We start from the raw sequence: 72089 nt of genomic DNA, 5'->3' as shown, positions 1-72089 counted from the left end.
AGATGTAAAAAACTGTATAAATCTCAAAATAACATTAGCTAAAAAAAGGTTACAAAAGTACATGCATTGTGATGCCACTTTTGTACTTTAAAATACAGAACAGCATATATTATAAATGTGTATTATATAAATTTGTATACATAATAGAGTAGTTACCTCCAGAGAGTGAAAAAGTAAAAAATACAGAATGGAGTTTTAAAAGTATCTGTAATTTTTTTAAAAAGAACCAATTAGCAGAAATTTCAACAAATTTTATTTTTCTTGATAAATATATGGGTGTCTCTTTCTGTATCTCTGTATCTCTTTCCCTGCCAACTTTGAAACCATCTTAAACTTACAGAAAAATACAGTTTAAATAACCTTTTTTCCCTAAAATATTTGAAAATAATGTTGTGTGAACCATAGATATTTTCGTATTTCTTCCAAACACATTCTTCAATATAACCATCAAAATAGAAAATTAACAGCAATTCATTACTACTATCTAATATTTAGGCTTTATTAAACTTTTAACAATTCCCAGCAGTTTTTTTCATTCAGGTTTTAGTCGGAAATCTCACATTGCATTTAGTTCTTACTGTTTTCATTTTCTTAAATCTAGATCACTTTTTCAGCCTTGCCACTATTTCATGATCTTAACAGTTTCAATGATTACATGTCAGCTTTTTGCACAATGTTTTGGGGATTGTTTTCAATAAAACTCAAAACAAAATCTCTTCTCACCTCAGAAAACTTCTCCACAAAACTAGGAGAGAGAGACAATAGTTTTAATTTTATTATTGAATAAGCATTAAACCAGAATATAATTTGCATCACAGGCAATCTGCTAAGAGATTGTTAAGAGAGAAAGAAATCTCACCCTATTCTCTAGCAAGCATACACAACTCGTTACATACATGTTCTACTATAAACAATAACTAGTAGTCATGTAAAAGGACTTGACAGCACTATTTGTCACACATTGCACATCCCAAATTCACTTGGTAGTTGGAGTAACCATCTATGTTTGGTGATTGCCTTTATTCAAAGGAAAAATGAACTTCATATTATATCTTGACGACAGGAGGTGATTTTCTAACCTGAAGAGAGGCACCTACCCACCCAAATTAGGCTGCTACCCTCCCACAGAAACTGAGAGATAGATGCTGTCTTCATTAATGATTACATTTCAAAGAGATGGCTGAGGTCCTTAAGAAAGACATTCTTGGGTCTGCAAACTGGCAAGAGGATTATTTAGCTTAGTATTCTCTTAGATAAATACACTACAATTTATGTATAAATCCTACTGCAGATAGTCATTTGAGTGGTTAAAAAGGAAAGCTTTGAAGCTTTTAAGAAGAAAGTTCATAAACATTTTTGTACAAGTCTTTGGACTGAAGAGCCTGCTGTTTGTGTTGTTATATCTGCAGAAGTGAAATGATAGGGTCATAAATTACATCTAAACATCATAGACTTTTTTTAAAAACAACTTGAAAAGATTTGTCTTTTAATCAAACAATTTAATTGATTTACATTTAATGTAATTACAGAAAGAACTGAGCTGCCATCTTGCTGTATGTTTTCTATTTATTCCTTCTGCTTCCTGTTTCTTCATGCTTCCTTTCTTCCATTCTTTTGGATTAACCAGTCATTTTTATTATTCTGATTTTTTTTATTCTTCCTGTATTCATTTTTCAGTCATACCTTCTTTTTGTGTTAAGAGTGTTAAGTTTTGCTCTGGTAGGCAGTTAAAGTACTGCATATCACCTTGTTCCTGTCAATGCTTGTTACTAGTCTTTGTTAAGGTTAGTCTATTTCAGTTTTATCCTTATTCTTAGAGTCTGATTTTTACTCCTATAGCATGATTTCTGCCCCTAGCGTTTGGATTTCTGGGATGTCAACTGAACTGTGCTGCCCACTATAGCGTCTTTACTCAGCCTGGGTTTGAGCTTCAACTTCTTTCTGCACTAGATGACCTCTTAAATCTCTGCTCAGGCTTTTGGGTTTCTATATTGTGGCTCCCTCTTTATGTAATCTGCCAACAAATTCCATCTCTTTTGGCAGTTTCTGTTTCTTCAGCCACATAAGATTGATGCTGTCTATTGTTTTTAAAATCTCTGGGAAGCACTTTGAAAAATGCCTCCAAGAATAAATCCTGGGTGATATGAGGCTCACCTCTGGTGTTTTCCTATTCTCAAGGATCACAGTCCTGTGCTGGTTTCTTTCTAGTGCTCCCAACAGTTGTTTCATATAATTTGTGCAGCTTTTAGACTTCTTATTGGTAGGAAAGCAGGTCCTACACTAGCTTTTCTATGAGAGCCAGATTGGGAACAACAAAAATAAACCCTGTTATTTTAATAGACTGTATAGTTTTTTAGTCATATTCAAGAGTTGAATATATGTTAACAGTTTTTCATTTGTCCGTTTTGGAAGGAGAGCATTTTTTGGTTTTGTTTTTGTATTTTCTACCTTTTCACCTTACAGATTTCCTTATTTGTGACACAGGATGAGAAACTAAATGCCAAAGATAGTGTCTAAGAAATAGTAGGACAGAGTAATGTATGTCAATCAGCAGACCAGTGCTCATCAAATATACTGCATTTGGCTATACAAGTGGCAAAGGGACTAAAAATTTTAAATAAAGCTTTTCAGACCTTGCATTTGTAAAAAACACTTTTTAAGTAGAAAGCTTGATGCCCAAAATATTAAATTAAAATTAACATTTCACTTGGAGATTTCCAAACAGCTCCCATAAACCCTAAGTGAATCATTAAATTATTTCTCTGAAAAATATTTACTTGAACTTTGCAAGTATTAACACTGGAGGTATGCTGATAATTAAAAATTTCTATGGGCATTCTCCAATGTTAGTATAATCACAACATGAAAACACTGTTGGAAATGTAAAGAAGACTGAGAAGTCACCTATCGATAACATTCTGTTCAGTAAGCAATCCCCAATATTCACCATTTAGATTTGTACCTTGCAGTTACTTGAGGAACTCTGTTCAATTTTTTAAATGTTTCATGTCTTTCACAATACTGACTTAAATTTGACTTCCCTGTGTGGTGCACCTGATAGTGCTTATTTTAACTTCTGGTGTCATGCAAAGAGAATTTGTCCTTCTTGTATTTAATAGTTGCTAAAAAATTTTAAAAGATACGTATCATTGTCACTAATCATTCTTCCTGCCTGATAAGCAGGCTCGCTTCTTTAAATCAGTCTTTATTTACTGGTTTGATATTTTATTATCTTTCTGACCTGTCTCCCTTGAATGTGCCCTCATTTTTTAGTACGTCTTTTTAATGTTATTCCCAGGTGTGGTCTGGATAACACAGAGAACTGTAGGACATTTGCTTAGCTATTTTTGAAGACTACTTCTACTGATGAAACTAATATATTTTACAATAGTTATGCAACACAATTCACTCATATTGCGCTTATATTTAACTAGACCTTTCAATAATTTTACCTTTATTGCTGCTACATTATGGGTCTCAAGTGCCTTTTACAAATTTCTATATGCTTCATCTAGCTATTTTGGTTCATTATACCAGCTTCTGTTTATATTTTAAATCCTAGTTCTATTATTAACATATTAATCATCCCCTCTTTACTTCTGCCAACTTCCTGTTGATTGCAAGGTTTTGACAGCAACGTTTATCTAAAAAAATCATCAGCAGGCTATTGCATAACATATTTAAAAAAGAACAAATAGCAACCCACCTAGCTTATTGATCGATATTATTAATGTTATTAATTCACATAATAGCATGATGAGAACTACTATTTATTTAGCTCCCATTCTGTCAGGCATTATGTTTTATTTATTTATGTTCAACAAAAATTGTTATTGAATGTCTTCTACATGCACTCCTACAGCAACTCTACAAAACATGCATTGTTGTTGAACTTAATACATGACTTACTTGACAGGTGAATTTTCTCAGCTAATAAGTGTAGGAGCCGGAATGTGAACCCTGTTAGCATTCTCTAAGATTCATGCTTACACCATTATTTTGAACTGCCTCCCACAAATCAGGGACTTTTGATGCTGACTCCTAACACCTCGTCTAATTGGTTTCCAACCCCCAATTGGCAATGAGAGTTCTAAGAAACACAGTTTGAAAGGCACCGATCTGCGTAGCATTCCTCCACAGACTCCTAAATCAATCTTTCTTAATGTGTTTTCCATGGAACACTAGTCTCCAAGATACTTCATTAAAAATGAATTCATGGTTTTTAAAAGAATTCAAATGATAAATGAGTGGGCAGTCAGCAAATCATGTCCCTTTCCCTATGGGTTCTGAAACAATTGAAAAATAGACATACGTGTGAAAATGAGAGGAAATTAGTAAAACTGGATTGAAGAGCACATCTTGGACCCAAAGTCAAAGTTATGCCACTTACCCTTTAATTCTCAGCAACTGTGCAATTGGGGCCTTTTCCCTTTCTAGAACGATACACAGTATAGAAAGTTCACTGGGTTTATGAGACTGGAGTGGACATAAGAATACATTTAGTCCATCCCTTCTGTGAGAAGGAATGCAAATAATGGTTTGTGTTTGCTCAGCACTTTCTCCCAGTATCACCAATTAAATGCATCACTTTTTCAGCAAAGGACAGGAACAAGTAAGAGAGGAGGAGGGGCCTGAAAGTATCACTCCTCTCTTGGAAACTACAATAGAAGTCTTATTCTCTCTAGAGAATGTGGGAAGTGGCATAAATAGCACCTTACCCTCAAAAGTCATCAATGTTTTCTTTTCTGAAAGCATTCAGAAAGGAATTTAGTTTATTTGTCTTTTAACACACACAGTCTAATTTAATAAAAAGGTTCTAATAATATTCAGGTAGACTAATTCTCAAAGCCTTAGATTATTTCATGGAGTCCATCTCTTTAACAGAGATGTATCAGAAGGATAGAAAATGTTCTACTGTGGGTCTCATGTATTCCTGGCACCCACAGCTGTTCCTCTCTGGTCCTCTCACGTTGGCCTTAGGCCCTCCCTTTCCCTCCCAACTAAATGTCCTCCTTTTAATGAAATGTCCAACCAGCAGCTGCTAGTGCTTAAGAATAATTCCTTTATATTCTGAGAACCATTTTGATCAATTATCCCCAAATTTTATCTGAGGCTTCTTGCTAAAGCTCCATAAAGCCCTCGCCCCTTTCTCTCTCTCGTTACAATGCTCCTTTGGTAGCTTTAAATTCATGGTGGTGCCGTGGTTGATTTTTCTTCCACAGATTCTACAAAATCCATTTCACCATCGTCCTCCTACACTGTACGGTGGTTGTCACACACTGTGTGTGTTAATGAAAATTAATATGCACATATCTATGTGTGTCAAGTGTGGCACAAGCTGCTTCTGCAGTGCATTGCTTGGCTAACTCCTTCCTATGCTTCATGTCTCAGTGTAAATATCATTTTTTGCAGAAAAACTTTCCTACCACTGCTTCACAGCTTTTGTAGAGAAATAAGATCTAATTCCGTTAAAATATATACTCTGTTTTCCCTCACATAAATTAACCAACAATCAAAAAGAAACTATGCCTGGCATAGTATTAGGCTTTGGAGGCACAGTGTTAAGACAGGTCCCTGCAAATGTTGAATTTATGGTGTATAACACATTCACCATTTTTGGAGTCTAATATGTTGATTCTTTACTGTATTTGTCTGTTCTGTTGCTTATAAAAGAATACCTGAAACTAGGCAATTTATAAAGAAATAAAATTTATTTCTTACAATTTCAGAGGCTGGGAAGTCCAAAGTCCAGGGAACACATCTGATGAGTGTCTTCTTCTGTGAGGGAACTCCCCACAGCAATGCAGGGTATCACATGGTGAATGGGCCAAGCAAGAGAGAGCCAATCTACTCACTTGCTCTTCTTTTAAAGCCATCAAAACCACTCCCACTATCACCCATTAAAACGTCAATGGATTAATCCATTCAGGAGGGTATAACTCTCACAATCCACTCACCTCTCGAAGGCCCCACCTTTCAATTATTACAGTAGGATTTCCCACCCTCCTAACTATTTCAATGTAGAGTAAGTCTCCAACACATGAACCTTTGGGTGAACATTTAACCTAGAGCAATTACCATATACCAGGTACTATTTTTACTGTTTAAACACATTAACTAATAATAACCCTGTGAGGTAGGTACTATTGCATATACCTATGGGAAGGTGTATTCCCATTTTACAGAGGAAGAATCTGAGATGAGGTACTTAGAGGTCAAATATCTCCTTTCTACCAGTCAGTGGTAGAGCCAAGATCTAAGAACAGGGACTCTGGCTCCAGAGCCTGGATTTTAAACCACCATGCTCTACAGGCCGCTATGTTCTGGAAACAAAAGAGCCTTTATTTTTATGTAAGTGGGATCTAGTGTTGCAAGAAAATTGCAAATAATAGGGCTCCTTCTATAAAAAAAAATTTTAATATATTTGGGATCTTGATTATCAGTAAAGAGAAATAACCTTGAAAATAAAACAAAGCAGTTGTAGTAGATCTTAATCTATCCCTGTTAAAACTATTCCTGTGAAATGTTGCTATCAAAAGTATAAAAAGTTTAGGGCTGGCCCCGTGGCACACTCGGGAGAGTGCAGCGCTTGGGAGCACAGCGGCGCTCCGCCGCGGGTTCGGATCCTATATAGGAATGGCCGGTGCGCTCACTGGCTGAGCACCGTGCGACGACACCAAGCCAAGGGTTGAGATCCCCTTACCGGTCACAAAAAGACAAAAAAACCCCAAAAAAACGTATAAAAAGTTTATATTTAAAACACATAAGTCAAAGGTTGTTCCTGTTTATAATTAGTAGTAAACATTTAAAAATTCAATTTAACCAGGAAATATTTATAGGATAATAAGTTACCTTTAAATTCTAAAGAGAAAAAATATCCAGGGACTTTCCAATGAATAAACCAAATTAAAATAATAAAAGTATATCTGAAGGAATAGTAAAATCCCATCTCTATGAGAAACTGCCCAGATATGCAAATTATGCTGTAAAGTCTGTTCAGTATGCTAACATATCCTTACAAACCAGGATTCCCAAAATGAGTACTAAATAAAACTGTGACTGACATTGAGCATAAGAGTCACAGCATAGACTAATTTTATTCTGTAAGTACAACTCAAATGACATGATGGAGGTAACATCAATGAATTTAAATAACACTACGACGTACAACAGCATGTCCTCTAATGCAGTTTCTGATGAGTGAAATATTTATCACTTAAAGTTGTCAGTTATTACATATTATCAGACCAACTAAGAGTCAGTAGAACATCCTGCATTAATGGAAAAGCTATATTACTGAACTAAAAAGAAAAGAAAACTCATTTTCAGAACAATGCTTATTTCTTCTTGTGTTTTTCTCTCCTTCTTTTGGACGTATCTGTTCGGTCTATGGTTTTGACAGAGAAGTATTATAAATTATTGTGGAGCTGATTCTTTTGGAGCTTCTTAGGTAAAAAAACAGAAACCAAAAACCAAAAGCAAGCAACAACAACAAAAAACCAAATTGGGTAAAGCTTAAAGTCCTTATCATCTCCTTTTTTGTAATTGCTTTCTCAAATAAAACTTTCTTAATCCAGGAGATGATTTAGAAAACTAAGTAAATAAACTGATGCAGCTTTGAGAAGTAATTGTGACCTAATGCCTATTTCTTCCGTAGAGCATTGAAGTTTTTATATGACAATTGAATACTTAAACGCAAAGCAAAAAGTTAGAGTTAATCAAACTTGAATGTGCACAAAAATCATGTGGGAAATGTGTTTAAAATATAGACTCCAGACCACCTTCACTAGATAATTAGACTTGATATTCCACTATGTGGCTTACGGAAATATCCTCCCCCCCCCTTTTTTTTTGGCAGCTGGCCAGTATGGGGATCAGAACCCTTGACCTTGGTGTTACAAAACCGAACTCTAGCCAACTAAGCTAACTGGCCAGCCTAGGAAATACATGTTAACAAGTTTCCCAGTGATCCTATGAAAATGGCCCAACATCTACACTGTGAGATAAAATAAGGTGGATATTTTTGGCACTGTGGGGGGAAGGAAGTTGTAGATATTTTTGGCAGTTTTTTGTCATGCTTCTTCATTATCAAACTGAAAAAATGCATTATCTGTCATTTTGTACTCATGCACTTTAAGTTGCAAAAAAAAAAAAAAAGATTACGTATTTTATCTTCCTCAATCTCAAATTCTTTAAACCATTTATAAAATGGAACTTTTGGAGTTTATTTCCTGTGACAATTTCCCACAACAATTAAGAGTAAAAGGAAAGATTATACAATATGCACATATAGATTTTAAAATATTTAGGAGCAAAAGATTTGCCCATGTTCGTTTTCTCAAATGATAATTTTTCTACACAAGTTAACACGCCCCTTCTCAGGTGTTGCCATGATAGGAGCACTGCCCTTTTCAGTCTCTCAATCTTCTGCTTGTTGTTAAATCACTTGTAACGTAAATTTTATATGTCCCTACTTTGCACATAAATGAAAATGCAAAGTTCAGAGCTCTGCTTGGGGTCAGTTAAAAATACTGGACTTCATCCACTCTACTTTTCACATAGAGCACTGTCTTTGACATTTTGTGAAAACCTTAAAGTTTCATATTTTACTTTAAAAAGTAAACTTTGTCTTTATATTTTTAAAAAACAAACACACCAAATATTTTACATAGGTTTTTATAACACATTACAATTCATATAAAAGTGAATTTTAAAAGTACTTTAAAGGGTATAGTTTTAGCCTAATTTTGTCACCCATCTAGTCCCCATTTAAAGATTTAGTTCTCTTGAAATAAATATCACAAAAGGTAAGCTAAGACTCTGACTAATTGGGTACTTTGTTTACTAAATAATCCCCTTAAGTTTCATTTGTGAGATGGTGCTTTAAGGGTATTCCAAAAGTAATTTTTGTGTACATTAATCTGTCATATAACTGGAACAATTACAGTTTCCCTACATTTGATGTCTTTTGAATGCACTGTCTGAGGGGAAAGACTGCATGTCTCTAAACCCAGCACATATTTTAAGTAAAATAAATGCTTTTTTAAAAAAGTTGAACTGAACATGTGAAATAAGCTTATAAATTTTCTATAAAGTTGAGATCAGATATCTTCTCTGGAGAACTCTGCTAATATGTGTGTTGACAAATTTTGATATAGTGTATCCCTTTATGGAAAAATATTTAATACAAATTAAAGTTTTTATTATTTTAATAATTTTGAACTTAAGCAGGTTAATAGCATAGTGAATTTTGAGAAAGAAGAACTTGAAGCATAATTTTAAACAGCTTATATGAGGTCATATTCCCATCCTATGTTTAAATCTGCTAAGATCTCCAATATTCATGCTTTTAGGACATTTAAAAAAAGTTTAAATGGAATCTGCCAATGTTTTAAGGCTTATAAGTTAGTGTGGACTAAAGAGAATTGTTTTATAATGCTCACTAATTTTAATTTTTTATTAATATTTAGCAAAAAGCATGGAATCTAGTAAAAAAAATCTACACAATTATACAAGTATAAATTAATGTCTCTCAGGTCATTATATAGTATTCACATTTATAATTAAAGTAAAATAATAAATTGTATATGAGTGGAAATTAGTTGCGATACCTGAAACTCAGTTTACCTCCCTATCCGTCATCTACTTCACTATTTCCCATGTTCTTTTCTAAAACCTTGAGTACACAGAGGAGATTTTCTCAGAAAGGGTTAGACAATTTTTGATAATGTGCATATAATTTAAATATCACCATTAAATATGAAAATACTGACTTTAATTACTTCTCAAATTTTGAGCGTAATACCTAACACAAACATTTGAAATGTAATATGGGATTCACCAAAGACAAATGTTTGCATTTGTTGTTTCCTGAGATAAATGTCACACAGATGAAAGATAACAGATGATAAAACTTCAAATGCTATTTACAATATAAGTGACATTAGATAGTAAACCCAGGGACTGAATAAAATAGCCTTTTGGCAGACTGCAACATCTGCTCGGGAGAGAAGGGCTGATAGGACCTGTAGAAACATACACAAGTAAGAAAAGCTAAAAACACACACAAGTGTTTTTATTCATCCTGCCTGGTTGACCTAGAATGTTATGTAAAATTTCTTGTCAAATTATTCATGAAGTATGGATATCTATGCACTTTGGATGGAAATTCAATCTTGGAAGATATTAACAAAATAGCTGATTTTATTAAAGAGACAGAAAGGCTAGGATGTGAAGAAATAAAATGTTAAAACTACAACAACATTTAATATTTCATGATTATGAAACATCTTATCAGAGGACTATGCTATTTTGATAGATTCCTCTTAGCTATCCTAGATTTTAATTTGAGAAGTAATTAAAAAGAAAAATTCATGTAGTCCTCCTGGAACATGCTCCTCATTTAATTACCTGCTGGCCCAAATTCGTATTGAAGTCAAAGAGATGAAAATGAAAAATTTCTTTCCTTGAGGTTAAAGTTTCAACATAAAAGGAAATGCCAAATTAGAAAACATCATATCTAAAAACTAATACTATAACTTTGAATCCATTTCATGAAGTATGTAGAAACTGGACAATATGCTAAGAAACAGATGAAAACAAACAACTCTCAAATGAACGAAATTTTTAAGACATATTAATTATCTTATTAAAAATAAACATTCAAGAAGTTAAAAGCATTGTGATCAAACTTCTTTGTAAGGGATTTATAAATAAATTCTGTGAAACAGGAGAAAAGCAGAGGAAGCCCAGCTGGAGATGAATCATAACTCATGATACTCTGTGCTAGTTACTGTTCCAAGTGTGTTACATTTAAAAGTTCAAACTAAACCGTGAGTAGCCATAATTATTATGAATCCCATTATACAGACGATATAACTTAGGCACAGAGGGGCCAGGTAACTTGCCTTAGATCTCTCAGCTGCTAAGTGCCTGAGTAGTGACATAAACCAAGAAAGTCTGGCTCCTGAGTCTGTGCTCTTAACCTCTATGATATACTGCTGCTAGAGAAACTGGGCAGTGCCATCTGTAGGAGCAACACTTATGATTGCGAATCAGTGGGTAAGTCACCTAAGGTACATCAGCTTAGTTCCATATTGCAAGTGGCTTATAGACTCAGTCTCAAACGGCTGCCCACTGTTTCTTTTGAACTAGGTCAAACGGAAGTTGATTTTCTAGTTTAAGATAAAATTACATCTGTGGGTGTTGCTTCTTTTATTTTTAATTATAGTGTCGATTCAATCTGCTTCAGACACAAGTCAAGCAGAAGCAGAAACTGTAGGAGAAAGAGAAGGAAGAAAAAAATAAATAAATCAATGCTATTCTACATGCCCACTGTGCCAAATTGATTTTTGAAGACACTAACTTTTATCATCTTTGGTATTAAAATTTGACCAGGAATGTGGAGTTTCTGCTAAAAATTAACTAGGGGACCAGTCTTCTTTATTGATGAAGAGCAAAACAAATGGTGACTAGAAATGGAAGGTGGGGGAAGGGCAAGAAAGAATTGGTGGCCACTGTGACAGGAATTCTTTTAGTGAACACTTAGTGAGGTACCTCTACATAGTAGGTACCCAACCTCAGGCCACTTGCAGCATAATGGAGAAGTTATGAATCACAATATGGAAAACTTGAATCACAAAAATCAACTACATTGCATGTTGAAAAATTAAAAAATAAATAAAGAAAACTTGAATTTAAAAATGGAAAAGCCCTATGGATGGCAGATACAGCCGATCATTCTCTTAGAGTATTAATAGGCTGATTAGACCTTGTTAGTGAAACCGGGGAAGATGCTCCTGGCAAAATAACAGTTGCGTCAAAGTAAGTAGGCATTCAGTAGGAGAAGTATGAAGAAAAGGTGTCCACAGAGAAGTGAAAGTACGTCGAGCCCTCGGGCTAGGTGGGAGCGCTGGGTGTTTGAAAGACTCCCTGTGACCCTGTGACTGGCTGATGGAAAGCAGGAACATCACAGATGGGGGACAACATGAGTCCGGTAAGGCCCAGACTCTGCAGAGTCTGTAGACTTCCTTGAGAGTTTTACATATTTTCTGGAAGCAATAGGAAGTCACTGAAGCTGTTCAAACAGAGTATGGGTGCAGGAGCACGTTATGATTTTGGCTTCTGAATAGATGGCTCTGGCTTTACTGTGATAAACAAAAGGAGTGGGTGAAAGAATAGATCTAGGCAGAAGTCAGATTACAAGGTCAGCTGTTTGTGTAGAGGAAATGCAGACAGAGAGGGAGAGAAACAGAGAAAGAAGTACTGGTATTACATTAATATGTAAAGCTGGCTGTCCTGGATCTTGGCTTGGGTGGCTGGGTGGGCACTGCTGCTATGCCCTGAGATAAGGAACAGTGGATGAAGAGGGTTTTGTTTGTTTGTTTGTTTTTATTATTTTGAACATGTTGAATCATGTTGGGTGAACATGTTGAATCATCTCGGAGGACATAAATAAGCAGGTGCATAAACCAGGTTGGAAATAAAAATGTGCACGTTATCTGCCTAGGGCTGAGAAATTGAAGTCATTGCACAGAGGGATTACTGGGAAGTGGTTATGGAGGCAGAGAGAAACTATGTCCTCTGCCTTGAGGAAACCTAATATTTAATACTTGGTTAAGAAAAACCAGCAAGTGAGACTGAAAAGTGAGGACCAAGGATGTAGGAAGAAAACCACGTGAAAATCGTAACTCAGAAGCTCCAAAAGGGAGTGTTTCCAACAGGCAGTAATACCTAGCATGATGTGAGACATATGACAATATATAGTCCCAAGGGCTAAGAAAGATGACTGCAGCATAAGAACTGTGGCACCAAGGAAAGTTAGTAGGCATAGTAATAGTCATTTGGGATAATTGTGATTAATTAAGTCTAATTTGAAAATGCTAAAGGCTTGGAGGTGGAGACATGAAAGTAACCTTCATGAATTTGCTTATGATAAAGAGAAGAATAGAGTAATGGCTGAAAGGTAATTTAAGGTTGAAAGAGGGTTTCCTTAAAACTTGGGAAAAGCTATATTTTATTAAAAATCCAATGGATACAGGCCGACCGTGTGGCGCACTCGGGAGAGTGCAGCGCTGGGAGTGCAGCGGCGCTCCCGCCATGCAGTTTCGTATCCTACATAGGGATGGCAGGTGCGCTCACTGGCTGAGCACGGTGCGGACGACACCAAGCCAAGGGTTGTGATCCCCTTACCGGAAATCCAATGGATATATTTTTGACACTCTGGCAGACCTGAAAAATTACAAACACATCCCCACTTTAAAAATAAAAACATCTAAATGCATATTTTCTATATAAAATTGTGATATATATATATATATGATTTACCATATATATATTTTCCATATTTCATAGTACATAATTATAATGTATATTATAATACACACACACACACACACACACACAACTTAGAAGAAAAGAAGGAAACCCTCAGAAAGAAAAGCAGAATTTCCCAGAGCAGCACCAGCAGGAATAATGTTATGGGATTACAATGAAGTGGAACAACAGGAAATATTATGCCCTGCTGGTAGCAGTGAAAATTGTTACCACTATTTTGAAAAAAAAAAATGGCTTATTTAGTAAAGATGATGATGCACAGACCCTGTGATCTAGCATTTACACTCCTAGTAATATATGCTAGGAGTCATGTATAAGAATATTCCTAGGAGCATTGTTTGTAATAGCAAGCAATACAAAATAAACGACAACAACAAAAACCCTGAAATCAATTTTTATAGATAAATAAACTATGGCTTATACATAAATGTATTTTTATATATGCATATAGAATGTAAATATATGTATACAATGCAATATTAATAGTACACAGCAATAGAGATGAATGAACAGCAGCTACTTATATGAACAGTGTTGAACCCAACAAATGTATTGTTAAGAAAAAATAAGTAAATTGCAGAGAAATATATTATGGTGTGATATATTTTAAATAAAAACATGCAAAACCAAGGTATAGTTGTTTTCCTTAAAGTGTGGTACTTAAAGATTAATTAAGAAGAGACCATCAGAACTTCAAAGATATTAATAATATTTTATTTCTTATGAGACTAAAAGCACCTATGGGTATTTGCATTATTAATATTATTCTTTGGTGCATACGTACATATGTTTGCCTGTTTATGTGTCTATATTTCACATATTCTTTTCTGGGAAAAATTGAAGCCTCCCTTTTTAAAAGTGTTTAAATCATGCCTATTGATTAACTATCATACAGATAGTATTGGAGAAATTCCTACACTAGAAAAAAAAATGTTTTATGAAATCCAATATGAATTTTATTTTCGTGGGGTTATATATATCTAGAAATGATCATAAGTGAATTTTATCTCTATTTCCAAAACTATTATTATTTGTAATTATATTTTGTTTCCATAATGGTTAATAACCTAACTCATCCAGAACAAAAACCTAGCAAAATAATTCTAGACAACCTTACCTTGACAGCAATAGCTCCAGAAACAAAATTATTTCATGGTAGCCGGAAATACTTTCCACAGTGTCTCTCTTAAGAAGACAGTTCATGGAACCTGGAAAATTATGGTCTTCAAAGATCTGAAGCTTTCTGGTTTTTTGCCAGTCAAATTGTGAAACAATGCAAATTTTAAAACAGTATTTAAATAAATCAGATATAAAATTATGCTATAAAATATAATTTGCTAATCTCATTTTAAATCTAAAGTAAGAAGGTATTAATTTCCAATTTTCTTACAACAGAAGCGTGAATTTAATCAGTGAAGTGTGTGTTTCTTAGAACATGTATGCTACTGCTGCACGGTTGCCTGTGTACTTACTTTATCGTCCTCCAAGTTAGGTTTCACGCAGGTAGAGGATGGGCAGCGTGTAAATGTCTTCCCACACAGAAAAGTTCTATAAAGCCAGGCCACTTAAGTAGGTCAAAAACCATCAGTCTTTTTTAGGATATTCACATTATAGTTTTCTCTGTCTTTTAAGTTGTGTTATCCATTTTGCTGCAGTAAAATCTATGTTCCTTCCAAATAAGTTTCTTGCTTCTATGTCTTTGATCACATGATATCCTTCTAAAAAAAAAAGTCTTCCCCTAAACCCTTCTTCTGTTTTCCTGAATACCAATTTATTCTATCCTTAAAATTCCAGTTCAATCTTTTTTGTGTGTGAGTGTGTGTGTGTGTGTTTTGTTATTTTTATTTTTAATTTATTTTTTGACTTGAAACATTGGTTATACATTTTATGGGGTACAGAATTGACTGTTAGTCTTTGTCTACAGTATGTGATGATCAAATCAATATTATTAGCATGTTCATCATTAGAAATAGCAATTATTCTTTGTGTCCCTTACCCAGTAACTCACTAATCTCTCTCCCCTTCCCCCTTTCCTTCCTCTAGTAACTATAGGTCTATTCTCTCCTGAAAGTTCAACATTTTATTGTGGTCTTTCTTCCTTTCTTAACTATCACTTACGAGTGAGGACGTATGGTATTTTTCTTTCTGTATCTGGCATAATTTTCTCCAATCTCATCCTTGTTGCTGCAAATGGCAGAATTTCATTCTTTTTATGGCTGAGTAGTATTCCACTGTGTATATATACCACAGTTTCCTTATCCAGTCATCTGTCGATGGATGTTTAGGTTGGTTCCATATTTTGGCTACTGTAAATAGAGCTGCAATGAACATGGAAGTGCAGGTCTCTCCAACAGGATTTTCATTCCTTGGGTATATACCTAGCAGTGGGATTGCTGGATCTTACAGTAGTTCTATCTGTAATTGTTTGAGGAACCTCCATACTGTTTTCCATAGTGACTGTACTAATTTATAATCCCACCAACAGTGTAGAAGAATTCCCTTTTCTCCACATCCTCATGAGCATTTGTTATTCTCAGTTTTTTTGGACAATAGCCAGTCTAGCTGGAATGAGATGATATCTCAATGTGGTTTTGATTTGCACTTTCCTGATGATTAGTGATGTTGAGCATTTTTCATGTACCCGTTGGCTGTTTGTATGTCTTCCTTTGAAAAATTTTTATTCATCTCCTTTGCCCATTTTTTAATTGGATTATTTGGGGTTTTTTTACTGTGAACTTATTTGAGTGTCTTATATTTTTTGGATATTAATCCCTTGTTTGATGTATAGTTTGCAAATATTTCTCCCCTTCTGTAGGTTGTCTTTTCACTGTTGTTTTCCTTGCTGAGCAGAAGCTTTTTAGTTTGATATAATCCCATTTGTTTATTTTTCCTTTTGTTGCTTGTGCACAAGGGGTCTTTTTCATAAAGTCTTTGCCCAGTCCTACATCCTACAGTGTTTCCCTTATGTTTTCCTTTAGTAGTTTTACAGTTTCTGGTATTGTACTGAAGTCTTTAATCCATTTTGAGTTCATTTTGGTATATCACAGGAGGTACAAGTCTAATTTAATTCTTCTACACATGGATATCCAGTTTTCCCAGCACCATTTACTGAAGAGGTGGTCCTTTTCCTAATGTATGTTCTTGGTGCTTTTGTCAAGTATCAGTTGACCATAAGTACCTGGGTTGATTTCTGGGTTCTCTGTTCTGTTCCAGTGGTCCATGTGTCTGTTTTTATTCCAGTACTATGCTATTTTGGTTACTATAGCTTCACCTTTAAAAAACGTAGAGGGCATGAAAGACCTGGAACTGAGAGTCATGTTGTATACAGGTAAAGAGAAGTAAACAATTTTTAAAATGAAATACTTTAAAAGAAATGAAGTCATTATAAACCTGCTGAATAAGTAATTCATGTTATTCTATACCACAAAGGTCTTTAGAAACAATGGATGACAAGTCTAACTGCCACCGAAGTCATTAGGAAACATATTAAAATGTTTACTCAGGCTTACTTAATTTAACAACAAAATACAATAACAGGGAGATTTATGTATAATGAGGGGTTCCAGTTTATGTACAATATGCCTCTCAGTTCCAAATCTTTTATGACCTTTATATTCTTTAAAGGTGAGCCTGATAGTTGTTATTCCAAATTTTAAATTCTAAGCCAGTTTTTGACCCCAGTGAACATTGCAAAGGAGATACACAGAGAAGACACTGTCGACAAATGCTTACTTGCAATTAGTGGCTGTGAAAATTTATATATGTTCTCCTGGCCTGATTAGATGGGTGAAATAACAATTTTGCAATTATTGTTTATTATTGTTACAAATATTCAGTGACATTTTCCTTATGATTCAAATTATGGTAAATGATTTACATGGACTAATTCACTTAATCCTTCTTAATAAAAAATAAGCATTGTTATTATCACCTCTATTTTACAATTGAGGAAACTGAGGATAAGAAGGTTTAAATAAGTTGGCTAGTGCACATAGCAGCCATGTGCCAAAGCTGAGACAGGAATGCGGCTGTCTAACCTGAGCACTTTCACTCTTAAAGACTATGCTGGCCTTTCCTGCCATTCAGATCTTTTCTTCAATGACTCCTTTAGAAAGATGCCTTCCATGACCACTAAATCTGAACGTATCTGCTCTGTCACTCTCAACAATATAACTTCGTTGTATATTCTTCATAGCTCCGTTACCTGTAATTACCTGTATTAGTAAGGGTTCTCCAGAGAGACAGAATCAATGGGATATGTTATAATTATATGAGAGGGATTTATTAGGGGAATTAGCTCATGTGGCTATGAAGAAAAGTCCCACGATAGGCCTTCTATAAACTGGATGCCGGTAGCGTGGTTCAGTCCAAGTCCAAAGGTGGTGTCCTTAGGGTAAGTCCTGGAACCCAAAAGCTGAAGCTCTGATATCCACGGACAGGAGAGAAGAGTTTGTCCCAGCTCCAGCGCATCAAGAGAGAGCCTCACCTCTTTCTTCTGTCTTTTGTTCTCTCTGGACTCCCAGTGGATTGGATGGTTCCCATCCACACTGAGGGGGGGTCTTTCACACCCAGGCCACTCAGACTGTCATACTAATCTCTGCTAGAAACACCCTCATGGACACACCTGAAAAGATAGCTTTACCAGGTTTCTTAGCATTCCTTCATCTAACCAAGTTAATCTAGAATTAACCTTCACATTACCTTATATGTTTACTTGTTTATTATCCATTTCCTTTTCTCTGCCAGCAAGACCTTGTCTACACATTCACTACTCTACTTACATTGCTGAGATAATAGTTCTAGCATATAGTAAGTACTCTCTAAGTATATGAAAAAATGAATACATTCTACTCACTCAGACAATAAGTTCCAGATCTCATATGTCCAAACGCCTATGTATATTTACCCCTAAAAATTTCACAGATATCTTCATGTCTAAAAGTGAACTCATTTCTATCATCCCAGTAAATGATAAATTAGCTCTTTATTTCTCAAGTCTTAATCCTGACGATTTTTGTCTCTTTTATTTATTTCTATCCCCTAAACACCTCCAAAATTATAATTTATATAAATTCAGTCTTCTAAATATCTTTTGGCTCCTTCCACTTCTGTCATTCATAGCAATATCTACAGCTAAGGCTGCTGTTTAAATGTTTTCCACAGCTTTCTGATGCCCCTGCATTCCGGCATAGCCTTCCTGCAACCTATTCTCCCCACGTCAAATTGAAAACTGTTTATTTAGCACTAGAAACATGGAATTCCCGTGTTTGCAAGTTTGTTGGGTCTGCATTGTCCTACAACTGAAATCCAAATTACGTTAACATGGTTCATGAAATTTTTCAATATCTAAAGTTTATTTCTTCATCACCTCTAGCCCTTTTAGCGCTCCCCATCTCACACTTAATAAGCAATATAGAGTAATGGCTGAGAGCACCTGGGTTCTGAATGAAGAGTCATCCACTTCTTAGCTGTGTGCTATGGAGAAATTACATAATATCTCCCCCAGATAACTTGACTGTAAAATGGCAAGGGGGTGTGTGTGTGTGATGGTGATAATAACTGTACCTACCCGATAGTGTTGACGTGAGTAGGAAATGAGTAATTAGTGTAAAGCACAAACGCAAGTTATTTGCTTTGAAAATGTCAGCTCTTTTTATACAGTTCTAGAGCCATATTTTTAGTTCTGTGAATTGCCATGTTCTCTTACATCCATGTAGTTTTGCAATGTTAACCTTACAGCCCTAGAATTCTGTGTACAAGCTCCACTTGGTCAAGTTATATCCTATTTTTCTTTGAGGTTTTATTATAGACATTACCACTTCTGGCAAGTCTTTACTTACCTCTCAATAGAGGATTAGATAGTTCTTCCAAGAGGTCTTGTATAATCCACTGTAAACTATTCAGTCTGTAAGTACCTGTGACAGTGTTTTATCATTGGCTGTTCTTGTTTTTATGCTTCCCATCATGTCAGCTTATTGAACTTTGAGACTGTGCCTTGCCCGTGGGTGTATACACTCTATCACAAGTTCTTGTAGCAAGAACATACTCAATAAAACGTCTGTTAAACCCAATCCAAAAGAGAGCTAAATTCAAAAGAAAGGCCAATTGTTAAAAAAAAATTCCATATAGAAGCAAGGTCTTCTGATATTGTCTCCCATTTCCATGGAATATCACAAGGCTCTGCTAAGAGTGGCAGTGGGCACGTCGGATGGTGTTAACCCTTATTCACCCACCTTCACTCCAGAATTCAGTTCCAACAAAAGCAGAACCAATTCTCTAGAGAAAGACAAAAACATTGATGATGCATGATTTGGCTTTTTCCCTAGGAGAGCATATGCCACTCTGACATTGAATTTAGTTCAGAAACTAGTAGGTACCAGTGACTGTAGTATTGTCTTAGGTGGTAATACTGTTTGTAGGCAAAGTTCTTCCGGAATCATGGAACCTTCCTGATAAGACCAAAGCAAGCTGTGTTGAAAGATGACTCATCTGCTTCTGCAATCTGTAACCAACTTCTGTTCATTTTTTGTAAAAGTAAATTGAGAAATTAATACAATCTTAAATTAATACAATCTTATTCTGTAACGGAGTGTCTGTTTCTCTGTGTATTTGTGTGAAAGCACAAGAGAACCATCTCTTTCCATGATTTGTATTTCATGGGAAATGATAAAAGAAATTAACCATTACTCTGTGTCATAAACTCCTCAAGACGATGTGCTACGCCATGTGAAGTGATTTATCAACCGGAATTGCAACGCTTTGCTAAAAAAGTTGGTATTGTTTTGTCAAATTAGTTGGAATTCAATGGCCTCGTTGTATTGTTCAATGAGTATCCCTCTATTTTCAAGGTAAAAACCTTCATTGTTTGCTTAGTAAATACTAGGTTCATACTGTACACATTTATTCAGGATTAAATTTAGACTTCATAAAAATCCATTGATATATATGTAATTAAATCCATTTCATAAATGAATAAACTAACATGCTTCTTTTTTAAGTTTAATCTCTGCTTCTTTCCATGTCTCTCTGCCTCCCTTTTCTTTAAGGAAAATCAATACCAATCATTGATAGCCAACTAAGTTCTCCATTCTAATAAATTTAATATTAATCTTTGCCTTTTTTCACCTCTAATTTTTACTACAATTTTTCATCAATTCAAACATTACACATGCTCAGAGAAAGAAAAAATTCACTGACTTGAGTTAAATACAGTACTAAATACAAGATTAGAGCTGTGAAAAAAATATGATGTATCCTAGGGTCTCATATAAGAACACATAATGACAAATTGAATATAATAAGGAAAATGAAGCAAGTCATAAGAGATATTGAGGGTGGGCTTGCTACTGATTAAGGTCAGGAAAAGATATTCTAAGATGCCTTTGATATCAAGACTCCTGCTTGAATCCTTACTTTCATCTCGTACCTCTTAGATTTCAATGCCATACAGTATTCTTATTTTTTCAGCACCTTCTAATTGTTGAATTAAAGATCAAGATGGACATTTCTGAAACAATATCCAAAAGTCTATTTATTTAACACTATATTCAACTACCTTCAATGATCTTGTCTTTCAAAGATAAAATACAATACTCATTGCAATATTTTTAAACACTTCTCTTTAAACAAATAAGTGCTATTTATTGAAATTAGAGAACTCTAAGGCAAAAATAAATCCCCAAGAATAATAAAAGGAAGACTCTTGCTACTTTTTTGTCATCTTATTTCTCCTTTATTTTTTATAATAATATGACTTCTCATGCCAATTGTAAAAAAATAACATGAATAATATTTAGATAGAATTATATTAAAAAGTAGCAAATATAAATTATGACTTTGAAAAATACCCTCTTCAATCAATGCCTCTTTTAATTCAATAATTTACTTCCCAGAGCGTTCTGAATATTGTGCAAATCTAGTCTGGCTTTTAGCAACAGAATTAAGTTGAAAATAGAATGCCTCTTGAACTCGTAAACCATTCTCATTAATGACTTCTAAATAACAGTTAGATTAACAGGCAGACACTTAATTACTGTCTCCTTTATTAATCAGGCAAGCAATTCTAATACAAACTGACAAGGCGTTTATTTAGGAAGCTACTTACTTTAAATAGTCACTGACAGTTTCAAACATATTCTTTTAAGCCTAAGAAATGTATATTAGAGATGAAAAGCAAACAATAAATTTGAATAACATTTTTTTTAAAATCTAGTTTTCATTAATTTTCATTTCCAAATTTTAAATGGTCCATCATAGATTGTAGAAGTATGAAGAAATGATGTGAGTCATGGTAGAAGATCTGCCTAAGGAAATTCAACTTCCCAATGGGTCTCAAAAAGTGAGTTAATTCAGAAATTGATCACAATTCAGGATCTAGCTTTCAGGTTTTTCCTCTGTGACAGTTGGACTATTAGTATGGTGATATATCAGCTCAGTCTCTCAAGGCAAGATTCAGAATATCCAAGCGCACAGAGATTGTTGCAAAAACTTGAATGCCAATAACAGATTCTAATGTATGAGGCTGACATTTGAATACAATGCTAGTGTTCTTTGTCCAGTAATTTTTTATCCCTATAAGTAAGCCTTATGTAATGTGAAATTATAACTGGAATAAGATGTACCAGTTATACAACTTGAATTCCTGTTAGCGACAGGTTAGGTATCTGGCTACAGTGATTTTATGAACAGAGATAGCAAGACTTGACTGACTATATGTAATATATGTTTAAAGCTTCCACAACTACAAAAGTTTTTAGAGATTAATAATAATCTCCAGATTTTGAGTATTTAATATTTCTCTCTCTCTCTTTTTTAATCAGGCTTTATTTTAACAGTGGTATTGTCTGACATCCTATATGGCATAACTGATCATAGCCAAGTTCATGAAGGCAAATTAAGTGGTAGTTTCTCTCTTTCGTTTTCTGTTCAAAGAAACCAGGAGATGGGAACATGGTGCTCAGAAACCAAAGAGCTCTTCCACGAACTTCAGTGTAGAGTTCAGGCTTCCAGAGCATGCAGCTTCTTAACACAGATGTGGTCACATGTGCAAAGACCTTTACTAAAAAATATTCAGAGTGGTATTTCTATAGGATATCACAATAGCATTTATAACCAAATATGGCTGTTAAAATTTATCTTCTGTGGATGGTGAGGATTTGAACTGCATATAAAGGACATGAGGGATTTATGTTCACTTTCCTTTAAAGAGGCAGAGAATCCTAGGTAAGGTGTACCCACCATCAGCCTGCCTCCTTCCTTCTTTTTCAGGAGTGCTACCCTGTCCCTCTGTAGAGAAATGAAAACACCTTGGCTCAAATACAAGATTTTGTTATATAGCCAAAAAAGGAAATGGCTTTACATTAATGGCTTAAATATACGGGCCCTCATGTAGCAGAAATGCCTGAAATTAAAAAAAGAAAAAAAAAAAGAGAAACAAAACAAAACAAAAAGCCAAAAGATAAAAACTGCTTTCTTCCACCTCTGAGGATATTTTTACAAAGTTGAAAATACAAAGTATTAAAATAATTTGCCCTTTCTCGCCATCAAAATGAGTCACATTCTCAAAGAATTCCTGCAATTCACAAAATTCTGAAACAAAATTTTTTTCTCCCCAAACCAAGACCAAGAAGTCAATGTTAAGCTGCCAAGAAGACCCTTTTCCATTAAGGGATGAAAAAGATATCTTGTTTCTTTAGAGAAGGAAAGCAAAAGGAGATTTTGGCTTCATGAACTTTTTACTTTTTTTCACTTTGGTTTTCAGCATTTCTTAGCATTGGTTACTGGAGTCAAGAAAACAAGTTTTCCAGTGTTTGGGATATTCCTTGGAAAAGCCCTGATCTTTTCCATGACAGTCCCCCCAAAATAGTTCGTTGAAAACCAGAGGGCAAGAATGAAAATGCTATACAATCCATTTGTTCCATTTTTTCATTGTTTTCACATAAAAATCACCTGGAGTATCAATTATGTTCAACAGAAAATAGCACTGAGGGCTGAAGACAGGAAGTCACTTGCCCACAGCATGAGGTGAGGTGACATAGGAGCTGAACTACCCGAGAAGTCTCCACTGGAACCTGCTTGTGACCAGTGAGCCAATGCTCAAGAAGCCTCTGCACTGCAGGTGAGGGGTAAGCAGAGAAATGGCAACCACACCTCGGGTGGGGGTGGGGGTGGGGGTGGGGGTGGGAGCGCAGCACACGCACGCATGCGCACACACGCGCTCGTGGCCCCCCCAGTAGCTGCTCGGGTCCTTCCGGCTCACAAGCCTCAGCCTGACGTCCCTGTCTCCTTGCCTGGCTCAGAACTTCAGCAACTGCTGTCTTTTAACCGTCTAACTTCTCTTCTTTTAAGGCACAAACATACTACAGTTTCAAATGCCTGTCAAGTTCTGAGAACCATACTAAGCAAGTTAATCAAAGGCTGGTGCCCAGAAGCCAGTTGGAACTTTTTGGCTGTCCCCATTGCTGTGGGACGGCTTCAGATCTGAAGCATCCAGAAGGTGTGAGCCTGCTCTCTGTGCCACTGTGGGATGTGATCACGTCTACCACCCACTGCCAACGTGGGACCACAGGAGAGGCCAAAGTGGCGAAAGCATGACTGAGACTGGGGACGTTTAATATTTTTCACTTTGCATTTAACACATCCCTAACAAGATGACAGCTCTTGTCTGCCTGAGCTGAGTCAGAAAAAAGAGCAAGTAGAGGCTTCCATGGAGCATCTGCAACTCCAGGTAAAGTCACTGTGATCATAGTTGCTCGTATTATTCTCTTATTCTTCCACAAAGACAGACACATGCAACACACTAGACTCTCACGTGCACATGCAAACACATACACACCTGTTCCACCTTGGAGGAAGTCTTTGCAACAAGAGGCATTTGAATATTTGGAGAGTTCCTTTGCCTGCAGTTAAGTGGGATCATCAGGACACAAATCAGGTGCTCGGGACTTCACCGATGATGCTTAGGACTCCAAGCTGACGACTTCATCATAGGTCAGGCTTTTCCACTCAACTATAAGTAGGCTCCTGCTTTCAAAGGACTAATCATAAGGACTGGTGACTCTTCATCATCAGGATCATGGTACTCAGTAAAGTAGGCATATACAGTAGGCATATGCTGCTGTAATTCTTTTATCTGAGTCCACTACAAGCATCTTCGCCAGCAAGTCGAAAGCCAGAGGATTTGCAACATTAAATACACTTGCAAAGTTCAGCTTTGGCATCTGGGTCAAAAACTAAATATAGTTTCTTGCAGACTCCAAGGAGATTTTTCAAAAGTTCAGCTCCTGGAGTTCGGAGTCTTAAAATGAGCTTCAGTTGGTCAATATGGTGGGTATGAGGAACCAATGCGATTTCAGACAACCTCTCAGCCATTATGCATCCACTGACCAAATATCAACTGTCTGGTTGTAATGCATCCAGTTTAGCGTGATCTCAGGAGCTCTGTACCTCCTGGTGGCCACGGAGCCTGTTATTTCATCATCTTCATGCTGAGCCAGTCCAAATTTAAGATTCTTCAATTCACTGATTTTATTCACAGCTAGATTACTACATTTTAGGTCCCTGTGAATTATGTTGGCTAAATGCATGTACTTTAAACCTCAGAGATTGTGGTAGAGAAGAACTGAACATGGTCATTTGTAAGCTCCTGACATTTCATAATGTTGTGCAGAGCTGCCCCCATGAGGTGAGTGACCAGATACACATCACTGAATTTCTCCAGAGACCTTGCCAGCTGTAAAAAAAACGTCCAACAGATCAATCACATTTTCATGGTTTATATTTTTCAGTAACCAGAATTCTCTGCTGGGTTTTTTGGCATGAATGATGGACTGACATGGTCTGGATCGCTTTTTCACTGCCGCACATGGGCCGCACTGGATAAAGTTTAACCTAGGGTGAGCTCAACCATGTAACCCTTCTTCCCCTGGGTGATGGAGACGCAAAGGATTATTCAAAGCCTATCTCTTCTGAGCAGTGAGACACCCCAAAGTGGTTAACTTCCCTGGGACCCTCCAGTGAGAGGCAACCCTTCCTTGGGAAATTAACCCCGAATTGGGGTTCTCTTTCTGCATTTATTTTCCAGACAAGGAAGTTACAGGAAGAAAACAAAGGTGGGGTTATAGTTTCATGTCTGAATCCAATGAACTATGAAGGATACAAATCAAGAAATGCATAGGGTAAGAAGATATGGGGGAAGGGAGCAGAGTTTCCACGCCCTCCTCAGGCACACCACCCTCCACAACCTCCACATGTCAGCTATCTGGAAACACTGAGTATTTGATAGTTTCTAGCCATCATGTTAAGAGGTTTCCAGATACTATTTTACAAAACAGTATTACCAAGTAAAATCAATGTACATAAAATAGCTAAGCTAACAAGTGTAGTAGACATTTTTCATGTTTATATTATGGTTTACCTATCATCTCTTAAACATTCTTTCACTTTTTGAACAAATTCCCACATTATGAGATTTGCCTCCCAAGGAAGAAGTCAAAATTAATTAACTCAGCTTCTCTTGCCAGTAGTGGTGAACTACGTCCTATGCTTCTCCAAGGAGGTATCCCGTCATGAGACTTCACTTAGAGGGGTCTCTGTGAGGAAACTAATGATTGTGAAATCTATCATTGGGGACATGGATATTGGAGGCCCTTGAAAAGCAATAGTAGTGGAGCTCTTGTCATCTAGTTCCATGTCTCATTAATTCCAATGATGATTTCTCTTGGTGATATAAAACTGAGAGTGCAGATTCATATTGTTTCCAGTTACATAGCTTCTAGCTTGGTTTTCTCATTTCCCTGAAGGGTTTTTGAGCTGTCTGATATTCTTTCATAAGTAATTTTTTCTGCCTCTACTATTCAGAGTGGATTCTGATGTTTGGAACGAAGAATCTTGACTGACATATCAAAGTTACACTGATTTTGCAACTATTATTAATTCTTTCACAAGATTTCAATGTGGCTTGTCTGACTCTAAAATTAGTGTGTGTAGGTGTGTGAGTTTGTGTGTGTGTGTGTGTATGTATATTGTCTTAATAATCATCCCATAGTAATAAACCAATTGTCCGCTTTCTTCAACAATCTAATATGTTTAGCAAAGTTTCTTTGGGAAATTACCAAAACATACAGAGAAGATTTCTGTGGGAGTTAGTGTATCTCATTCGATTCAATAGCATTTCTTCACAAACTACTTTCATCGTTCTCATCTCAGGCTGACTTTCCATATACAGTGCCTTACACTAAGTTTATATATATGTATGTGTGAAAGTATGTGTATGTGTGTGTGTGTGTGTGTGTGTGTGTGTATACACACACACGCTTTTCCTCTTTTCATTTCCTATCTGAAATAAATATGGCTCCTGATGTGTAAGGATAGTTCTAGTCATGCAAATACATTTTTAAAAGCCATATGTGTTGAAATACCATTTAGATATGATGAAATGACAGCTCTGTGAAGAGAATTCAGTTGCTAGAAACCTCAAATTCAAAAGAAACTCCTGCAGAATTTCCACAAGAACTTTAATCTATTATTTTTGTCTGTCTTAAGCTTTTTATGCCAGAGTAGCTGCATTCATAATAATTTTTTTAAAAACCTCTGATAATCATGTAATAAATATTGAACAATATTATTGTAAGAGTTTTTGTTACACATATATTTCAACCATATTATGAATTTAATCATTTCTGTGAACTTACTTTTAAGTTGAGCACCACCTGTTTATATGAAAACAATTGTGTATTTCAACCAACTCACAAATAATCTTGTAAAACAGATTTTTTGTAAGCATCTCTATTTCTAGGTACAATCTAACTTAACTCTTTTTACTTCATTCATTAATTTATAGTTCTTCTCCTAAACACATGCATCTTTTTTAATGTGTAGCGTAATAAGTACCAACCACATACATTTTGGGATTTAAGAAGTTTTGAGAACTTCAGAAAATACTTTTCAAGCAAAAAACAAACAAAAAAAATTGTTCTGGATAATAAGATGGTAAAGAACATATTGTATTATTTTAAAAAATAAACTTTTAATTTTAAAATAGTTTTAAAATTATGGGAAAGTCACAAAGATTATCACATATACCCCATACCTTATTTTCTCTATTATTATCTTGCATTTTTATGGTGCATTTGTCCAAATTAATAAACCAATATTGCTATATTATTATTATTAACAAAATCCATATTTTATTCAGATTTTCTTCATTTTTATGTTATGTTCTTTTTTTCCCATTCCAGGATTCCATGGACGTCACCACATTACATTTAAAAGCACTAAGTATTTCATCATTAATTATGATGGTAGCTGAAGGCTTTTCATATAACTTCTTTATCATGTTGTGGTAGTTTTCTGCTATTCTTAGTTTGCTCAGAGTTTTTATCCTGAATTACTGTCGGATTTTTGTCAAGTGCATTTTCTACATTTGGTGCAATGACCATATTTTTCTCCTTTAATTTGTTGATGTGATAGATTACACTGACTGTTTTTAAAATGTTAAATTAGCCTTGTGTACCTGCAACAAATACAATTTAGTCATGTATACAATTTTTATACATTGCTAAATTTTATTTGCTAATATATTGTAGAGGAATTCTGCATCTATGTTCATAAGAAATATTGGCCTGTAGTTTTATGTTGCTTTGTGTTGCTTTGCCCCCCACAGATTTGTCACCCTTCTTCCCCTGGGTGATGGAGATGCGAAGGATTACTCAAAGCCCATCTCTTCTGAGCAGTGAGAGACCCCAAAGTGGTTAACTTCCCTGGGGCCCTCCAGCGAGAGGCAACCCTTCCTTGGGAAATTAACCCCAAATTGGGGTTCTCCTCCTGCATTTATTTTCCAGACCAGGAAGTTATAGGAAGAGAACATAGGTGGGGTTATAGTTTAACAATATAGGCTGGTAACTTTCAGTGAAACAAGCCAGATGCCATCCCAGTAAGGCTATCAACCAAAGCTTGATCTTGGCAAACATTCCTTTTCCCTCTAGCAGTTTTCCAGCAACTTAGATATCAATCAGTAACTAATCTGTCTTTGAGCCAGCAACCATGCTGTGCCACAATTCTTACTCTTGCAACAGAGACTCAGTAGCCTGGGGAAAATTTCCTGTCCCCACAAGGTCCATATTTGAAAAACTGCAAGGCTTTGGAAAACCAGGCCCTGTGAAGTACATATGCTTTATAGTATATTCCACAGTTTTACCTTTTAGTAATGTATTTATCTGATTTTGATACAAGGGTAGTGCTGTCCTAGGAGAATGAGTTAGAAAGTTTTCCTTTGTTTCAAACTCTGGAAGAAACTGTAGAAAATTAGTATCATTTCTTCCCTAAGTGTTTGCTAAAATTCACCAGCAAAAACATTTGGGCTTGGTGCTATATTTTTGAAATATTATATTTGATTTAGTTGTTTTAATAGATGTGGAACTACTTATGTTATCCATATCTCCTTATGTGAATTTTGGTAGTTTGTGTCTTCCAAGGAATTATTTAATTTTATCTAAATTATAAATTCTGTAGGTATAAGTTTTCATAATATTTCCTTAACATCCTTTTAAGATCCATGGAATAAGTAGTGATGACTTCATTTTATTTCTAATATTGGTAATATATGTTTTCTTTCTTTTTTTCTTGGTTTGTCTGGAAGAGATTTATCATGTTATTGATCTTCTTCAAAGAATCAGCTTTTCATGTCTTTTATTTTCTGTTGTTTTCATTTTCATTGATTTCTGTTAATTTTTACTATTTTTTTTCCTTCTATTTGCTCTAGGTTTAAATTGCTCTTCTTTCTTTAGTTGCCTAAGATATAAGCTTAGTTTACTGGTTCTAGATCTTTCTTTTGTTCTAATATATGCATTTAATGCTGTAAGTTTCCCTCTAAGCACTGCTTTCACTAATATTTTAAGCTGTATTTTTCATTCTTATGTCTTCTTTATGTAGTATTTACCCCTCTATTATTATGTATTTCCTCTCTTTCTTCCTGATAATTTTCCTTGTTCTGAAGTCTGATTTGTATGAAATTAATATAGCTATTCCAGGTTTTTAAATTTTTTTTTCATTATTGTTAGGATGGCATGTCTCTTTTTAACTCTTTACTTCTACTGTATCAGAGTTTTTATATTTAAAGTGGGTTTCATGGTGACAATATATAGTTGGGTCTCTTTATTTAATCTACTCTGACAATCTCTGTCTTTTAGTTGGTAACTTCAGACAATTGACATTTAATGTGATTAATGATAAAATTAAATTATCATTTACCAAATTTATAACTATTTTCTATAAGTTGCATTTGTCTTTACCCCTTCCCTTTTTCTACCTTCTCTGTCATTAATTGAACATTTTATAAAATTTCAGTTTATCTTCTCTCTTATATTAATTGTATTTCTTTTTAAAAAATTGTTTACTGGTTGCCCCAGAGTTTTCAATATACATTTTAAAAATTAAGTCAAATTTGAATTAATATGTGTAGTGCAGATATCTTAGAAGGGAGTAATCCCAATTCCTTATTTTCATCCTTTATAATATTAATGTATTGATGTCACTCACTCTACTTATCCACGTGCTAAAATCATCCAATACATTGCCATGACTAGTGCTTTAAATGGTTGTCTTTTAAATCCATTAAGAATAAGGAGAATAAAATAGTTTATTTAATCTTCATTTATTCCTTCTCCAGTGTTCTTTCCTTGGGTTCAATGTAGACACAAGTTTCTGGCCATATCATTTCCTTCTCTCTGAAGAAGTTGATTTTTTTGGACATGTATTATAGGGCTAAAGTCATGTTGTTGGGGATAAAGTCTCTCATTTGGGGGGATCGAGAAAGTTCTTTTTGGGGGGAGGTGTCAGGGAAAGTTTTTATATCTCTTTGGCTTTTGATTGATAATTTTGTTGTATATAGAATACTAGATTGGTTATTTTTTTCAACGCTAAATACTTTTCTGAACTCTCTTCTTGTTTTCATAGTTTCTGACTGAAAATTCAGTGTAATTCTTCTTCTTGCTGCTCTATGGGTAAGGTGTTTTCCACCAACTCCTGGCTCCTTCCGAGATGTTCTTTCCTTTGCCTTTCGTTGTTTGAATACAGTATGCCTAGGTGTAGGTATTTGTTTTCTGTTTTGTTTGTTTGTTTGTTTGTTTGTAAGGGGGCGGGATGATATTTATCTTACTTGGTGTTCTCTGAGATTCCTGAATCTATGATTTGTTATTTGTCATTAATTTTGAAAAGGGCTCAGTCATTATTATTTCAAATACTTTTGATTCACTCTCTCTAAATTCTCCTTCCAGTATTACAATTATGCCAATGTTACATCTCTCTAGTACAGAGTTTTACAACTGTTATTAGAAATTTATAACTATTCTTATGGCATTCACAGCCCATGTTTTATTTAAACAAATCTTTGTTCACTTATTCATTCACTGATTTCTCCCTTATCTCTAAAAATTTATTTTCCAATGAGCTGCCAATGCAATTCTGTTAATAAATAAATCTAATAAGATTACTTCCCTTCCCTGAACCTTCTAGTGGCTACCTTTGTAACAAATCCATAACCCTTAGCATGTTCTACAAGATCCTACCTCAGTTGGCTGTTCCTCTAGATCCATCTCTACACTCTCACTCTACTCCAGTTTCACTGGCTTCTAGAGTGGCAACACACCATGGCACCACACCACTAACAAAGCTTAAGTTTCAGATGCCCTCACTGGGTGGGGTGCTGATAATATGTCTACATGACAAAAAGGAAGGTACATTAACCACAAGTTACTAGGGTGGTTACCTTTTTTTTATACCAACTTACCCTTTACATATTTGCTCCTGCCAAGTGACAATAGTGAGGACTCAGGATGTATTCATATGAAACCCTTTTTCTTTATCATTAAAGATGCCAGCTATGTCAATACAGTCTCTAATAGGAAGGTTCCTGGAAGCCATCCCTATGCCAGAATAGCTGACAATAACTTGAATATATGTGGAAGTAACTGTGAATATGTACACACACACACACACACACACACACACACACCATAAACATAAACATTTATTCAGCCTCCCTATAACCAGATTCCAAAAATGTGAAAATCATGCCAACCAAGCTTTGCAACACAGGAACAATGATATTTCACAAACTTAAAAAGAAATAAATTAGAACAAAACTCTTTTTTAAGTGGCTAATGCTTTAAGTATATCGGAAGATGTTTTGAAACATTTCACCAAAACAAGTGAGAAATTATGGACTCCTGATTTTGTGTATACATAGAGTGCTCGCTCTTTTACTTTTTCTCAATTTATTATGCAAGAACTGAGAGAAATATTAGGATAAAAATTAAGAGTGTCTGAAAAGAAAGTGATAGGGATTAGTAATGAAGTCAATTGAAATTATTTTGATATCAACGAGCAAAACTAAAAAGAAGAAAGTTAATATTCCACCAAAGCAGTAATTTATTGAAAGAAATAGATGCATTTTGAAAAGAAGAAATACATAGAATTTTAAATTGTTTGATAATCCAATCAATTAATGTGAGAGAATATCTTGAACAGAAGGAAAAAAATTAATTTTCTCCTTATTTGACATGAGATACTGACATTAACAAAGATAACATGGAACTGATTATATAGCACTATAGTGAGTCCACATCTATGACAAACTGATTATTATTGTCAGTCCAAAGAGTTTTTAAAATTAGTTCCTCTGCAAACAATTTTAAAATGCTCTGAAATGTTATAGCTTCCATATATAAAGAACTTTATATAAACACACAAACATTTGACGGCAATCCTAAAAATTCACATGACATTCACAATAAAGTGAAACTTTTCTAATCCATCAGTAAAGAAAATCAAGTACGATCAATTATGCTAGAGAGAAGAATGAATTATCCTTCCATTCTCTCTGTAGAAAATCATTGGCCAAATGGGAGGTTTTCAAGACTATGCAACCCCCAAAAATGTAAAAAACGTAATACAAAAGGGTGTCAGACAGTTATTCAATAAAAGATTATGACTTCCATGAATTTTATAGTGCTTATGCTATTTTCCAGCTATATAAACATTTCTAATTTATTGTGGTATATTTTCTCATTTTGAAGAAATACTCATTTTTGTTGCTAATTTTATTTTACTTGACGTTCTTTAAATTTTTTTTAAAAAGGTCAAAGGTTTAGGCCCCTCAGAACCTGGGTTCACCCCAGGAGGCTCCCTGCTTTGCTGTACATAAACTGTTCTTGCAAGTCTCTCTACCTCTCATCAACAAAGTCTTCCAGGATGACCGAGTCGAAATATCAACTCTCTTCCTATCACCTTCTAACCACTCTCTATCCTTTTTCTATATGGATACTTTTTTTTTTTTTCCTGGCACTATCATTCTCCATAGAATGTAAAGTCAATGAGAGACTTCCATTGACATTTTTAATGACAGCTATAACTCTTAATCCTGGAACAGGGCCTGGCTTATAAACCATTAGAAAAAGGGAATCTGGAACATAAGTGTTTATATGTTATGCTCTTTTAAGTACATTCTGAATATATGTGTCCATATATTAATATATAACCTTTTTCACACTTATATTACTACATATAAAATAGAGTTTATGGTAGAATTACAATATAGAAAATTAGAATTTAGCAAAAGTTTCAGAATATCATCAAGCAACTATATATTAAACAACTCTTATTCATGAAGCACTGTACTAGGCTTTTATTTAAACGTGAAGAAAGAAAATGTAAAATTTTAAATGATCTGTACCCCAAACATTTATAGAATATTGTGGGAGACAAAGGCGTACATAACCACCACACACAGAAATCAATTAATTGTGTATTGCAGTAAAAATAATAAAACAAGAAATAGTATGATCAATTTTTATAATAACTTGAAAAACAATAATAACTCCGTTTCAGCTCCTTGAAATCATCTTATTGCACTGATGTGATTTGGAATTTGTTTTATTCAACCAGACTTTATTGTTTAAATAAAAATAAATTTTCTCATAGTTCATTTGTTATTGCCAATTCCTGGCCGAAGAAGAGAAGCGGGATGGCTTTATCAGCATCAGTACTTCCTAGGGCCCAAGTCTTCTAAAGCAATAGAGGACAGCCACAATTTTTAAACATGGAATGGATAAATAGGCATTTTTTTCTCGACTATTCTAAGTGACATATATTGTAGTTATAGGATATTTATTTTGAAATTTTTTTCTAGTATTTTAATATGATAGCTCTAAATAAGACACTTGGTTATATCTTTATTGGGATTTTTGTTATTGTCGGTGTTGGTTTATTACAGCAGGGTTTGAGAAACTACCCACTTCTCAGGGGAGGGAGATTTCTTTTGTAAAATGGAACAATTTACATATACTCAAAAGGCTGCTATTGTAGAACTCAGTATCTAATGTTTAGTAATAATAAAAGTTAGTGTGTAATTTTACTTTTATTTTGCTTATTAAGGTAAAATAATGCTAGTTTGACTACCAGCTCTGTCACTTGGCCAGATCTGTAAATTTGAGCAGTTTGCCAGATATCTCCAACATTAATTTTCCTTGTCTGTAAAATGAGCTTAATAATTATACCTTTCTCAAAGGATTATTGTAAGGAAGACAGGAAATCATCACTGTGAAGCACTTAGCATATAACCTTATATATGGAAGCTCAAAACATTGAGACTTCATCCAGTAAAATTTAACTTCGATATTCCCGGAGGAGGGACACATTTGTCACATGTCTCTGTATATCTATATGTGTGTCTGATAAAAAAGGAGGTGTAAAATTTTTCTGTCCTAGAAAATGGTTGAAGCAAGGATGCCAGCAGAGAAAAAGTAATGCTTTCTCTGTTTGGATGTTATATTTCACATCTCAGAGTGTCACTGGTGCTGTGTGATTCTTGGGGGAAAAAATATCCCACAAGATTTAGGCTGTATTTTGTATCGTGAATAAAATTGGGATAGGCATGTATCATATGATGGAGAATGGAAGCTAACCAATGCATTATGGCTTCTTTATAAATCTTAGAATCAAGCCCCTTTCCCACGTGCATGTGCGCACGTGCGCACACACACACACACACACACACACACACACACACTCTCTCTCTCTCTCTCTCTCTCTCTCTCACACACACACACACACACACACACATAACTTATTTGGGGTGGGAGAGTTTAAAAATTGCATGTGGAGTAAGACATAAGTGTCCATGTTAAGTGAGAGGTTCATCTCCTGTCTTATTTTATCATATGCTTTTTTGTACAAGCTAGAGAAATGGATGTGGGCACCATTCTGTACAACTGGAAGGCAAATACTAGATCTATTGTGATGCTGCTGCCTTCTCTGCAGCCCACTCAAGGGGCAATGGTTTTCCTTCCTAAATCACTCATCCACTGGGCTTGGAATAGGGGCAAGAGTTCATCTGGCTTTTTATTGCCATGTTCACATATGGTGCCACACTCTCCCTTGAAATGTGCAGCATAGAAGAAGCATATACCTACCGTGACAGTAAACCACTCACTCACTATCCTTGTTGCAAGCATCTCTGCAGACACTTGAATAACTCCACCTCCACCCTAGATTTTAAGCCTGGCTTCTGTCATTTCCTCCAACACCAATCCTCTTTCTGAGTGATTTTTAACATCTTCAAGATAATACTTACAATTTCCTGGACACATTAAGAGTAGTGTGGCAAGAGCATTCTGCCCCATGTACAGGTAATGAGGGGTAAATTGTCTGTGGTGGATTTAAAAACCTTAATAAAACTGAATAAATGTGGTCTGCTTATTATCACCATGTGGTAGCATTTCTAAACAGTGTCAATGTTCAAAAATCTTTTAATGGGCTACATTTTCATCAATTGTACTTACTCTTAGTTTTAAAATACAATCTATATTAGCTTCAATTAGCACAGTTTTATTAATTTTATTTAATGAACATTTTAATACATACGAAAGCTAATTAAGAGCTCTCAGTTATATATAGTTGGTCCCTGAACATGTAGACTTGGCTATACATATTCATTTTAAGAGAAAGTTTACAAAGGTTTGGAATTGTTTGTGTTCTCCTTAGTACTACATATCCCAGGGTTAAAACAATCAGGATTATATGTGAAACTTCAATTGAAAAAAATTAAGCAGCTGTGTGTGTGTTTGCCTGATCATTATTTCTATGGATTTTATGATTATTACTGACAATAATTTTAGAACATAGACAAGGCAGTATTGGAAATCTTCTGGCTGGGTGTTAAATACAGTATTCTAGGTATAGCTCTTCTCAAAATGTTTTTTTTTTTTTCCTCCATCCTAACTCAGCAGCCTATGCAAGGTGTAGACTGGCATTTTTATTTACAATAACAGCTGTTCTCCATAATCACACTTTCAAGCACTTACTTCCCTACAACACCTCTTATCTTTTGAGACCATTCCTGCTGGTACAATGGCTCCGTAATTTTCTGTTTACCCCAGTACATGTAATGCATGGAACATAACACTTTTTCATGGGGGCTTCCCTCACTTTTAAACTTCCTTCTTTATCCAGTTTTGATCCAAAGGTCTATCATTTTAGTTACTCTCTTGCACACACCCTCAACCCTTTGTCTCTCTCCTTTGCTCTTTTATTTTTCTGGTCAAACTAAATGCTGGTTAAATTCATATTTTCACCTACTCTATGCATCCCCTTGAGCACCTGAACTTGCTGGAGTAAGACCTGAGGATACTGACGACTCTCACTCTAATTGATGACTATTGTCCTAGCTCTGCTGCTTTTTCCTAGGACATTCACTATACCCACTCTGCTAGGACTCCTTTAAAAAAAAACAAAAACAAAAAAATCTTCTCTCTCCACCAACCTATGAAATCTGCTCCAGTCTTTCCTGTGAACTGAACAGCTTCCTTTCTTTTTTTATTGAAAAAAATTGTTGTGATCACAGTCCGTAAATTACTATCTCAATATCTTTCCACCTCCCTGCATCTGTTGTCATACACTTTGCTTTTCCTTCTGTTACAATAGATGAGCTGTGTATTTTCTAAGCAATGTCCATCTCTCTCCTTATGCACTAGATCCTGTCCCATTTCACTGGTCTCAGACAAGTCCATCCAACAATTTTTCCATCTCTGTCTTGTATCACATCTTGACCTCTCTGCTGAACCATGCCTGTCACTCCTGCTTGCATGCTTTTTTAACTTCTGTATGGGAAAAAATTTCCCTTGAGCCTATGTGTTCTCACAAGAACCATCCCGTTTCTCTGCTCACCTAACAACAAATCACCTGAAAAATTTTGTCTATATTTATATTCTCCAAATTTTCTGTTTTCATATATTCTTTAACTTTGACACCCACCACTTTCAAATGAGATGACTTTTGTGATGGCCACCAGTGCCTTCCGTGTTGTTTTCTCCAATGGTCAGTTCACAGTCATCATCTCACTTATCTCTCACACGATTACCCACTGCCTCCTCTTTTAAACATTGTCTTCACTTGGTCCTGGGGCACCACTCTGTCTCATGTTTTACCTTATTTTTTTCAGTCCTCCTGGTATTCTTGCCAACATGCAAAGATTAAACCTAGACTGAGTGTTCGGAATTAGTAACTCTTCTCTGTTTCTTCTATAATATTATCATGTGTTTTCTCTCTAGCATCATTCAGTCTCATAATTTTATTTTATTTTTTTAATTTAATGTTTAGATAGAATATTATTTTCTCATCATAGAAATGAGGAAAATATCACAAATTAAATTTAAAGTCAATTGATAAGGAACAAATTTAACACTCAAAGATTAACATCCTTAGTGTCAAAAGAACTCTTAAAAATTATTTAGAAAAATCTAGACAGAAATTTGGTGAAGGACATGAGCAGATAAGTCACACACTCCAAAGGAACACACATGGCTAATAAATACATTCTAAGACGTTATTGGGGGTGGGGGTGGGGAGTAAGCAGAGCTGGCCCTCACTGCTGTCTCAGGACCCCAGGTGGCTGGCTCTGTCACTTGCCTGTTTGTCCTCATGATTTTATATATAATCCCTTCACTGAGGACTCTCAGATGTGTATCTCCAATGCAGAACTTTATCTGAATCTCCAGACTCAGCAACCTATTCGATATCTCCACATAGATATCTGGTAGGCATATGAACCAAATGCAGCCAAAATCAAAGTCCTGACCTTTTTTTTATATTAAAATCAGCTGCTCTTGCAGTATTCCCTATCTCAGTAAATGGCAGTCTTATCCTTTGAATAGTTTAACTTAAAAAGCCTTAGTGAAACTCTCATCTTTTTTTTTTCACAGCCCACATTCAATTAATTAGTGACTTCTATCAGTATTACCTTAAAACATTTTCCCCTCAAAATTTAAAATTCCGTGATGACTAACCTGATCTGAGCAACCGTAATTTCTCGTCTCAATTTTTGTTAACAGTCTCCTAACCGATCCTACCACTTTTGTTTTGTTCCTCCTGTATGCCAATCTATTCTCAATACAGAAGCAAAGTGATTCTTTTAAAGTGTAAATCAAATATGTCACTTTCCAGGCTCAAAGTTGTCAATGATTTCTCACCATACTCTGAATCACAGCCATAGGCCATACAGTGGCCACTATGGCCATACAGTTCAGACCCTCTGCCAACTCCATGACCCCCTCTCCTGTCACTCTCCTGCCTGCTCACACTGACACAGGCATGCTTTTCCTCTACGACTTGGCCTTGAACACAAAAAATGTTCCCAGGTCAGCGTCTTTGCACTTGCTGTTCCCTCTCCTTGACAGTCTTTCCATAAATATCTACATAGTTCCTGTACACAGTTACATTGCAGAAATATCACAGGGTCCTGGAAGAGACCCTCTTGAAGTATTACTTTGAAATGTAAATGCACCTATTAACTTTCTAAAATACAAACTATTCTGACTTCTGAAACATATTTTACCTAAAAGCTGATAGATGGATATTGAAGAGTTGTATAAAGATTGAATACAATGCAAATATTCTTCCTTATAGGAAATTTAAGGGTTTTTTCAAGGGTAGTGTTTACTAAAGACTTATTTTTTCTTAAGGACTGATGATAGAACCTAACCTCTATATAATATGGAATTATCCTGGATTTTACCTAAATCCTTACCATAACCTTTCAGTTTTTTGTTGTTGTTGTTGTTTTTGTCCTCATGTTTAGAAGATCCCCAATTGTATAATTAGTTCAAGACACTGAGTTGGGAACATTTTGGTCTTATTTTTGTCTGGATGAAATGAATTTACAATGAAGAACTAAGATATTGCCCTTATTCTCAAGGAACATAAAAGCTGGTAATAGAGATAAAAGAAAAATAAATCAACCTTTTGTTTCAATTTGAGCAATTCATTTGCCTACCATGTGATTTCTGACTCTATGTTAGTCTGCAAGTCATATTATCATGATCGTCCAAACAACTTATGCAATAAATATGCTTCATTTTTATTTTTATTTTGAAAGACTTCATGATTGATTTGTTTAAGGGAATATTCTATATACTAAAATAAATTGTATTCTGACAGTGCTAGTGATTAATCATTTTAAAGTAGGTATTTTTAAATGTTAGTATGTCTTTATATGAGCATTGCATATTACTTTAATTTCTTAGATGTGCTTGTAAAATATATTTAATGTAATAATATTTATATCAATTTGTTCGTGATAAATTGAATTGAGATTTAGTGCTGAATCACATTTTTTCCTATTCCTTGGATTAAAATAAATATGTGAAAGTAATTTCCTCTGCTCAAGTTTTACCTTGGTATATCTTATGAATTCATTTTCCCACTTTACTTGCCCATTTTCATTTCTCCTTGTGAAACTCTCAATGGCATTGAGAACACTTTATTACAGATGTACAACAAGGTAATGCACACCAGCCATTCTTGAAAATTCTAGTTATACCTTCAGAGAGAGTAATATTATAACAAGCAAATTAAAGAGCCATGAAAAAGTAAAGAAAACAAGTTTATGTCAAAGGAATAAATGGTAGCAATTGAAAATGAGCCACCTGTTTCTCATTAAGTAAACAAGTGATGTGGCATATAATTCAGTGGCTGAAAAATGTATTTTGCATCCCAAGATCTCTTATAATAATAGAATTTTAGACTGTTGAAAATGATAGCAAGGGAACAATGTACCATAACAGTCCCTTACAGAATCTTCAGTGTAGTACAGAGGGAATCCCAAGAACAGACTTCATTATTGGATGATTATAGATGATACTTCCTCTATTTTAATCTTAGAATTAGCATAGAAAGAAATCATAAACAGCCACAATTAACAGAGGTAATTTCTTTTACACCTCTGCTATAGTAGTAGTTCTAATGCTTTAGCATGTATCAAAATCACAATGAAGGCCTGATAAAGCCAATATTATTAGTCCTATCCCCAGGTCTCTGGTTCAGTAAGTTTGGGGTAGTGCTACAGATTTTGCCTTTGCAACAAGTTCTCAGGTGGTTCTGATGCCAAAGATCACAGTCTAGAAACCACTGTGCCAGGGAATCCCTGAGGAAGAGGGAAAAAGTTTTCAAAGAGTTTTAAAAACTACTATGAAAATTAAATAGATGAATGAGCACACATAACCATGCACCTTAAATAATTTTATTGTACAGAAAACTTGATTTGCCTCAAATTTTAAGTGGGGGGTCTAGAACCTAAGTAAATGTATACTGAACCTGAACATCAAATAGTTCAGGTCATAGGTTTAGCCCACAGTGATTTTCATTGTAAATACACACATATTCATGCATGCATACATACATACGCACACAAACTATTTGTTGGTGTGTATTTAGAATAAAGTTTTGCAAAAAATTACTCTCCTTTCTAACAAAATCCATTTGAAATCCTAAGGAAGTTGTGAGAATAAATAAGATAATAAGATTGAGAGATGTAGCAAGAGAAAAAAGCAGGTGGTTCTTCCTCATTAGACTTTAATCTTCTTAAAAGCAAGTGCAGTGCTTGTTATTTATGTAGCACCATGCCTTTTATCCTTTATGTAGTGAAGGAATAATGTTTTGTTTCTTCACACACACACACACACACACACACACACACACACACACACACACACGCCATGGCATTCATATTTTGTGCAATGGTCAAGCTGTATATTGTTCACCCAGTCTAGAATCTACTTTTCAAAAAATAACTGGATCTAAAATGGTCATCTAATTTCTGGCGATGAATGGAAGGAAATGGCAGGACATTCCTGTGTAGAAAGGTAGACAAAGCAGTGCCTTAAACAGGAAAGTCATGCCTGTCATAGCAATTAATTCGAATTAAAAGAAAATTCTACTAGCAACACACTTTCTGGATATCAGTCTACACAGTACATAGTAATTACAAGAACTATAAACTGATAAAATGTTCTGTGAACAGATGCATAAACAAAGATAGACAATTTTTTGCCAATAATAATAAAGGTCTCATTTCATAGACATGATCAGATATTCACACATTTCAATAGCACACTAACAATAAGGCATTGTCTGAGGAGATTAGCAGAACTAAGAAAATAAAATTGAAACAGATGAGGCAATTTTGTCACATTAGAAAATGTTCTCCAGGTAAGATGTCTGAAGTGAGAGGTACTTACCGGGATATTGGAGTCAATATTCTGCTTCCATTTGGTTGAACAAGTAAGTGGCTTCTTCAAATAATGCTACTTATCCTAACTGTACCATTTTTTTTATTATTTATTAGTTATATAAATATGTGCTAGTTATACAATATTTTATTTAAGGCTTAGATCATGCCATTCACTATGCTGTGGGTGTTATACATGTGATCCCACTATTGGGTATTCATCCATAGGAAAATAAATCAGTATATTAAAGAGATATCTGCATCCCTATGTTTATGCAGCATTATTCACAATAGCCAAGATATGGAGTCAACCCAAGCATCCATCAACAGATGACTGAATAAAGAAAATGTGGCATATATACACAATGGAATAGTATTCAGCCACAAAAGAGAATGCAGTGCAGATGAGCTTGGAGGGCATTATATTAAGTGAAGTAAACCAGGAACAGAAAGAGAAATGCAATATGATCTTATTCATATGTGAAATCTAAGAAAGTTGATCACATGGAAGTAGAGAGTAGAATAGCCATTATCAGAGGCTGGAGATGGTCTGGGAGGGGGCGGTAGTAAGAGGTTGGTTGATGGATACAAAAGTACAGCTAGAGAGGAAGAATAATACCTGGAGTTCCATAGCACTGTAGGGTGACTATGATACTATGATTAGCAATGCATTCTATATTTTCAGTTAGCTAGAGGAGAGGAATTTGAATGCTCCCAACACAGAAAAAAACAATCAAACAAAACAGGGGTTGCCAGCTTTTCAGGGGCGGAGGGAGGAATGAATAGGTGAAGCACAGAGAATATTTGGCGTGGCCAAACTATTCTGTAATGATGAATACACGACATGTGGTGAAACCCATAGAACTGTAGAACACAAAGAGGAAACCCTAGTGTAAAACTGAGTTAATAATAATATATCAATATTGGTTTCTAATTGTAAGAAATGTGCCACTAAGGTAACATGTTAATAATAGGAGAAACTATGTACGTAAGTAGTGGGATGGGGGGTGAGGGTTATGGAAACTACCTGCATTTTCTGCTCAATTTCTCTGTAAAGCTAAAGGCGGTATAAAATAAACTCTACTGTAAATAAGCAAGGAACCACTAACTATATGTGTGTGTGTGTGTGTGTGTATACATATAAATATGTACATATGCATATATATACATATAAATATGTACATATGTATATATTTATACAAACAAAAAAGTTTCACTCTAGAGAAAAAAAAAGAGAGAGAGAGACTATCCCTTAGAGGAAATCATAGTCTAAAGCAAGTGCTTCCAAACTATTACAAACCTCAGTACAAATTTGGCTCCCAGTCTGTTTTCATATGATCCAATAGCTAAAAACGTTTTTTTTAATTTCAGTTGGTTGTCAAAAAATTTTTTTAAGTTTGACAGAGAGATATAATGTTGCCTGCAAAATTTAGCACATTGACTATCTGGCACACTACTTAAAAAGTTGTAAACACCTAGCCTAGAGATATAATTTTTAAAATGATCCATTTTGAAGAAGATCCATCAGAGTGTGAGGATAAAAAATTAGAATTTTATGTATATGTGTTTGTGCATATAATCTTTTAAATATGTTTGTGTATGTTTTATTGTGTACATATTATATTCATACCAATAGACACTGTAATGTTAAATAAATGTACAAAAGTTCTGCTTTAACTTATCTTTTACTAAAAGTGGTGTGTGATCTAAAACATTAGTCACTTATTCGTCTAGATGAGTTGAGCAAAATATAATTAACTCTAAAATACTGAAATGAGTAAAGAGATAAATTGAGTGCTAGTGATGATAAAGTTTAATAGTAATACAAAGAAGGCAAAGTGTTGAGGTCTTGAGTTGTTCTTTGGTGCAGATAGCTATAAAAGTTACAAAGGAAGTGATAATTTGCCATCTAAAATAAAATTTATTTTACCATATTGGAGTTTATTGTGTTTTTTTTCTTTTCTTTCACTTAGGTGAATTTGATTAGGAGTTCCAAGAAGAAAATAGTAAGGAAATATAATTGCTCAGAATACCACTAGCATGATTAATATTAATTAATCATTAATTGATTAATATCTATTGTCTGGCTTTGTTTTTGGAAATTACATCTTAATAGGCCTAATATGATATTTAAGGGAACTTTTTAACTCAGGGGCAGTTCCTGTAAATAATATTTGTTAGCAAATATTGATATAAAACTTTTGGGCACAAGGGGTGACAATAAACTTTGTATCTCATGAATATTCATAACCAAATAAAATTTTGTTAAAAAAACTTTTGAAGGATACTTAAGGGTACTTCAAATCTAAAAAGAGGTGTCCACTTTCAAGACTAAACAGTTTTAATTCTAGAAATCTGTCCCCTGAAAACAAACTCATATATATGCCCCAAATTACCTTAATGACTCTCAAAATTAAGTCTTTTATACCATCAGAGTTCTCATTTTACAGTTTGCTCCATTCCTCCCTTGCTTTAGTGTGTAAAAATATCTATGTCTTAATGCACACATGCTCCATTTTCAATAATGGTTATTTCATGAATCTCAAAACCTGGAAGTTTGGGGCACACCATTTACTAATAGTTTGGTTGAATATTGCCAGTTTATTTTAAACAAAATTCAACCAAACTTAAAGGTCTTTCATGCAGAATAAAACCAAATTGATGACAGAAACAAAGAAATAGTTTTGCCAAATTATTTTTCTTGTATATTCAATATTAGCTCATGACAAAAAAAAATTGTGTTTTGGTCACTCTCCCTGTGAAAATATCAATTTTTTTTCATTTAAAAAATGCAGCCTTAAAAACTAATAGCCTTTTTAAAAAATGGGCTAGGACTTGAACAGACATTTCTCAAAAGAAAACATACAAATGACCAGCGGGTACATGAAAACATGCTCAGCATCACTAATCATCAGGGAAATGTAAGTCAAAATCACAATGAGATATCACCTCACAACTGTTAGAATGGTTATTACCAAAAAACAACAGACAGCAGGTGTCAAGAATGCAGAGAAATTGAAAACCTTGTAGTGTTGGTGAGAACGCAAAATGGTGCAGACACTTTATAAAACAGTGTGAATTTTCCTTAAAAAATAAAAAAAATAGATCTACCATATGATCCAGCAATCCCACTTCTGGGTATTCATCCAAAAGAATTTAAATCAGGATCTTGAAAAGTACTCTTATCTTTATTTCAGTATTACAATGGCCCAGGTATGGAAACAATCTATATGTCCATCATTAGATGAATACGTAAAGAAAATGTGGTCTGTACGTATGGTATGATGGAATACTATTCAGCCGTAAAAAATAAGGCAATACGCGACAATATAGATGAATGTAGAAGACATTGTGCTTAGTGAAATGAGACAGTCACAGAAATGCAAATACTGCATGATTCCACCTATGTAAACTATCTAAAATAGTGAAATTCATAGAGTCAAAGAGTGGAAAATAGTGGTTACCAGGGGAAGTGGGGTGGGGGAAATGGACAGTAACTAAAAGATAGGCATAATGTTCCAGTTGAACGGGATGAATCAGCTCTAGAGATATGGTGCCCAACAATGTACATATAGTCAACAATAATGTATTGTACACTCCAAAATTTATTGAAGGTAGATCTTCTGTTAAGTTTTTCTACTACAGTAAAATACTTTAAAAAATGCAGACTTGAAAACAAATGCATTTTTTTGTTGTTGAAATATTTAAAAAGTAACAGCGAATTGAAAAAAAATTATTTGTAAAAATAGGAACATATATGAAAATATTCTATTTATGTTAATTTTCAATATTTAGATAACAGAGAAGTTATTATTTTAATAGACATGGACATAAATCATTTTAAATTTTTATGAAATTACTTTGTAAGAATGAGTTTTCAAATTTGTGTATCAACAATAAATATTTCAAAGCATTTAGAGATTAAATTGCATAGTTATTTGTGGTACAGGAAATTAAGAAAAAGTTAAATAGTTAATGAAAGTATATCAAATAACTGATAGGGATAAGCCATCAGAGGTACAATTTGATCCTAATTTTACTAAATGCATTTGAAAGAAAAACAGCCATATGTGTACACACACATACCCAAACCTGCACATGAGGCTGGTGGGAAGAAAAGTGGTGGACTAATGTTTACGAAACTATGCTATCTACCTTAAGTGATTCATTGTGCAGTATATGCACGTACAGAAAGAATGTACTGTACTCCACAAATATGTATGAGTAAACGTTAAAATATTTTGAATTAAAAAGAGTTTATCCATAAGTGCTAGGAGTATACTTGCTTTTTAAAAATTTTACCCTTTGAACTTCCATGTTTGCCATTTTCTTATAGTCAACATCTATTACCTACCTAGTGTTCCAAAAAAAATTGATAAATATGTGTCTTTCAATAAGTTGAGAAATGGTGTACTAGTTTGAAGATTCTGGAGCCAGACTGTTTGGGTTTAAATACAGTTGTGCCTTCTAATACCTGAGTCACCTTACACTAGTCACCCAACCTCTCTGTACCCCAGTATTCTGACCTGTAAAATGGAAATCATGATAATAGTTACCCCAAAGGATTGTTTTATGAAAATAAAAGTTAGTCTCTATGGTATGTTTAGAATTATGTAAAGGAAACAATAAATGTTAGCTGTATATTATTGTTATTATCTTCAGTTAGAAATTAATTCATTGTTTTACAGCTTTTAATCTTATTTTTAAGTTTTCTTATTAAGGATTTTATTTTATTTTATGTCATATATATGCCAGTAAATGTTACACTTATATCAAAATAATTTAAAAAATAATTTGTATTTACTACCACACAATTTTGGAGGTAGTGTGCCACTTTGATTTGCCCTAAACATGCCTTGTGTGACCAATTCCAGTATTTTCTTTCAATCTGCTTCTGTTTGATAAGATTAAGTGATTAATTTTACAGATCTTCAACTATATTTCTAACTAGATTTTTTTATAACCTGTTGTCTTCAATCTTTCTTTTTATGTGCATTTTTTTTATCCCATTTTATTTTTTGTAAGCATATCAATTAGAATAAAACTAAATACTCAGGTCTAGATGAGAATTCTTTCTTTATTATTAAAATAGTCTCCTTAATCAGCCTTAATATTCTTCAGCTGTAGTGACACAGTATTATAATAAGCCTAATTTCAGATATCAATCTATCTTGATATCCACATCTATGTTTAGATATTGTTGCTTTAGATAGTATATGCACATATTTGTAGTTAACCAACGTCTTTTAAATGATCCAGTAATATTTTCATAGTTTCTTAAGTTACATGAGAGTACTTTATAAGTTCATAGAAAGATTTATATTAACTTTTAACTGTATTTTTTGCAAAACTTTTTGAAGTACCTTTGTATATCTTGCCTTCCCAAGATAAAATTGTATTAAAATAGCACCAAATCAAACCAAGCAGCAAAGAAAATGAACTCAAATTTCTTGAAATCCCTTGCAGCCACATGCAAGGACATGGTCCACCAAATTATGGCCTTTGGTCTGTTTTTGTATGGCCAGTGTATTAGTTACCTAGGGTTGCTGTAATGTACTACAAACTGAGTGACTTAAAACAATAGAAATGTATTGTATTCTGTAGGCTACAGATCAAGGTGCTGGCAGGGCCATGCTTCCCCTGAAATGTATAGGCCCACCTTTCCCTGCCTATTGTTTGCTTGCAGTGGTTTGCTAGAAATCTTTGGCTTTCTTTTTTTTTTTGTCTTTTTCGTGACCGGTACTCAGCCAGTGAGCGCACCGGCCATTCCTATGTAGGATCGCAGCTACTCCAATCTCTGCCTTTGTCTTCATACGGTCTTCTACCTGTGCGTCTTTGTCTTCAAAAGGCCATCTTCTTAGAAAGACACCAGTCATACTGGATGGGGGATAACCGTACTTCAGTATGACTTCATCTAACTTAACTAATTACATCTACAATTACCCTATTTCCAAATAATCTCACATTCTAAATTACTGGGGTTTAGGACTTCATCATACTTTTTTTTTTTGAAAGGACACAATTTAACCTATAATAGCCAGCAAAATAAAAGTGGTTTTTACATTGTTAAGAGTGGTAAAAATATTACTTTCCTTACATCATTCCAAATACGTTTTGGACTAAATTCTATCTGCTTACTAAATGCACTCTACACTACCACAATTAACTATCAGTAGCCCGTATTCTTCCTTCTAGGTATGTTTGCAGTTATTGGTGTTGCTGGTGCTTTATGCAAACCGATCACTTGATCATGCACTCTGTCCAGTGTGCCTTTGTTCCTGTTGTTCAAGCTACCTGGAATGTCATCCCTCATTGCCATTTTTCAGAATTATCCTCACTGTTGAGACCTAGCTTATTCAGTGTACACTTTCCTAATTGTTAATAGCATGGAAAAAATCCTTTCCTAAAAATTACAAGCGTTTGTTATTGCATTGCTAATTGTATTATTTAATGTCTTATATTGTTATTATTTGGACAGGACTCGTTATTAATACACATTTTCATTCTGAAAGTACATGGCACAATTCTTCTTGCATATAAATTTTAAAAAAATATTTTATTGATGAATCATTGAATGACTTAGGCAAAATACTGCATTGAATTATCCAGATAATTGTTTCATTTCACTATAAAGCTTGGCACAAGAATGTACTGGGCAGGTAAATTTGTATAAAACTCATAATTAGTGCAAAGATTCAGAGATTAGAAAACATTGTGCTCTATAGAACAACAAAAGTCTGTTTAAAGAACTGGAGATAATGTGTTCTGAACCTTATTGTGTCTTTTTCAGGAACATATTTCTTTCTGTTTATAGTTATTGTAATTTTCTAATGTAAGACTTCCTCTATGATGCTGGAATTGCTTTATTTAAGGTGCTAAACGCACAATGTTTTTAAAAAATTATTTTCCTTGAGAAATATAAAATTCTACATGAATACAAAATGATAAAAGTAAAATAGACAGGTATATATAAAATTAGACCCAAATACTAATATGGCAAAATCACAGGTTCAGATAATTATTAACTCCATAAACTGGAAAGATCATTTATAATCTCCTTCTGAAAATAAAAACAATTAGTACTATAGTTGATTCTTTATTGCAGTTATAATACCGTGCTGCTGAACAGAATTTAAGATAAAATGTGTTGCAATGCTAATGAAGATTAACAATTTAATTTTCCTTGAGCACCATAGTGTCCTCTTCCTCATTATCTATACCTGCAATCTTCGCCAATCTAAACTATTCCTTATTAATTCTAAGGTAGCTAACCCCACAAAATTTCTAAAAGAAGCTATTTACATTTCAGAAGCAAAGAAATCTGTTTTCAGGATGTTTCTATATCATGACAGCAAGATTAGCTCAAAAATGAAAAATTAAGACAATCGACCAGCTGTTTCATATACAAAATGCCAAACATCTGGTTCTCCTGACTTTTTGTCTCACTGATTTGATTGAAACAACAGGGTTGATTGTGTTGTGCAAATATAGCCTCAGAGCAGGAAAATTAGGAAGTAAGAAATTTTGACTTTATTGTAGACTTTTTAAAAACCCCAGACTCAGAGATTCTGAGGCTATCGTGTCAGCTACTTGAACAGTGCCTTCTATTGGTTCACAGTTGACTCAGTAAAATGTTTACAAAAGAACTCTGGAACAGCAAGATAATTTTAATTACCATAGTTATTATCATTTCTGTTCCCCCGTGACCTTCAAAACACATTTTTCCCAAGTTTAGACAAATGTACTGTGGACTATTTAGATCTTCATCACAATCCCAGCTCTACATATAAACCAGCAATATGCCTCAAGAGATAGGCATTTACTAGATAAATATTTGCACATTAGAGTGGGTGGTATAAGACCCTATCTCATTTTCCCATACGAATGTAAAACATAATCTGAGGCCATCAAGTCAACTGAGTTATGGTTATTCACGTTTGTGATAATATGCTGTTTCCACCACATGTTATGCATTACCGACACGGTTTTACCATACCACTTGAGAGAAGTTGGAAACCATTAAAACGATAATTGGTATATTTGTAAGAAAAGTCAATAGGCTGTCAGCTATCTACAGGAAGGCTGTGGTGGGATGACAGAGTGAAAAAAAAGGCAGACGGAAAGAAAAATAGAATGTCAGAGACAAAAGAGAACTAATATGAGAATGGTCTCACACCAAAGTCAAGACCATGCTTCAGTGGAAATAGAACGGTGTCCTATGTAAAAAGGAGAGTCCGTTCAAGCATTTTATCTACATACTGAAGATTCTAAGCAGTAGTGCTTTTTTCACAAGTCTTATGTGTCTGTATATGTATGTGTGTGTATTTCTCTATTGAACTTGTACTAGAAGAGATAGGAAGAATAAAGTCATAAGCCAATTAAAGACACAACTTCCACTGGTAGTATTTGTACTTACCAAGTTATATAGTTAAGTTTGCTAATCAAGATGAAGATGAAAACTAAAACAAAAAACTAAACTACAAATACAAGTAGGAAGAAAGAAAAAGACCAAAAAAGGATATTTAATTACAGGTGCCTTTTCAGTGCTTCCCATACTTTAGAATAAATCTCCTCTAGCTTTCCAGCTGTGAAGGCAGCCATTGTTCTCAGGGGAGCTAATTATACTAAGAAGCTTGCCTTCCTGGTGGGCCCTAATAAGCACAGTTCATGGCAGAACTTTACCAGTGTGTGTCAAAGACCCACAACTGTGTGGAGCTGATGCTAGGGGCATGCAATACAAAGCACTGTAATGGAGCTGCAGTAAACACACACTCCATTACTAGGGCACTGGTGGAATAGTACAGAGGCCTGAGGAATAGGAAGTTATGGTTTCATTAATGCTGAGCTGTAGGGGTCAAAGAACTACGGAAAGGGCTAAAGAGATAACGATCCTACCTATGATAAACACTATTTACCATGTAGTCTTGAGCAGACTTCTATGTCAGCAGTAGTCACAGGGAGGGGACTGTGTTAGCCATCTGCTTACTGTGCTAGCTGCCATTTCTTTCTGCTTGCTTTGTTACTATAAACAGTGACCTAAAAGGCAATGAAAGGGCGAATGGTGGTGTGCCTGAAAGGATTTACAAAAGAAGCAATTAAATAGAGACAACATATAGACAAGCTTGCTTGTAATTTTCCAATTAGAGCTTTATAAACAATGCTCATTTAATTTTATCCATTAATTTCTTAAATATTCACCTGTTAAATTTAGTTCTCAGAAACATGAGCCTTGAATGTAAATTTGGACTTCAGGATATTTCAGTTTGGACACAGCTAAAACAATAAATAATAAAGGTATATGAATGTTATGGTTAGAGACTTTCAGATCTCTCCAATAAAACACAATAAAACCAGGTGACACACCCAAATGAACAGCCTATGATTTACTATAAAATCCTAAACTCTGTTTTTATCATGAATGTAGATTTTGATTACTTTAGTCTTTGGAACAAAACAAATACCAATGAGTACGGAGGAAATGGTGTTTATTTTACTGGTACTACGATAATCAAACCTTTCAAGAAGAATTTCTGAATATTTAATTCTTTTTTACATAGCGGCTCATGCTTTCTTTCTCCTTTCTTTCTTTACTCCCTCCCATTGATTGTCAAAACATCAAGCAATCTGCAGACAAATTTGACTCATACTGTAATTTTTTTTTTAAAAGCTTTTCTATATTACTTTAACAATAGATAATGGAATTAAAACTAACCAAAACTTTAATATATGAAAGTTCCTAAAATTTCTTTCAGATGAAAGACTTTGCTATGCTTAGCTGTGGATATACAGAAGATTGCTACCTTGGATGTACTCCATGCTCCATGGGAAGGTTCTTTAAAATTTTTCACCAACAATTCCACAAGCGAGCTTCATAATGACCTTATGGAAACAGGCTGGTTTTCAGCACATCCCTGTTGCTTCAATTGAACAAAGTTGGCCAGCTGTAACAAATAGCACAGCAGTGTTCCTTTCTGGTGTCCAATTCAAATCCATTTCATCCCACTTGGGAGGAAACTGCAATTTAGTCTTAGGATTTATGGCTTGAAAACAGATGCACTACTCAACGTCCATGGAATTGACAACAACGAAAATATTCCCACTATATTTATAGAATAAAACTCCTTATAAAATAAAAGCAATACTCTAGAAGATTATGTTTTAAAAAACCACCCTGGTATAAATTCAACAACAAAAAGAACAACAACCAACACACAAAATTACTCTTTTAAGGAAATAAAAGCAAATGCTTCGTGGAATATGATAACACACACACATTGTATAAAAAACAACCACCCAATAAACAAATTTTGGTCCCCTGATGCATCAAAATTCTGTCTCTGTATACCCACTTAAAATATAATCTACCAATATTATAAAGAATTATATCACAAAACTTCATGAGTATTTTCAGAAACGTCAGAATGTACAACTTCGAAATTAATTGGCATTTATTAGTATAGTAATTATAGTCACACAGTGTTGTGATATATTGATATTCATTCTGTAGAAATTCTGTAAAACATCTATTTTTAGGTTATGTTAAGCCATTTAGGTTGTTTTTATTTTTAACCAGTTCAAAAGATTCGAAGAATCTGATGAAAAGTGAACTATACTGGACATAGATAAATTTAAGTTCTAAACAATGACTATATTCTTCTAGCACTATTACTGTGTTAGTTTTCTGTCATTTATAACAGAATACCTGGAACTGGATAATTTATTAATTTATTTTTTCTTTACTTTTTTAATTGAAACATAATTGATATACATACTTCTGGGGCACAGGGTTAAATATGAATACGTGTATACAAGATAGGATGATCAAATCAAGATGATTAGCATATTTGACAGTACAAAACTTAATCATTCTTTGTGTCCATTAACCAATTTCTTGTTAAAACCCCTTTCCCACCTCTAGTAACCACAGTTCTGTTCTATCTCTACTTCTAAAAGTTCAGCATATTATTGTGATGGTTTGAAACTGGATAATTGATAAAGAAATGGAATTTGTTTCTTGCAGTTTCACAAGGTGGGAATTCCAAGGTCAGGGAAGCTCGTCTGGTGAGGGCATTGTTTCTGGGGCTGGAGCCTTTCTGCATAGTCCCGAGGAAGCACAGGGCATCATCATGGAAGGAAGGCTCTCTCCTTCTCCTTATAAAGCCACCAGCCAAATTCCACAATCACCCATTAATTTATTAACCCCTTAAGCTATGAATGGATTACGCCATTTATGAGGGCACAGTCCTCATGATCCAATCACTTCTTCAAGGCCCCCCCTTTCAAATACCATTGTCAGATTTCTTACACTCTTTATACTGTTACAAGATGGATTAAGTTTCAACATGAGATTTAGAGGGGACATTCAAACCATAGACATTATCATGGCTATGATAGTTTTCTTACTTACACAAATTTTCTTTGGTGATCAAACAGATTGTCTTTGATAATTGCACAGATAAAAACCTAACAAGGCAAATTACCGTTTTATTTGAAATGAACATATGTACGTACACACACATTTTTAGAATTGTGAAGAACGACAGAAAATATTTGAAGACCAGAAAGTCAGATGTGAGAGAGCACAGGGCAAAATGCTCTTGTTCTTAGAATGTTTTTGCAGACCTCATTTACCTACACGGGAAGAGTCTACCTGACCCCAAATTTAAAGCTAACTTACAGAGAAATAGCTACTCAAGTATTTTCCTAGGAGACTGGTCAGGGCCCTTCTGTTGGCTCATGCTAAGTAGTATTCTGTTTTGCTGAAATCTGCATGCCAAAATGGCTGCAATTTTGTGGTTTTCACTCCCAGAATTGTTGCTCCCTGTCTTAAGAATAGCTCAGTGCCCTGACACCCTAGAAAACTATTTCTCTGCCTAATGGCTTCACAAGTTATCTTTCCTGGCACATATTAGCTAAAAGAGAGAAATGATGTATTTCTTTTAATCTTCTGATTTAGTTCAACAGACATGAGGAGGAAGAAATGGAGGAGGATGTGGGACGGGAGAGAAAGAGATGGAGTGAACTATTGTAAACAATCATATCATCCCTGACCATGAATATTAGACATTTTAAAATTCACATATTTATTAAAATAAGACAAAAATGGGAGAAAAGAACATATCTTGTCATGAACCAGCTTTACTGCTAGGTACTTTCTATGGCCATCTTTAATCCTCACACTGTGGGATAGCTAATATTTGTCTCCATTTTGCAGATGAGAAAACTGAAGTCAGATAATGCATCTTAAGTAGTATTTATAACCTTGTATGGTATATGGTATTTAAAGTGAATCATAGGTGGCAAGATGGAACCAACTAACCAAAGATTGGTGCAATTCCAAATCTAACTATAAAAATGATAGACATATACAAGTTAGTATTTGGATCTACTAATATCCTAATGGTCAATAAACACACTTTATGTAATGATTTCAAAGAGATGCATTACCTTAGCTAAGAATAAATTGAATAAGAACTTTTAGGAGGAATTATTTGCTTATATTTTTAAGCATTAATTCCATCGAGGGATGTAATAAATGGAAAGGGTTTGTGTTTAAATTTGAGTTGTTCTTTCTTTTTTAGTTTGCACTCATTATGTACATTTTGACGAGTCTTATTACTGATTAAATAATAGAATGGAAGAGCAGAGAATAGAAGATATTTCCTTTTTTGATCTAGTTGCATATGGCGTAGAAGTTCACTAATATCCTGGATTTTTTTTAGAGGCTTATAAAAGATAAGGCACAATTTCTCACTGTTCCTAGAAGAAAAAATAAGAAAACAATGGCAGTTATTATGAAGTTTATCCTATGAACTTGGCAGATTATGATTACTTGTATAACTTGCCAGCTTCTTCCTCTAACGGGGATCTACACATTGGTTGACCTTAAGATTCACTATTAAGAACAACAGATTAAAAGAGAACTAAACTCTAGGGAATATTCTATTTACTTATGTGGGGACAGATACTTTCCATATATACCTCCATATCGGCCTATTTTGTGAAAGGATCCTGGACCATCTTTTAGCTTTTCTTTTCACTCCCTTTCTGCACCTCATGGAAGATAACAGAGCTGCAGGTTGAGTAAGCTACATGTCACTGCAGTGCATTATCTGTTTGGTCTGCAGCTTATAGGGAGATAGGATGGATGTTCTCTTTGCTGCATCTCTGATGACCCTTCTTGGAAAAACGGACACAAATTCAAAGAGAAAAAAGTTGAAATCAAAAGGCTCATCTTGCATCTTGCATCTGATTCCACATGCCATGCCCCATTGCATTTTCTATCAGAATTTTTAATTGCAAATTTGCATTCTTGTTCAGTGTCCTATGCAAAATATTTACTGATTCCTTGTTTTCCACTTGACTAGAGATATTTAAGTATATATTTCACCAGCAAGAAATCCAGATGGGATGTGAGCTAATTAGGAACAATTAACATGGGCATTCTCCAAGGTTTCCATCTAGGTGCCTCAGAGAATAATGTTATCAAAGAGAAAAAGGTGTGACAAGAACAGAGGGCCATTGGGTAGAAAAGAGGTGAATAAATATAGATGAGTTAATAAATATAGATAAGCTAATTACTGGACCTGTATGTGGTTGAGATCTTCTTGGCAAGCTGATAGATTCAGCCCACAAGTAGTAGGTATTAGACATGTACACAATACCACATTTCAAAATTCTGACAGAAAACGATAGAGAGAATCTGGCATAAAAGAGAATTGAGAAGGCCTTTCACTTTCTACTCCTTTAATATTTAAAAGTTGCTTTCAAAACATGGTTAGCAAAGCAGAGTACATAACAGCAAAAAGGAAAAAAAAGAATTATTTATTTACATGGAGCTTTTATTCTAGGCAGGAGAGACAAACAATAAACAGAAATATAATAATTGGTGGTGAGCAATATTAAGAAATATAGCATGTTAAACAAGAGAGAGATAGTTGAAGGTGAAGGATAATATTTTTATGTGGGGATTCAAAGGTCTCTATGCTAAACAGAATTTTGATCACAGTTTGGAAGGAAATGAGGGAGTCATGTGGACATCTGAGGAAAAAAACACCCATGCAGAAGAGATGGTGAGAACACAGGCCTTGAGGTGAGGGTCACTGATAAATAGTTCTTTAAGACAATAGAAAATACAAATTTGAAATTTGGAAGACTAAACAAAGAACGACATGTAGATTTAACATCAGGAAACCCCAGAAAGTATGTTGTTAAATCATGTTAACTAAGTAAACACTGTTCATTGGCTCTATAAGATCCATTACTTCATATATGAGAGCACAGAAATTAATAAGACCCACTCCACAGTCTGGTGGTGGGAGAGGGACACAAAATACTAATCACAATGGTAGATACATGCACAGAAGTTTTGAGACAATTGAGGGGCAGCTGATTGGGGTAGGCATAGCAAGGGAGACTCCCTTGTTAAGGTCTTAGAGGATGAGAAGAGAGAGAGTTAATAGAGGCTAGGAGATAGGAGGGGAATGGCAGGACGTTTGCACAAATCTAATCTCAATTTAGTTTCACTAGAGGCATAACTAAAACAAAGAGTGGCATGAAGGGAAAGCTTGAGGAACAGACACTGTCTAGATGATGGGCAGCCTTGCAATAAGAAACATCTATTTCACTCAGCAGGTAAACAAGGATCCTCTAAGAAGTTTCAAGCAAGTTTCAAGCAACACCATCTGGTGTAGTTTTTATAAAACAGTGTAGCTAAATGGACTATTGTTCCAAAAGAACTACATTGGAAACAAAGAGATTACTGACAACATTCTTGCACAGGCATGGGCTAGAAATTATGAGGACATTCAGCTGTGCACTCAAAGTAGATCTAGAAAGGGGACACCATTATCTGCAATAGAGAATGTAAGACCTTATTTAATCATTTACTTCATATAGTATTAAGTCCAATGTTTCACAATTGTACAGGCACTGAATGAGTCACTTCAGTAGATGCTGGTAAATAAAAAAGAATTTTTTTTTGCTTGTGCAGAGATCACAAACAAATGGGAGAGATAAGAAAGCATATGCTATTCTGTAGGAAATATGTTCTTTTAATATTTTAGCTTGAGTGTGAATGGTAATACAGGTGAACACCAATATAACGCAAAATCTTCTTGGTCCATACATGTATCCATCACCCAACCATGCCAATGTTTTGAACAGGTAAAAGGCAAACATTCTCACTGTCAAAGGAAAACCCTACAGAAAACAGCTTAAAATCCTATAGAAGTTTCTGACCTTAATGCAAGCAGTGGTCTGTTTAGTTGTTGATTTAGAGTCCAGATGAAAAAACTATATAAAAACATTTTTCTCTGTATTACAAGAAAATTGAACTTTTAGTTTTGATAAAACTGATCTATACTGAAAACAAAAGCCATCAAGTATATATCCAAAAGGAGAAAAATTCAAGCCATGAGGTTTAAGGCTGCATGGAATCAGCCAATTATGATGCTGAGTGTTTATACTAGTAGAGACTTGAGTATGCTGCTGTTTTTATTGTTTCTGTTTGTTTGTTTGCTTTAGCAATCTGGTTACAAATTTGCACGTTTCCTTATAAAAAGATTTACAGGGTGTGATTTTGTTTTAAATAGAAAGTTTTTCATTGAACACATATATGGTGTTGGGACAGAAACGTGTGTATCATAATAAATTGCAATAAAGACTTTGATGTAAATATGGAATTCAGTAACAGGGAATAAGATGGGGACATTAGGAAAAGTTTCTTGGAGGACATAAAATTTAAGCTGAGGATTAAATATGAAAAAGACTTAGGATCATGCAGTTGAGTAAAGAATGTAATGATTAGAAGAGAGATTTGGACTAGATATAAATATGGTAATCATTTCAGTGAATGATTCAACATTAACAAAATTGTGAGAATCAATTAAGCCACTCAAGAATATAAAGTATAATATGCAAAGTAAGAAGGAGAGAGAGCAAAGGCATAGTACTGAGGAACCACAACACTGAAGCAGTATGTAAAGAAAAATAAGGTTTTGAAGAAATGTTACAGAATGAGAAAAGAAACAGTAATCAGTAAAAATACTAAGCCCAGAGGAAGGGTGTTTCAAGCAGATGGTTGTCAATCAATTCTAACAAATACTGCTGAAAGGTCAAATGTTATGAAGACTGAGAAATGTTCACTGTATTTACAAATTTTAAGATCACTGGTAACAGTAAGAGAAATAATTTGAACAGGATGGTCAGGTAGAACCATGTGGTACTACATTTAAAAATGAGAAATGCATGAAATTGAGAAGTAAATTCAGTGATAAAAGCCTGGATTGTAAGTTGTGATTATCTGGATGTTTGTGTCCCCCCAAAGTTCAAAAGTGGAAAGCTAATCCCCAAAATGATGGTATTGAGAGGTAGGGCTTTTGGAAGATGATTGGGTCAGGAGGGCAGATCCCTCATGAGTGGGACTGGTGCTTTCATAAGGGAGGCCCAGGGAAGCTTGTTTGTCTCTTTCACCATCTGAGGACACAGTGGAAAGGCACCATCTATGAGAAAGTGGACGCCAGACACCACATCTGCTGACACTTGATCTTGGACTTCCCAGCTGTCAGAACAGTGAGAATTAATTTCTGTTGCATGAAAGCTACCCAGTTTTTGGTATTTTGTTATAGCAGCTTAAATGGACTAAGTCATAAATCCTTGTCCACTACTTCCTATTTTTAAATAATTTTCTGGAGTTTTAGGGAGACTTGATTTGGTGCCTAAAAGGAGAGATTGTTTTTCTCAGTGCCTCGTGCAGCCACGCCACAGGCACAAGGTCCAGATGTGGGTAATGGGTACCAATAACAAAAAAGAAAAGGATGTTTTAAAATGCATTTTCACATGGTATGGAGGTTCCTCAAACAATTGCAGATAGATCTACCATACGACCCAGCTATCCCACTGTTGGGATATACCCAGAGGAATGGAAATCATCAAGTCGAAGGTATACCTGTTCCCCAATGTTCATTGCAGCACTCTTTACAATAGCCAAGAGTTGGACCCAGCCCAAATGCCCATCATCAGATGAGTGGATACAGAAAATGTGGTACATCTACACAATGGAATACTACTCAGCTATAAAAACGAATGAAATACTGCCATTTGCAACAACATGGATGGACCTTGAGAGAATTATATTAAGTGAAACAAGTCAGGCACAGAAAGAGAAATACCACATGTTCTCACTTATTGGTGGGAGCTAAAAATTAATATATAAATTCACACACACACACACGCGCGCACACACACACACACACGCACACAAAACCGGGGGGGGGAAGAAGACATAACAACCACAATTACTTGAAGTTGATACAACAAGCAAACAGAAAGGACATTGTTGTGGGGGAGGCGGGTAGGGAGAAGGGAGGGAGGTTTTGGTGATGGGGAGCAATAATCAGCCACAATGTATATACACAGAATAAAAATTAAAAAAAAAAATTAATTGGAATTTAACTTTAAAAAATAAATAAATAAATAAATAAAGCTGTAACTCTCCTAGCCATACCCAAATTTAAAAAAAAAATAAATAAATAAAATGCATTTTCACTAGGAGGAATAAAACATGCAAACACGGCCAACAGGGGGGTCTAGTCACGGTGTCCACGAGTAGCAGAGCTGATGTCCTGTATGAATTATACCTGCTGCTTATTTTTCATGGCCTTCACCTCTTCTCAATTCTGAAAAGTTCCTATTTCTTTTCAGGAGTTCTCAATTTTGCATAAAACAGTCAGAATTTGTCTCCGTTGCTTGCAGTCAAGAACTCTGGGGAAGATGTTGGTCAAAGGGTTCAAAGTTTCAGTTATACAGGGTGAATAATTTTTGGAAATCTAAAGTACAGCATGTTGATAATAGTTACATTGAACACAAGTAATGTTAGTCAACAGTGTACACCTCAAATATGTATAATTAATTATGATTCATTAAAATAATAATAATAATAATAATAATGGGGTGCTTCAAAAAGTTCATGGAAAAATGTGATTATATGAATCTGTCACGACCTTTTGAAGACTTCTCATACTGTATTGTATGCTTGAAATTTGCTAAGAGAGTAGATCTTATACATTCTCACCACATAGACCCCCCCACAACCACTTTTTCCCCTCCCCCACAGAAGGTAAGCATGTGAGGTGGTGGATCTGATAATTAGCTTCATTGTGGCAATATTTCACAATGTATACATATATCAAAATATGTTATACACCTTAAATATATACAATTCTTATTTGTCGATTTTACCTCAGTATAGCTGGGGAGAAAAACAGAACTGTGACTTTCAGAAGCAAATATTTCCAGATGCTTAAGGGAAAGAAAGAGAGAGATAATCATATACTGAGAAAACAGAGCAGTGGGTCTTTTCATGTTGGTTGTTTTTAATTATGAAAGGCAACTGTGTTTTTACATAACAATGCTGAAAAATTCGTACTCCCTGTGGTGATGTTACAGGTATGAGCAAAGCACTGGTGGAGGAACTCAGCCTTAAGTGGAAAGAGGTTCAGACCCTGAGATGTTAGACTGAAGTACAAAAGCCAGCTATGGGCTATGATGGTTAATACTTCGGTTTTTCCAGGTGGGAAGCTGAGAACGATGACAGTGGCTATTCTCAATTTCTTTGTGATGAGGTGGGAGATGGCCTTTGGCTTGAGGAATGACAGAAAGCTTGGAAGAGACTATCAGTAGAGTCAATGAGGAAAATACTAAAAGCAAGCATCCAGACTGCCAAAGAACTTAGAAATCTGACAAAAGTTACAGAGATCTGGTTTTAGTCCCAGTGCACACAATGGTGAAATCTTTCTTTAGCTTTATAGATATTTAACAGTACATAGACAAAGACAACATTTAAGTACCGGCATCTGAAATTTTGTTTTATGTATTTTACCGACTTTCAACTCACTTAAAATGTTATTTACTTAAGTACACTAGGAATTCAAAAAATATGTTTCCAAATGACAAAGTTATAGGTGTGTTAATTACACCTCTTCCTATAATTCTAAATATTAAACTATATTCATCTACTGCAAAATTTAAATATTAATTCTTAAACTGTGTTTTGTTGACTGCTATAGCAAAGATTCTCTTGGGATTTCATTCTGGGCATTGCTGTTTATTAGTGCGTTTTGCCTTTTAATTTGGAGTAGCACAGCTTTCTCCCATCCTCCTAAACCCCTTTAAAAAAAGAAAAAAAGGGGAAACTCTAAGTTTTCTTAAATTCTGTAATAGTTTATTCCTTGACAAACTATTTCAATGAAGTGATTTACTTATTCATTTGTTAAAGAATTAGTGTTTATTCTGACAATGAACATATCTTTAAACTGATATATACCTCGCAGGATATATTATCTAAATTTATTCCATGCAAAATGTAAGCAAATAGAGATTTTGTTGCATAATGAAATAAGCAATACCCAAGGGCTTCAGTTTAGTAGCTTATTCTGCTATTCAATCAATATTCAACTTAAGGAAAGGCGTTTTCCCAACTTTGGTAAATTTTCTAATCCAACAAATGGAGTAGTAAGTCTGACTTGCCTTGGGGTTCTTCTGAAAAACTCCTATCAAAATTGTTTATAAAACAATTTTAAATTATGATGTTGACTATTAAGTTGAAGGTGTTTAGAAGCTGAATCAACTAAAACCTTCAATAATCCACAACATAAACACTTGATATTTACGAGAAAATATAAACAATACGTTTTCCTTTTTAGTGTTTTTAGAATGTCATAAATTTGTCGAGTTATTTGGAATTAATGGCTCAAGATCTTAAGATATTGGGCCAAATATTTAATATTTTGAAACACTCTTGTTACTGGGGACAAAAATCCCGACAGTCTTGGTTCTTTTTTAGGTTAATGAAGAATCAGAAACCCACATCAGCAGCCGTACTAAAGCTTTAATGAGTATAGGAAACACAGGAAGGAAGAAACACTTCAAGACAGAAGTGAGCCATTCCCTCGAGCAGTGAATGACACATGTAAGTTCATAGCTGTTTTAGTCTACTAATTTTGCATATGCATTTGTAAGCTTGATTGGTACCTTTGATTGACATTTGGGGCTATATAACCTCTTTTTAAATGTGCATGTCCTTACCCATAATTCAGTCTGTTCTAATGATATGTATTTATGGATTGCATATGTGTAAGCATCTAATGAGCATTCACATGTGCAAAGGCCACCTACAGCCTTGAATTTTCCCTTCTGTGCATGACTCTGCATCTGGAAAGTCCCTGATTAGCCCTGTGGTTAGAGTGTGGGGTCTTTCTTCCATTGCGTTGTCCACAAAAGGGTGGGTCTGTGTGGAGTTTTCCATCCCCCCCGCCCCAACCTGCTCATTACTACCTACCCAACACTCCTCGTGGAAGAATCATTTCGGTTTAGTCAGCAAGCTTGTAAATAAGAATGCTGGTCTTTTAAGGCCTGACTGAAGCTAAACCGAAAGAATCAGAAAGAAAGATAATTATGAGGCATTAATACATAGATCATTGAAATTCCATAAATTTAAAAGGAAAAAATGTAGTATGACATATTACTGCTTGATTATAAATGTTTCCAAATAGGTTTAAAAAACAATTTTACAAATAAGTTTAAAACATGTTTAAAATCAATTTGGTTCTTAAATGCTAAAATATCTAGGTTTCTGAACACATGAATTTTCACTCCCTATATTTTATTCTTGGGAGTACAAATGTTATCCTTGAACAAGCCATAAACAGGATTACATTTGAATACCGGTTAATACCTTATTTTGATTTGGGAGTTAATTGTTCTACTACCTAATAGTTAAGTCATTAGTAATTTCAAAATATTAGAAAGCTCACAAGTTTAGTATCAAAGTTAAAACAAAGTTAAATCCATGTATATTGAGACAATATTTACAGAAACTCAAAATTCAATCTTTTTAGCTACACGTTATATGAATTCTGGTCAAGGTAACCAGTCACGTAACCACAACCACAATCAACCCACAGAATATTTCTGTCTCCCAAAAAGTTTGGTTAGGTCCCTCTGTAGTCCATCTCTTCTCTGCCTCCCTGGCACTCAGCTACTTGAAACCACTGACTTGTTCTCTATTCCTAAAGTTTTGCCTTTTCCAGAATTTCATATAAATGAACGGAATTTTTGAACTATGGCATTTTTCTCCTCTCTGAAGAACTTCTAACATTTTTTTGCAAGGCAGAACTCCTGGTGACAAATTTCTCGTTTTTGTTTGAGAAATTATTTATTCACTTTTGAAGGTTAATTTTTGCTGAATATAAAATTCTAAGTTCGTGGGGTTTTTTCACTTAACACTTTAAATATTTCTCTCCATTCTACTCTTGCTTACATGGTTTCAGATGAGAAGTTCAATGTAATTCTTATCTCTTTCCCTCTGTAAGTCAGGTATTTTCCTCCTGATCTTTTTCTTTTTAATTGTGATTTATTTATTTATTTATTTTTGAATTTTATTTTATTTTGTCAATATACAATGTGGTTGATTATTGTGGCCCATTACCAAAACCTCCCTCCCTCCTCCTTGTCCTCCCTCCCTCCTCCTTGTCCTCCCTCCCTCCCAGCAATGTAATTTCTGTTCACTTGTCATATCAACTTCAAGGAATTGTAATTGTTGTGTGTTCTACCTCCCCCTCCCAAGTTGTTTGTGTATTTATTTATTTATTTTTGGCTCCCACAAATAAGTGAGAACATGTGGTATTTCTCTTTCTGCGCCTGACTCATTTCCCTTAATATAATTCTCTTTAGGTCTATCCATGTCATTGCAAATGGCAGTGTTTCATTCTTTTTTATAGCTGAGTAGTATTCCATTGTGTAGATATCCCACCTTTTCCATATCCACTCATCTGATGATGGACCTTTGGGCTGGTTCCAACTCTTGGCTATTGTAAAAAGTGCTGCGATGAACATTGGGGAACAGGTATACCTTCGACTTGATGATTTCCATTCCTCTGGGTATATTCCCAGCAGTGGGATAGCTGGGTCATATGGTAGATCTATCTGCAATTGCTTGAGGAACCTCCATACCATTTTCCATAGAGGCTGCACCATTTTGCAGTCCCACCAACAATGTATGAGAGTTCCTTTTTCTCCGCAACCTTGCCAGCATTTATCGTTCAGAGTCTTTTGGATTTTAGCCATCCTAACTGGGGTGAGATGGTATCTCAGTGTGGTTTTGATTTGCATTTCCCGGATGCTGAGTGATGTTGAGCATTTTTCATGTGTCTGTTGGCCATTTGTATATCTTCCTTGGAGAAATGCTTATTTAGCTCTTTTGCCCATTTTTTAATTAGGTTACTTGTTTTTTTGTTGTAAAGTTGTTTCAGTTCCTTGTATATTTTGGATATTAATCCTTTGTCAGATGTATATTTTACAAATATTTCCTCCCACTCTGTTGGTTGTCTTTTAACTCTGTTAATTCTTTCTTTTGCTGTGCAGAAGCTTTTTAGTTTGATATAATCCCATTTATTTATTTTTCCTTTGGTTGCCCATGCTTTTGGGGTTGTATTTATGAAGTCTGTGCCCAGTCCTACTTCTTGAAGTGTTTCTCCTATGTTTTCTGTAAGAAGTTTTATTGTTTCAAGGTGTATATTTAATTCTTTAATCCATTTTGAGTTGATTTTAGTATATGGTGAGAGGTATGGGTCTAATTTCATTCTCCTGCATATGGATATCCAGTTCTCCCTTCACCATTTGCTGAAGAGGCAGTCTTTTCCCCAGTATATAGGCTTGGTACCTTTCTCAAAGGTCAGATGGCTGTAAGTGTATGGGATGATTTCTGGATTCTCTATTCTATCCCATTTATCAGTGTGTCTGTTTTTATGACAGTACCATGCTGTTTTGGTTTTTATAGCTTTGTAGTATAGTCTAAAGGCAGGTAGTGTTATGCCTCCAGCTTCATTTATTTGCTCAGAATTGCTTTGGCCATGCGTGATCTTTTGTTATTCCATATAAATGTCTGGATAGTTTTTTACATTTCTGAGAAAAATGTCATTGGAATTTTGATGGGGATGCATTGAATTTGTATATCACTTTGGGTAGTATGGACATTTTCACAATGTTGGTTCTTCCAATGCAAGAGCATGGAATATCTTTCCATTTTCTTGTATCCTCTTTAATTTCTCTCAGCAGTGGTTTGTAGTTCTTATTATAGAGATTTTTCACATCTTTGGTTAATTCAATTCCTAAGTATTTTATTTTTTTGGTGGCTATTGTAAATGGGCAAGCTTTCTTTATTTCTGTTTCTGCATGTTCACTATTGGAGAATAGAAATGCTACTGATTTTTGTGTGTTGATGTTGTATCCTGCAACTTTGCTGAAATCATTTATCAACTCCAAGAGTTTTTTTGTAGAGGCTTTAGGCTGTTTGATATATATGATCATGTCATCTGCAAACAGGGCTGGTTTAACTTCATCTTTTCCAATCTGGATGCCTTTATTTCCTTCTCTTCTCTGATTGCTCTGGATAATACTTCCAACACTATGTTGAATAAGAGCGGTGAGAGTGGGTATCCTTGTCTAGTGCCTGTTCCATCTATACCTAACTTATAGAGAGTCTTTATTATGAATGAGTGTTGAATTTTATCAAATGCTTTTTCGGCATCTATAGAGATGCTAATATGGTCTTTGTGTTTGATCTTATTGATATGGTGTATCACATTTATTGATTTGCGTATGTTGAACCAACCTTGCATCCCTAGGATGAATCCCACTTGATCATGGTGTATAATTTTGCATATGTGTTGCTGTATTCTGCTAGCTAGTATTTTATTGAGGATTTTTGCATCTATATTCCTCAAGGATATTGGCCTGTAATTTTCTTTTTTAGTTGTATCTTTACCTGGTTTTGGTATCAGGGTGATGTTTGCTTCATAGAATGAGTTTGGGAGAATGGCCTCTATTTCAATCTTTTGGAATAGTTTGTGGAGAATTGGTGTCAATTCCTCTTTCAATGTTTGATAGAATTCTGCTGTGAATCCATCTGCTCCTGGGCTTTTCTTTGTTGGGAGCCTTCTGATAACAGTTTCAATCTCTTGTATTGTTATTGGTCTATTCAGATTTTCTACATCTTCTTTGCTCAATTTTGGCAGTTTGTGTGTGTCCAGAAATTTATCCATTTCCTCCAGGTTTTCAAATTTGTTGGCATATAGATGTTTTACAGTAGTCTCGAATGATTTCTTGTATTTCAGATGTATCAGTTGTAATATCACCTTTTTCATTTCTAATTTTTGTTATTTGTGTCTTCTCTCTTCTTTTTATAGTTAGCCATGCAAATGGTTTGTCAATTTTATTTATCTTTTCAAAAAATGAACTTTTTGGTTCACTGATCTTTTGTATCATTTTTGGGATTTCAATTTCATTAAGCTCTGCTCTGATCTTAATGATTTCTTTCTGTCTGCTAACTTTGCATTTGGGTTGTTCTTGTTTTTCTAGTTCTTTAAGGTGAAGTGTTAGGTTGTTCACTTGCTATCTTTCCAGTCTTCCGAAGAAAGCATTTAATGCAATAAATTTCCCCCTTAGTACTGCTTTTGCAGTATCCCACAGGTTTTGGTATGATGCATCATTGTTTTCATTAGTTTCAATAAATTTTTGGGTTTCCTGTTTGATTTCTTCTTGGACCCATATGTCATTAAGTAGAATGCTGTTTAATTTCCATGTGTTTGTATAGTTTCTGGAATTTTGTTTGTTATTCATTTCTAATTTTAATCCATTGTGGTCTGAAAAAATAATATGGGATAATTCCAATTTTTTTGAATTTGTTGAGACTTGATTTGTGACCTAACATGTGATCTATCCTGGAGAATGATCCATGTGCTGATGAGAAGAATGAATATTCTGAGGTCGTTGGATGGAATGTTCCATAGATATCTGCCAATTCCAATTGGTCTAGAGTGCTGTTTAGATCTTGTGTTTCTCTGCTGATTCTTTGCCTAGATGATCTAGTCCAATATTGATAGTGGGCGGTTCAGGTCCCCTGCTATTATGGTATTAGTGTCTGTTTCCTTCTTTAGGTCTAATAGAGTTTGCTTTATAAATCTGGCTGCTCCGACATTGGCTGTGTGTATATTTATGATTGTTATTTCTTCTTGATGGATCAATCCTTTTATCATTACGTAGTGTACCTCATTATCTCTTTTTATGGTTTTTAGTTTAAAGTCTATTTTATCAGATATAAGAATAGCTACAACAGCTCGTTTTTCATTTCTATTTGCATGGTAAATCTTTTTCCATCCTTTCACTCTTAGTCTATGTGAATCTTTATGGGTGAGGTGGGTCTCTTGAAAGCAGCATATAGTTAGGTCCTCCTTTTTACTCCACTCAACCAGTCTGTGTCTTTTGATTGGGGAATTTAATCCTTTTACATTAAGAGTTGTTATTGAAAAGTGTTGATTACTCCTAGCATTTTATTGATTTTTCTTTGGTTCTTTTGTTCCTTTCTTTCTGATTTACTGTGTGTTTTTTGTATTTGTTGGTTCCTTGGGTTGTAGATAACCTTTTTTTTCCCGTCATTGTTGGCATTTTTATTTTACTGTTGGGTTTTGATTTTTCTTGAGTTTTTATGGTAGTGGTAGTTATTTTTCAGGAACCAAACCCAGTACTCCCTTGAGAATTTCTTTTAAGGGTTGCTGTGTGGTTGTGAACTCCTGCAGTTTTTGTTTGTCTGAGAAATATACTATTTGCCCTTCATTTTGGAAGGATAGCCTTGTGGGGTAGAGTATTCTTGGCTGGCAATCACTGTCTTTTAGTATTTTGAATATATCATCCCATTTCTTTCTGGCTTTTAGGGTTTGTGATGAAAAGTCTGATGTTAGTCTGATTGGTTCTCCCTTTTAGGTGATTTGATGCTTCTCTCTTACAGCTTTTAAGGTTCTCTCTTTGTCTTTGAGTTTTGCCAATTTTACTATAACATGTCTTGGAGAAGGCCTTTTTGGGTTGAATATGTTTGGGGATCTTTGAGCTTCCTGAATCTGAAGATCTGTGTTTTTCCTGTTCCTGGGAAGTTTTCTGCCACTATTTTGCTGAATATGTTTTCAATGCAATCTCCTTTTCCTCCCCTTCTGGAATACCCATGACTCAGATATTTGAGCACTTTTGTTTGTTTGATATCTTTCTTAGATTTTCTTCAATGTTTTTAATTCTTTTTTCTTTTCTTTTTTTTTTTTTGTCTGCCTGTGTAATTTCAAACAGCCCATCTTCAAGGTCAGAAGTTCTCTCTTCTGCTTCTGAAAGCCTGCTGGTTAAACTCTCTGTTGTGTTTTTTAATTCATTGAGTGAATTCTTCAGCTCATCAAGCTCTGCTATATTCTTTTTCAGGGAATTGATTTCCTTGTACATTTCTTCTTTCAGGTCCTCTATACTTTTGCTCATTTCATCATGTTGTGTATCTGAGTTTCTTGTATCTCATTCAGTTTCCTTAGAATTATCACTCAAAATTCCTTGTCAGATATTTCAAGGGCTTCTTGTTCTATAGGATCTAGATCTTGAGAGTTATTACCCTTTGGTGGTATACTTTCTTGATTTTTCACATTTCTGGTATCTTTCCTTTGATGTTTAGTCATTGTGGCAGGGGATTTCATGGTCCACTGGTTTGACACTCTTGTCTGGCTCGGATGCTGCTGAGGCTGCCAATTTGGTATGGCTGCCTCAGTGTCTGTTTGGTTGCTCACTAGTGCCTCAGTGCGTGGTCGCCTTGGGTCTTGGGTCTCTCTGGTGAGGCACCTCTCTGGTCAAAATGCACTCGGCTGGGCTGGGGATGGAGTCGGGTCGTGTGGGCGAGGCCTACCTGCTGTGTCGTGCGCTGTCACCTCAGGGTGCGTGGTCTCTGCGGATCTTGGGCCTCTCCGGCTGGGCACCTCTCTGATCGGCATGCACTAGGCCGGGCTGGGGATGGAGTCATTTCCTCCTGATCTTTATCCACCACACTCATGCTCTGGCTTTTCAAGATTTTCTCTTTGCCTTTGATTTTCTGCAGTTTGAATATATGTAACATAACTACATGAACCATTTTTGTTGTTATTTATTTTTCTAAGTATTCCCTGAGTTTTCTACTTCTGCGCTTTGCTGTCCTTATTCTTTTAAAAAAGTTCTTGGCCACTGTTGCTTCAGACCTTTCTTCTACTCCTTCCTCTTCTTCTGGTATTATTGTATTATGTTTATGTTTCACCTTTTGTAATTGTCTCGCAGTTCTTGATATTCTGTTTCTGATTTTTTTTTCAATTATATTTATCTTTACATTTTAATATTAGAAGTCTCTATTGACCTGCTTCCAAGCTCTCTCATTCTTTTCTTGGCCATATCTAGTCTACTAATGAGCCCAGCCAAAGGCAGTCTTCATTTATGTCACGGTGGTTTTTTTTCTAACATTTACTTTTGATTCTTTTATACAGTTTCCATGTTTTCATTATATATATTATCTGGTCTTTCATTTTATTTAAATTTTGCATTAGAACCTTTAATATTTTAATTATAATTATTTTAAATTCCCTATCTGATAATTCCAAAATCTGTATTACATCTGAGTCTGGTTCTGATACTTGCTCTATCTCTTAAGAGTGTGGTATGATTTGTGTTTGTTTTGCTTTTTAATTGGTGGCTTATTTGTTATTTATAGCAGTCTTTGTAAATTTTTTGTTGAAAACAGAACATGAAGTATTGGGTAATAGAAACTGAGGAATCCTGAATATATCTCTGATCTACTTTTCTTCATCTCTTTTGCCACAACTTTTGACCTTAATGTTCTTTGTTAAATCCAGTGTTTCCTACTCATTTCCTCATATTTTGACCAGTATTGATAAAAAATTAAAGTCTTAGTATTATACTTTTCTGATTTAAAACACTAAATATGTACTTCTGTTATTGTTAAGATAGAGAAAGTTGCAAAAGATTGTTGATTCCATCCTAAACAGGAAAAAAGTTGGAAAAACTGAAAGAGAAAAATGAAAAAGAAAATCATAGCTTTTAAAAATGTGTCAGAGATTTAAAAACTTAAAACCACAAAATTCTAGGAAGTAACAGCCTTTTCAGGACAAAAGAGATCTGTGATAACTTATATTCTGGAAGAGCGGGAGATTAAAAATGATTAATTCTAGGTGAAGGTGAGGAGAAATTAAGAGTAATTTTTAAAAATATATAATGGACGCATGTGGCCTGATATGATATATTGGAATACTAAAGACCTCCAAAGTTAGACTGTGCCTGCAGTACTCACCAAGTCTTTCTCATATGCTGCACTGAGTCGAGAGGTATAGTAAGAAAGAGGTGCAGCTTGTTCTGGAGAGGTGAGAGAAATCTTGGCCATCAGCACACTAGGCTACCAGTGCATGCATTACAATGACCCTCCATAGTCTGGGATTAGTGCTGGTTTTAGAGAAATGGAAAGCCATGAGGACTCCCCAACAACGCAAAAATCTGCAGTCAAGCTATGAAAAAAAGAAAATTTTCTATAGATTGGAAAACTACATCAGGGCTGAAATACATCAATAATTTCTGATGTCCTACTGTTGCTAAAATTCCAAACTCCTTAAGGAAAAGTCCTAATTACGTCTTCAAAATATTTGAAACCATTAGTATACTCAAGCTAACAAAAGTTACAGCAAAACCAAGATCTGGTTCAAATATGTGTTACAGTGACTCACCTCTCTCACTAGCAGCCTGAGAGAAGAAAGCACATGGCTTCTTATGTGGCTAAATAATATTTCCACTAATCTATTCCAGGAGTCAACAAACTATGGTTTGTGGGTGAAGTTTTGGTATGAGCTATTGGCCCAAAATTATTTTTACAAAATTGTATGCTTAAAACATTAAAAATAATATTTCATGAGACATTAAAATTACTCACAATTGAAATTTCAGTGTCTATAAATAAAGCTTTATTAGGACATAGGCACTCATTTATTTGCACATTATCTGTGGCTGTTTTTATGCTACAGTAGCACTGTTGAGTAGTAGTGACAGAGACTTACATGGCCTGCAAAATCTAAAGTATTTACTATTTGGTTCTTTATAAAAAATCTTCTCCAACCACTGACCTACTTTTTTATGTATATATTATGTTTGGCATAATTTTTTAAAAAAACTACAGTACATACTGAGAAACAGGAAAAATGTGACCCTTGATTAAGATAGGAAACAATAAATAAAAGTGTACCATAGGACGAAGAAAATGTCTAGAAGTTCCAGGGTATTTTTTTTTTCTTTCTTAGACAGAGACCCCAAAATAACTCTAACCTAGTTGAACAGCCATTAGCACATAGGAAGTTTCATCAGGGAGAGAAGGAAATTGAAAAAAGAAACAAAAGGAAATGCTAAATGCAATATCAGAAATGAATTCATTAGGTACACTAAGAGCAGACTGAAAAGAATCAATGAATTTGATAAAAGGTCAATAGAAATTATTCAAACTGAATTTCAAATAAGACATGCAACAGAACATTTGGCATCTGTAGGATAATGTCTACTAGTCTAATATGCATTTAATTGGAGGCCCAGAAGGAAAGCAGACAGGAAGTGGGGCAGAAAAAGTATCTGAAATGATACTGGCTGAGAATTTTTCAAATTGATAAAAACATCAACCTACTTATCCAAGAAACTCAGCAAACCTGAAGCAGGATAAATGCAAAGAAAACTACACTCAGGTATATCATGTTTATCTGCTGAGAACATAAATAAAGAGAAAATATTAAAAGCTGCCAGAGAAAATAGGCATATTCCATACCTAGAACAGTGATAAGAACAATGAATGACTTCTCAGCAGAAATGATGGAAGCCAGGAGACAAAGAAAAAGATCATTAAAGTGTTAAATGTGGAGGTTTAAAAAACACCAAAAAAACCCCTGCCAATCTAAAAGTCTGCACCCAGTTTATAAGCTAGATAAGCCATCTCCCTCTGCTATCACTTTCCACCAGCGCCTCCCCTTCATAAAAGCAACCAGAAGGCATTGGCAAGAGAGCTTTGGAAACATAGTTGTGAGATACCAGTCTTTCTGGAGGAAAACAGATCACAGAGGAGCAGAAATGAATCCTGAGAGAAGATAGGAAAATAGCTGGGTTTTTTACTGGTGTGGGCCAGCTAAGTGATGAATGATCCATTTACTCACTCCCTTAATGGGTTTGCTCAATGTCTAATGGATAGCAGCCAATTGACACTTTGTTTCATTGTGCTGTCACCCCAGCTGCTTTCTGTTTAAAATTTTCCAGTTTTGGAGAAAATGCCTAGCTCTAGTTTCTGGTAGTTATATGGATGTCTGTCTAATATGTCTTGCTTTGCTTCCGAACTCTGGTAACCAGGCTTGCAGGCAATAATAGAGGTCACAGACATCAAACTTCACCTAATTACAAGTTGGTTGTTAGGCAGCTGAGTGTGAGCATCAAAGAAATATCTTATGAATAGAGGCAAAGTGAGTTTATTTTAGCTAATAATATGCTAAATAGAAACTCATATACAGTGTATAATTATTATATTTTCATCATACATAGGACATTAGGACATAAATTTTGTTTAAGTCCAATGAAATAAATAGCTCTACTTTTGAAAAAAAAAGATAAAAAGCTTTTGATATTAATCATATTTATTAGAGGCTGTAAATATATGAATATTCACTCCTTTTATTTTCCTGATTAAAATACAGTCTGTCTGCTATTACAAGGGCTGATATCAAAGATTTAGAAGAAGGAATCATTGGGCCATGCTATTCATAGGTATGCCGGAAGCATAAGAGTGAAAGCATCTACAAGTGAAATCAAATCGAAGAAAGAAAGTTATATGGAATAGCCCTGGCTCATTTACAGGCTGCAGCACATTCAATGAATCTATGTAATTTTTTCCTGAAGAAAAGTGGCCATCAGAGTTTAGGATTTAGAGGTTGAAAAACTGACCTGGCAATTTTGAATCCTGAATCTAAAGTGGTATCTATGTAAGAGCAATTTGAGCAGGAGTTACATCGGACCAAAGTTACAAGTGCATGCTAGATATAAGATTATTTTAACCCTGTGTTCAATAGATCCTCAGTGTGATGTAATTACTTGTTTTGAAAGCTGTTCTTACTGCAACCACCTCTTCGAAGAAACATAAATTAATTTGTCCAGATCCTACCTATTTGCATAGGTTTAATAAGGTAAACTATTTAGTGATGTTATGAGGTAATAATAACTCCTATTTAGAAGGATTATTTAGCTTTACTTGAGCCCATAATCCATACACAGCAGTCTGGGTTCC

General features: G+C 34.8%; 1 pseudogene; it reads right to left on the bottom strand.

Annotated features, from left to right (window-relative positions):
• Positions 1–24293: 24293 nt before the first annotated feature.
• LOC134384428 (mitogen-activated protein kinase 14-like) lies at positions 24294–37931 on the bottom strand (annotated as a pseudogene).
• Between the last annotated feature and the right edge of the window lie 34158 nt (positions 37932–72089).

The sequence above is a fragment of the Cynocephalus volans genome, chromosome 8 (assembly GCF_027409185.1).
Source record: "Cynocephalus volans isolate mCynVol1 chromosome 8, mCynVol1.pri, whole genome shotgun sequence".
In the NCBI taxonomy this organism is placed as follows: Eukaryota; Metazoa; Chordata; class Mammalia; order Dermoptera; family Cynocephalidae; genus Cynocephalus; species Cynocephalus volans.
Note: the sequence above shows the minus strand (reverse complement) of the source record. Positions and strands in the feature narration are given on the sequence as shown.